Raw genomic sequence first — 72,089 nt, 5'->3', positions numbered from 1 at the left:
CAAGCGCGTAAGAGCCTATGAGCTAGCCTAATGAGCTCCAAGGCCATACCTTGAATCTAAGGATGCCTTTCAACTCAAAGACCAGTTCATCTGGCTTAATCAAGGCAAACAGAAATGCATGCGAAACAAAATCGCGAGGTTTCCTCTTTATACATATATGCAAAAAAATACAAGCTCCATTTACAACGTACTTTGAAAGTACTATATACAGAAACAAAAAAGGAAATCTACGTCCCCCTTGGGGACTATGGCCCAAAGGCCCCATCCTCGCCATTCTCGGCATCGGATATAAGGAATTTAGCATCGTATTCTTTCGCCTTCACCTGCTTGATCTCTTTCGAGAGGTCGAAGCCCCTGGTATGAATTTCCTCGAGGGTTTCCCTCCGAGATCTACACCTCACGTACTCTTTATTACTACTCACATGGTCGAGAGCCTTCCTCAACTCGGCTCTAGCATCAGCAACACCCTTCAAATAGGCTGCCACTTTTTAGTAAGCCTTATCACGACTTACTATAGCCTCAGATCGAGCATTCACAACCTTGGCCTTCACCTTCAAAAGCTCTAACTCGAGCCTTGTGATCAAATTCACTAGGGCAGAATCGTTTGAACGAGTGTTCCGAATTTGCACCTTGAGGGCCGAAGCCTTAGCCAAAGCACCCTCCTTGGTCACAACTTGGGCATCTACTTGAGCCTTCAACTCGTTAAACTCACGTTTAACCAGCCAACTTCGCCCCAAAGTTGTTCTAGCTTCTCCGTTTTTCTCTCCAACTGAAATATCAAAATATTAATCTCCGAAAGTGGAAGGGGGAGCATACATCAACACAAAATGCAGGTTACCTGTCTTTTGAGACGGCTTTCGCAGTTCCGACTTCGATCCACCTTACACTACAGGTATACTAACTCACCTTCCTTTATCATACAAAGGAGCCCAAGGGATTTCTCCCTATCCAAAGCTTTCCGCAGCCTAGCCTCATGGCGAAGCAGCTCGGACTTAAGCTTGTCGAAGGCCTGCAAAAGAAAACTCAATAAGAAAGGTATGGCACAAAACCGAAAAAAGCCTGTACTGGCTACCAAAGCTTACTATAAAGCAAAGCCTCTGAGCCTCACCAAAGGTTGAGCATACGTCTGAAGGCCTAGTTTCCCCCGAAGTGCATTCGGTATGAGAAGAGGAAGGCGCAGGATGACCCTCGTCCCTCGAAATACCTTCGACGGGAATAGGGAATGTTTTTTCAAAAATAGAAGCCTACGAAGCCGGAAGCTCAACCGACTCATTTCTTTTGAACCTCAAAGGAGGACTCGCCACACTACGAATATTCCTTACATTTATGATAAGTCCTTGGCCCCGAGGCTGGCGATCTCTCCTCCTCCCCCAGGGGACACGGCTTCATCTCGGGAAAATCTCCGACACTTGCGGTAGCAGAGTTAGTGCACTAAAAAGAAAGTACCTTTCAGAGGAAACAAGCCACTAAACACCTACCATGATGCTTTGCCTCCCATCTCCCCATGGACAGGTCTCACCACGTGCGCTTATCATAGGTCGAACAAGTTGCCAGCTTACGGGACCATTCAGCCAGATCAGGGACCTTGTTTAGCAACCAAGGAATCGCTAAAAAGAATAAAATGAAAAAATGCCTTTACGGAGCCCGTTTCCACTATGGACAAAGCGATAAAAATGCAAATATACCACTTATGTGTAAAATTCCATTTCTCGGGAAATGGCAAGAATTCTCCAGGGATAATATCGACTGTCTGTGCTCCAACAAACTGGCTCATCCACCCTCGATCCTCATCCTCTTTGTCATTAACGGTAGGGGACGAGGTGGATCGACATTGCAGAGTAATCAAGCCCCGGTAATGCAGAGGCCGATACAACCTAACAAGATGGATAAGGGTGAATTCGAGCCCGACCTTATCCGCAAAGTATCTTATCAGCAGAACTATCTTCCAAAGGGATGGGTGAGCCTACGCCAGGGTAACCTGATACCTTCTACAAAATTCAAGTACGACCCTGTCGGGGGGAGCCAACATAAAAAGATATGTATACACGCTCAAAAACCCCTCGACATGGGTCATGATGCTCTCCTCCGGGGAAGGTACCTGTAGTACCACTCTTTCTTCCCATCCATAGTCTTTCCTAATCAACTCGAGGTATTCCCCCCTTATTGAGGAGATGAACCTCGACACATGCTCCCGATGCCCTTGAAAGTTCAGAGGTCTCTCCAACGTAAAGTATCTCCTCAAGACAAATTACCTCGAGGCCCGCTCACCGGATACCGATGGTATACCACCAACTGAACACGGAATAGAGGGAAAACTCTCCTCCCCTTGATGAATAGGTTTTGATGTAGCAACAATGGCTACGGTAAAATAAGAAGCGGAGGATGAAGATTTGGGTAAAGGCTATGAATGGAAATGACAAAAGTACTGGCACAAAGAACAAAAGTCCTATGAGAGGGATGATTACCTAGAATAGCAGAATCTCCAGTCAAGAAATGAGCGAATGCATATATAGAGGCACACAACGACTGTTGGGACCACCCCGGGGGGCCCACTACTGTATCGTATGAATAATGCTATCACACTGTGCTTGGGAAATACCGAGACCCCGAGGATTTCTACTATTAGAAGCATCGACTCCTAAGAAGCTATCAACTTAGTCTCGAGATGGTGCCCGATCTCGAGGACCCCGATTACTCCAAGTATTGACTCCGAAAAGACAATATCAAAATTCAAAGGCTAACTCCGTATGAATGCTGGAATATAAAGAATTCAATGACTTGAAGCAAAAATGTTTTCTTGCATTGCCAAAAATATATTTATAAGGGGCGTCTTTACAAGACCTATTTCCTCGGAAATACGTACACAAAAAGAAAAAAAAGAAGGAAAGGCAACACAGGCCTACTCCTCATCGTCACCACCCTCCGAACCGTCTCTAGGACCTTCGTCCAAAGCGACTAAGAGCACCAAAGTCTTCCTCCGACTCTCGAGCCTCCTTGATCTCAGCTGAGAGATCGGCACCTTTAGCACTGGCTTCCTCTAAGGCTTGCCTCCTCGCCTTTGCTCTAGCGTGAGCGATAGTCCGAATTAATTTTTGCTCGCCCTCCACCAATATATTTTGGGCTATTTGATTTGCAGTGGCGGCATCTTTCAGATAAGTAGCGACTTTTTCTTCAACCTCGGACTTGGCCGCATATAGCGCAACAATCTCTTTTCAAGCATTTTGGAGAAGACCCTAGGTCGATGCCAATTCCATGGTCACTACCTCATTTCGCTTCCTCAGCTCGAGGATCTCCACATTCTTATACTCGATCTGCAAAGGAAAAGATAAGTCTGTAAACATTGAATTATGGGAATGATGAACAGATTTACGAATAACAAGTTACCTGCTCAGCAAGATCAGCTCTTTCTCGGAGCACTCCCTCTAAAGTCGCCCGAAGCTCGCTTAACTCTTTATCATTTCCACGACATGAAATCTCCTCTTGGAGCCGAGAGAGGGTGTGATCATACATCTCCTTAGACTACGACGAAACAGAAGAGTCAAAAAAATGAGAAAAAATTCTTGAGACTAGAAAAGTATACATGAATAGCTATCACCTACTGCCGGAACTTCTCCGCTGTCTCGATAGTGTTAGGAGCATCGAGATCGATGTCCTCGCTGACATCGTCAAGGAAGTTACCAATCTCATCTTCCCCTATTGAGAGGTTCCCCTACGTTGGCAACATTTGGGTCTTAAGTGTCCCTCAACTCACCAGACAAGAACTCAGGACCTAAATTAAGGCCACCCAGGGCATCGATGTCACCGAGGGGCAAATATTGCCTCCGAAAAGCTCCAGGCCTAGACCCTTTGGAACCAGCAGCAACGGTCTCCCCAGCGGGAACTACACCACATCGGGTCAGGGGCTAGGGACCGCACTCGCACCCTTATCGAGGGTCTCCATCACACGGGATCGATATGTATTGACTGTTCTCGATTCAGTGGTCTCCAGTCGGGACACCTGTGGGACATCCGCACACGACCTTGTTCTTGATACGAAACGTTACTTGTCCTTATCGTCGTTTTCATCCCCAGTACTGCGACTTGCTCCGGAAGCTGAAGACGAGGTCCTGGCGGCAGCTCGAGACCTATGTGATTTAAGTTTCTTGGATGCAGGAGAATCAGTAACCACCTTATTCTTCCTCTTCTTGCCCTTAACATGCTCCCAAAGTCTCCACCTCACCATCGGGAGGCGGTCTCATCCACACTCCATCGCCAAGGCCTGCTCAAACATAGTGGCCAAAATTTATCAGCACAAAGGATACGGGGGAGAAGCATAAAAATAAGATATAGGTGGCAAGAAGAACTTTACCATGATTCTTGGCCACCCACCGCGTTTTAGCCAGGTCGGGCCAAGACCGCACGAGATACGGGAATGAGGTATCCAACCGCCTAATCTATCTTGACATATCCTGAACCGCTTCAGGATACCAAACGGTAGCTGCACAAACCAAGAAGAGATCATTTTTCGAAGACCATAAAGCATGTTCGAAGGAGAGGTACTTACGCTGCGTGTTCCACTCCTCTAGGAAGGGCTTCATTTCGGCAGGAATGATGTCCGAGGTCCTCACTCGGACAAACCTGCTTATCCATTCTCGATCATTGTCCTCATCGATGCTCGAGAAAAATGGCTTTTTGGACCGATGGTGAAGCTTAATCAAACCTCGATAAAATCGAGGGCTATACAATCCAATCAAATGGTCGAGGGTAAATGTCTCACCCTCGACCTTATTAGAGAAGTGTAGGAGCATGTAGACTATCCTCCAAAAAGAGGGATAGATTTGGCCGAGCGTCACTCAATACTTGTCGCAAAAGTCGAGAATGAACTGGATCTATCGTCGGGGAAGAAGGGTTAGAAGAATCGACCGGACCCAAAGAATGGGTATGTATATACATAAAGGAAGCCAGCCTTGTGGTCCGTTATGCTCTCATTAGAGCGGGGGATCTCAACCAGCACCGCCTCCCTCCATCAGTAATCTTCCTTCAGTTTCCCTATATCGGTCACGACGCTAATATACCGAGACACATGTTTAGATCAACCCGGTGTAGATGAGGGTCTGTCGATGGAAAAATCCTTCGCCGTGTTGAATTTAGTAGGGGTACACTGTTCAACGGTGGGTATCACTTTGGGCTTTCCTTTGGATGTTCGAGACGAAGAGGTAGCCTCGTCTTTCCGAGGAACTGTCTTGGAAGTTCAAGCCATGATGGGGAAAGGGCCTTTATGAGAAAGTAGGCAGAGAATCAAGCACGGAAGAAGGAAAATGTGAAAGGGGATGGATTTGGCTTTGAAAACTTGAAGATGTTGTAAAAGTGTGAATTATCAAACGACTGATGCATTTATAGAAGCCATATGGGCAGTGGAAAGTATGAACCAATAATGGTTCGTGGGCTTCTCGATAGTCGTATTTGACGGCGACCCTTGTGCGGCTTTTGAGTTATGGAATTTAATGCTCTGATAGGCTGACGTCATGATGCTGCTGCTTAAGGAGTAGGAGTTCAAAATCATTTCCTATCACTTTATTCTAGGAAATGCAGGGACTATCTGTATGCAGTAGAAATTAGCGGTTCGATTTTACAATTATCAAGGCATCCTGACTGTTGTCAGTGGTCAACTCCGAGGATTCTCGGTGATCGACTTCGAGGTAGTGTAAGTAACGACCGGTCCCGAGGCAATGTAAATTAGTGATCTCGGTGGATCAAGTTGAAGTTCCCAAGTCGCGTGCATATAGCTGGCCAAGTCTAGTGGACTAGTCAGAAAAGTGAATCAAGGCATTAAATGGCTGTACCAACCCCATATCATTGTAATTAATGCATTTATACTATGTTGGAATTCCACCTCTTATATAAAGGGGATCCTTGTCATTATGTAGTGATTTGTTGCTCAATACAAAATATACAAGAACATTCTCTCTGCTCTCTAACATATTCTCTTGACCTGTAAGCACGTGATTTTTGCCCTACATGAGAATTACTCCCAAAAAATGCAAAATAAAATGATTTTCCTTGGTGTGTAATTTTGAGCAATTTTGTGTATTTTTGTGATATTATTTGTATTTGTCTGTGTTTGCTTATTTGTTAAATTAATAAAAAACACAAAAATATGTCGCATTTTTCATGTAGGATTTAATTCTATAATTGTTAGTAATTAAATTAGTTTTACAAAAATTAAAAATTACAAAAATAGGCATCTTTTGCATTTTTTAGCATTTAATGTCCAAATGAACAATTTTATGCTTAATTATTACTTAATTGTGCGTTAATTGTTATTGGTAGTTAATTTGCGCTTTTATAACTTAATTTAGTTCTTAATAATAATTTAAGTATTTTCATTATTTAGTCTTAGAAAATAAAAGAAGAAAAGATAACAAAAACACAAATAAAAATCGGATTGGGCCACTTCTTCAATTTTCAACCCCAGGCCCAAACAATTGTCCACGACCCAGTCCACTTCACACGGGTCGACCCGGTCCGCCCCATTAACCCAAGACCCACTCTTCATTTTGTCATAACACAAAACAAAAAAAAGGAAAAAAAAAAAAAAAAAACCCTAAAACTAAGAAAGAAGACATCCGCCCCCCAGACCCATTTTGCTCTTTCTCCTCTCAAAAAACCTTTAACTCCGTTCATGGCTACCTCCCATGGACTTGTCTGCGTCTTCGTCGTCACCCCCCATGTCCAAACGCCATAGCCCCCGGGAAACCACCTGTGTCCACCATCCATCACCTTCCCCATCCATCGCGACTTCATCTTCGTCGTTCGACGTCAAGCTCGAGTTCGAGCTCGACATCCATGGCTTCCCTCACCCTCGTAGTCAACACTGCCCTCCTCCACCTCTCTTCTTCTGCTTTCAGCTCCATCTCCAAACGACCATAGTCCTTGAAATACCCAGCTCCACCATGTCGACGGACAGCTCGTCGACCACTGCCCCGACGCGCCGCCGTTACAGCAGCTCCGTCATCCTCCTCAACGAACAGCTCCTCGTCGTCCAGTTCGAACCAAACAAGACCCATCATGTTGTCGCTGCCCTCGTCGACCAGTCTCCAGCTCCTCCGTTTCGCCGCTGCAACTCAGTCCCGCCATGGACCCAACAGGAGTTGATGCTGATGCTTCGTTTCAATGAAGGAGAAGGCTACTGGTTGCTCAGCTGCTGCCTCGCACACATGGATGGGTTTTGGACGAGTTCGTCGATCATTGTTCGAGTTCGTCGTTAGTTGTTCATTGTTCGTCATTTCAATCCGGTTGGTAGATTTTGAATTTTATTTCGTCCGTATTTTGTTTTGATATTTTCGAGTCTAAAATCGAAAAATGTTTGTTTTGTTCATGTCTATGTTTAGATGTTTGATTTTTTGTTTTGTTCATGTTCATGTGTTTTTGTTGAATTAATTTTCAGATTTCAAATGGAAGTTAATTAGTTATTTTTCATGTTTATTTCATGTTTGATTGTTGTTTAAGTGAATATTTGTTAGTTTAATGTTTGTTAGATCCAAATTGAAATTTAATTGGTTATTTCTTCAATTTGTTTCATGTGTTATGTATTTTCCAGAAAATATTAATGTTGTTTGAATCGTTAGAATCCGTCATGTTTGTTGCTTAAAGATAGATTAAATTCATGTTCGTCTTGGTTTGAAGTTCATGTTTAAATCCAGTGATTTAATGTGAGTTTATGTTTGTCTTTGATTTGTTAGTTTAATTTGAATCATGCATATTGTTGTTTGTATTATTGTCTCTTTGTTCATCCATTAATGGTCTAAATTAACCAGGATTGGTTCCCGATATGGTTGATTTATTTCCATTAATTTGGAGTTTGTGTTGTTCATCATGTTCATGTAAATTGTTGTTGAAGATTGTTGAGAAATTGGTCATCTTGACTATATTTTGGTTGAGTTATGATTAATTGATTGTTTAGAGCAGAAGGGTAATTTGGTAAATTGCATTGCATTCGGGGGTAGATTTGTAATTGCAATAAGGTCGGAGGGGTAGTTTGGTAATTGAGCATTATTTTGATTCTTTATGTTAAGCATGGGGGACAAATATAATGGGGTGGAGTTTTTGATGTACTTGTTTAATATAATGGGGAACAAGACAAAACATAATGGGGAGGAATCTTGTACTTTTTTAATATAGGCATGGGGGACATATGGTAATGGGTTGCGAATGTGGTATTTATTTAATGTAGGCATGTGGGACAAAGTTTAAAATAAAGAAAACATTAAGTAGTGGGACAAAGCATGCCATTGGGGGAATAATTTTGGGGTTGGGAATTGAAGACTTGTCTTGCTATATATAGAGGACTATTCTTGACATTAAGGGAGAAGAACTTGAACATTGAGAGGATTTTTAGAGAGAAGAAAAAAGGTTGAACATTATTGAGAGATTATTGTTGAGAGACTTTTACACTTGAGAGTTGACATACTTTTATACTGGAGAGAGTCTGTGATAGTAAAAGAGAAAGACAATTTGAATTTTCACTCGAACAATTCTGTTTGCTTTTCTTCCAGTGTTATTCAAAAATCCGAAGCTGCTGCATCTCGTATCTTTTCTCTCTTCTGCTTTGACTGCGGTTGTACTTTTGCACTACTGAGCTTTCAATCTGTTACTGGGTCATTCTACTGGTTGTTACTGGTTTCGCGGTGTTGCTGAACCTGCTGTTGCTGTGTTATTACAGCTGCTGACTCCTACTTCTTTTGTTCTTGTATTGCTGTTTCCAGGTACACATTTGTACACTCTTGGTTCGAAGCAAAAAATGAAATATTAATCAGGCTCCTGTTCCTGTTGAATTCTTTTGTTTGGATCTGTGTTTGAATATTAATTTTCCTCTCTTGTATAAAAATGTAGTCGATTAATTAATGAGTAATGAGGCTGCATATGTATGATTTCTTCATCTAATAATGCTAGTTTAAATTATTTGAAGAATAGTTAATCGGCTTTGATATTATTGTGTATCCCCCTCATGTTCTAGCATTAGTAAATAATAGAATATAAAAATGAAAGTAGTTTTTCTTTGTACAAACTCGATCGCAATTTTCCAATCGCATTAGCCGTAAACTAATAACTAATAAGTTACGTTTTCAGCATGTAAATAATTAAGAGATTTTCTTTTATTTTAGAGACGAACTTAATAGAAAATATAGTCACTATAGGTTTATCCTTTAAAATAAAAATGAGACGAGCCTCGCCAAATAAATCACAAACCGCCGGGGCCCTCAATAAAATACATAACCATTGACTAGACTTTGGATTTGGCCGTTTAATGAACCTTCACGGCCTCTTCCTAAAATAACAATACGTTAGACTCTTTAGGACGCGCCTTAATAAATCTTACCTTCTTAAACTCGGGTGCACATTTATGTGACCCAAATCCAATTCTCAACGGAGTCGAAATGTGTTTCTAATCACGGGTACATTGATTGTGACGTGGTTCGAGATGCGTGTCCATGACGTTGCAAATTCATTTTTAAAAAAATAAGAATGAGATGAGCCTCGCCAAATAAAATACAAATTGTGGGGCCCTCAGTAAATATTTGCTTTAAAAATTGTTTAGACTTCGGGATGGACTGTTTAGTAAAATTCCACGGTCCTACCCAAAATAAATACGCTAGTTGCTTTAGGCGCGCCTTTAATAATTTAATTTCCTTAAACTCGGGTGCGCATTGATGTGACCCAAATCCAAATCTCAACGGAGTCAAAGTGTGTCGACGACCACGGGTACATTGATTGTAACGCGGTTCGAGATACATTTTCACAACGTTGCAATTCTTGATAAAAACAGTAAATGATAAAAGCGGTTAAAAGTCAAATTTTGCACATAAGTTCACACTTGTATAAAATCAGATAATCAAGCCGAATATAACAGTTGAGCGACCGTGCTAGAACCACGGAACTCGGGAATGCCTAACACCTTCTCCCGGGTTAACAGAATTCCTTATCCGGATTTCTGGCATGCAGACTGTAATATAGAGTCATTATTTTCCTCGCTTCGGGATTAAAATTGGTGACTTGGGACACCCTAAATCTCCCAAGTGGCGACTCTGAAATAAATAAATAAATCCCGTTTCGATTGTCCTTTAATTGGAAAAACTCCCTCGTACCCTCACGGGTACGTAAAAAGGAGGTGTGACAGCTCTGGCGACTCTGCTGGGGACAAAACCCAGAACCACTGGTTCAGGGTTAGAAATTCGAGCTTAGATAAATTGTTATATTTGGCTTTATCTGATTTTTACATGTTTTGAGCCTATGTGCTAAATGTTGCCTTTACCGCTTTGATATTATCTGAACTGTATATAAATTGTGCCGAAACCTTTCTCTTCTTACCTCTGGGGATGTGCTCACTGGTTGAGACTCCTTATTCTGTTAGTGTCATACCCTAAATAAAAGAGGCTCGGAAAGTTTCTAAGCCGGCTGGCCTTTTGGTTCCCGGAAAGGAGCTCCTTCCTCAACTCGAGTTGTCCGCTCGGGTGCACTGTCTAGAACACCGACCCAGGTTTTTGAACATAGAATAACGTGACTTCATGCCGGATCCCTAGTAGGAACGCTTATTTGCATCACGTTGCATTTGACTTAAGGGACTCAACATAGGGGTTGGGTCCGTCTAGGACTAGCAACCTGATATGAAAAGACCATCCTGATGCATCCTATTTGTTTTCCGTGCATTTATTTTGTCTCACTGACCGGTGTTTGAATATTATGAATATTGTGAAATTGAAAAAAAGAAATAGCGGTTAGGGAATTGATTGTTTATTTTTGAAAAAAAAACAATACCCAAATACTGTCAAAACTCTGCCGAAATTTTGAGAAAATGAAAAAATGTCTTATTAGTCTGTTTTATTAAAAAGCAAAGGGAAAATAGAAGAAAAAAAAGTCGTTGTTCTGTTTGTTTTTTTTTCAAAAAAAAACATAGAAAAATAGTTTGTCATGAAAATGAAAATGAAAAAGAGTCTTATGTTTAAAATAGTTTTTTTATTTGTTTATGAAAAGGCCAAAAAATAAAAATAAAATGAGTCGTGCGTTGAACGTGGTTTTATTATTTGTTCCAAAATATATATATATATATATATATATAATCCAAAAAGTATTTTTCTTTACTTCCAAAATGTATATATATCTTTATTTGTTGCAAAGAATATTTGTCTTACCAAAAAAATTCAAAGTAAAATTTCAAAAAGATATGTCTTGCAAAAAATAGATATATATATATATATATATATATATATCTTTATTTTCCATTATTGATTTCTTTAGAAAGTCTTTTTAATTGTTTTTTTAAAATAAAAAATTAAAAAAATATATAAAAATAAAAATAAAAAAATATTTTCGTTTTAAAAAAAAATCCGAAAATATTTTGATTCTTCTTTAAAAATTGAAAAGAAAATTCAAAATTCAAAAAAATATATATATATTTTTAGAAGTATTTCTTTTATTAAAGGTAAAATTCCAAAAAAAAATATTTTCTTTCTTCTTTAGAATAAGAGAAAACAAATGAAAATTCAGACAAAAAATATCTTCCTTTTACTTTTGCAATTCTCAAAGTTCAAATCAAAAGAAAAAGAATTCTTACAAGTCTTTCTTTCAAAAAGAAAATCAATCAAAAAATACTTCCTTTCTTATTTTGAAGCAGTTCTTTCACAAATTCCAATTAAAAAAAATGTGTTAGTTCATTTACTTATTCATGATCTGCCCGAACTACGCGGGTTTGATTCTCACCGGATGTGAGATACGTAGGCAACCCTCATCGGGTCCAACCCCACCTTTTGCTAAAAAGCCAAAAACAAATAAATAATAATAAAAGAATAATATGTCAAATTTTAATTTTGTCATAAAGAAGTCGGGTGACGTTGTTTTATCAAGACATAGCCGAATGTTCCCGAGAGGGACGCCGGAAGGCTGACTTTGCATAAACAGCCACCTTTGGGTCATTTTTTTAAGATTTGGTCCAGTTGACCCACACAGCCTTAAAAATCTTCGTCCCCGAGGCGTTGAAAGGCCGTGTTTTCAATATTGACTTTTCTAATTCGAAAAACGATAAAAAGAGTCATAAATAAGTCGGGTGATGCTGTTTCGTCAGAAATAGCCGAATGTTCCCGAAAGGGACGCCGGAAGGCTGACTTTGCATAAACAGCCACTTTTGGGTCATATTTAAGATTTGGTCCAGTTGACCCACACAGCCTTAAAAATCTTCGTCCCCGAGACGTTGAAAGGCCGTGTTTGCAGTATTGAGTTTTCTAATTTGAAAATCGATAAAAAGAGTCATAAATAAGTCAGGTGATGCTGTTTTGTCATAAATAGCCGAATGTTCCCGAAAGGGACGCCGGAAGGCTGACTTTGCATAAACAGCCACCTTTTGGGTCATGTTTAGGAGTTTGGTCCAGTTGACCCACACAGCCTTAAAAATCTTCGTCCCCGAGGCGCTGAAGGGCCGTGTTTGCAACTCCACGTTTTCATTGTAATTTGAAAAAAAAACAAAGAGTCAGCAGTTAGGTGAATACCGTTCGGATTTTTGGTCAAAATAAGCCGACCCAGCTTCGGCCGCGTCTTAAACCGTTCTTGCCAAAATAGCCTTAGAGTATCTTTCAGTTGTCGAAAGGTTATTTTCGTAAAAGAACGGACAAGTTTGTAAAAGTGTCATAAAATAATCCTCTTCGTCCTCGAATTCATGTGGAATTTGGAAGGGCCACGTTTGCAAAAATAACCGTTCGGTTGCATTTGTCAAACAGAGAAAGGGGGTCAGCCTTTTGTTTTTGAGTTTGTAAATCTTTTGATTAGAATATGTGGGTTGTTTGATTTTCAAGTTTGCAGGTCATCTTCAAACCTTTGAAACCTAGTTTGTTTTAAAATTGAAAAATGTGTATTATTGTTTAGCTTTTATTGGTCCGAACTACGCAAGGTCTGATTCATGCGGGGTCATGATACGTAGGCAATCCCCATAAGATTCGACCGCTTTTAATAAAGAAAGAAAGAAAAAAAAGAGAAAAAGAAAATACAAAATAAAATAAAATACAGGGTTTCCCAAAGTGCTTTAAAAGGGGACAAATGAGCAAGCCGGGATGACGCATGTTGTTTGAAGCAAAGCATGTAGAAACGGTTAACTGCCTAGGAGCATTACATCCTCTATGTGTTGTGATCAAATCTGTTAAACTCTAACGCTAACAAAGCTTGTTGTTGTCTGAAACCAGACAAGTTAGTTGTTAAAGAACTCTGGCAACACACTCCTATCAAACCAGATCCAAACGACCGGTAGCAACAAGCATGACTACTTCAGAGAATAGTAATGAGGAAGAAAGGCCGATGAGCCAGTTGTTAAAAGAAGCAATGGAAAAGATTGAAAGGATGGGACTAGAGATGAATGCAATGCAGCTAGCCCTAGCCAAAACACAAAAGAGCCCTGAGACACTGGGGCACATGCCGGAATACCCTCACTCCGGCCCTTCAACAAGCCATCCGAATCCCCGTTATCATCAAGAAAGAAGCCCTCATGATTCCCAAGCTCCACCGCCCCATCAACCTCTCCCAATACCAAATGTTCCGACTTATATGGGACCCACATCAGCCACCCTGCAAATATCAAACAGCGAGCCATTACTTCAGGCTCCCGATACGCAATACTATCCCCCTGAGCCTACATTTCATGCCCCCAAACCACATGCCTACAATCCACATTTGGAGGCACCGGCCGAAATTGAAAAGCCGGTTAAAGCCCCAGAACAAGATGAGGTATTGAGGAAATTCAAAAGCCTGGAGCAGTCCTTCAGGAACCTGCATGGATTGGGCAACCAGGTCAGCATGGCCTACAAAGATCTATGCCCTTTCCCGGATGTCCAACTCCCGGCTGGGTTCAAGATGCCTAAGTTTGATTTATATGAAGGGCACGGTGATCCCATGGCACATTTGCGGGGATTCTGTAGTAAAATGAGAGGGGCAGGCGGTAAAGATGAACTGCTGATAGCCTATTTTGGCCAAAGTCTGAGCGGATCGGCACTCGAATGGTATACCAAACAGGATTCCAGCAGATGGTACACTTGGGATGATCTGGCGCAGGCTTTTGCAGGTCATTTCCAATACAATCTCGAGATAGTCCCTGACCGTCTCACGTTGTTGAGGACCGGGAAGAAGCCCGGGGAAAGTTTTCGCGAGTTCGGGTTCCGCTGGAGAGAGCAAGCAGCCAGAGTCGATCCTCCTATGAGAGAGGGAGAGATGGTGGACTACTTCTTACAAACCTTGGAGCCAACTTACTTTGGTCATCTAGTGACGACAGTTGGTAAATCTTTCAATGAAGTAGTTAAAATGGGCGGTATGATCGAAGAGGGACTCAGGTCCAACAAAATCCTGAGCTATTCGGCAATCAAAGCAACCACTCAGGCCATCCAGAGCGGCACTGAGGGTGTACTGGGGAAGGAGAAGAAAGAAGATGTCACGACCGTTGAGTCTGGAGCCTGGTTCGGATCTAGAGGCCCGTCACCCTACTATGGCCACCCACGACCCTACCACCAAAATTACCCCCGCACTCCATATATCCCTCCACGACATTATTACTCACTGCCAGATCCCCATTTTTCCGTTCATCATGCACAAACCTATACCCACTCTCCAGCACACGCACAATGGCATGCACCGGCTCCCCAAAATACATACCCACCTCCACCAAACATATATCCACTTCCGAGGGCCTATAGAAATCCTCCAGGGTCAGGTTTCCGGGGGAATCAAGCTTTTAAGAATGAGAGGAAGCAGAAATATACTCCGCTGGGAGAATCCTATACTACCGTGTTCCACAAATTGAGGCAGTTAGGCCTATTGAATCCTATTGAGCCCAAATTACCAAATCCCCTTCCTGAAAATCTTGACCCTTTAGCAAGTTGTGAATATTGTTCGGGGGCTCCCGGACACGATACCGAGAGATGTTGGAAGTTGAAGAATGCCGTGCAAGAACTCATCAACACAAATAGGATCGAGGTTCAGGTTCCATAGCCGCCAAACATTAATGACGATCCGTGCCGGTGAAAATAAATGAAAAATTGGACGGTCAACAATCGGACGGCTACTCCTCGTCCTATCCGAAGGGAGTCTTGGTAGTGGGCTCTGATTTTTCTTTCTTGTTTTGGATTATTGCAGAGTTGTAATCCAGTTTTGTTTTAGTGTGAAACTCTGTTATCCCGTATTTCTATAAAGCGAAAGCTTTTCTCTTCTTATTTTGTTTTAAGTCTGTTTTCTTCCTTTTCTCTTTCTAAACAAAGCTCTTTATACTGATTCCAATGACGTGGCATGCATAACGGATCTTCAACTTAGTCTAAAAATCAATCTGATTCCGAACTGATTATACAAAAGGTCAATCACGATGACGAATCGGGATACGATGATAATAAAGCCTTCAAAGAGACAAACAGAGAGTTAAGCTAGTTGGAAGAGAAATCCAAGCCCAACTTAAATGACGCATAAGACATCAATTTAGGGGATGCAGACGATATCAGGAAATTTAAAGAGGGACATCAAGTGTTGAAACGGATCCTCCCACATCAGGCCAAAGCAAAAATGCCAAATTTGTCCCGAATTGGCAGTGGCCATCTATTGTGACCAAGATGTTATCCAGTTGCGCTTTATGTCAGACAGATGTCGAGGGAAGATGCATCGACATTGCTATTAATTGTTGTTTGTTTGTTTATACTTGGCATTCATCGGAGAATGAAATGACGGAGGCAATTTTTTCTTCTATCCAAACATTTTAACCTTTGCTTCCCTTTTTGAGCCTTATCTATTCTTTCATACCCCTCTTTTGGAATCAGTAATGAAAATGAGAAAAAAAAGAGAGAGAGAAGAAAAATATAATAAAAACAAAAGAAAAAACAAAGAAAGAAAAAAAAGAAAAAAAAAAGAAAAAAAGGAGTTGTGAACTACGTTTGACCTGATTCCTCAAAGAAGGATACGTAGGCGCCTCACGGCTCGGTCATAGTGTAACCAAAAAATAAGAATCCCCAAGCAAGAAACTGAGGCAGAAGTTATGTTTGTAATGTTGGGAAAGAAGTTCGATTCCAAGAGTTGTAATGGTTTTTACCCATCAGAATTATTTTGAACCCTTTTTGATGCCCTCTTTTCTTTTAGCCATAAAAAAACTCATGTTGATGTCAAAAAAAGACCTCCCGATCAGAATTCGAGGAAAGCCAAGTTAAGCAAATAAAAGCAGAGAAAGTCGGCAACGAATTGATAACCTAAAGAATCCCCAGCAAAGAGTCATATCGGCACCATAAGGTGATGAGAATTGAGAGAAATGAGAGAGTCTCATCAGTGAAAACCCCTCGAAGGGCACTATGAGGCGACAAGGATATAAAGGGGGCTAGCAAGGTAAGATTGGCAAAAAATGGGCCGCATCCGGCGAAAGTTGGGCTTCTGCACATCCCCAGCAAAGAGTCATGTCGGTAACACTCCAATATCCAGCTTAGAAAATAAAATGAGAAGAGTCTTATCGGTGAAAACCTTCACAGGCACCATAAGGCGACGAGAATTGAGAGAAATGAGAGAGCCTCATCAGTGAAAACCCCTCGAAGGGCACTATGAGGCGACAAGGATATAAAGGGGGCTAGCAAGATAAGATCCGCATCCGGCGAAAGTTGGGCTTCTGCACATCCCCAGCAAAGTAAGGCCGTCAGAAAAATTGATCGATATGAATAGACTGAGTTGGTTAATCCAGAAATGCATGACATGATCATTGGGATTGATTGTACCATTCGGATAAGTTCTTTATTTTTCTTTCTCCAACATTTGTTCAGAAAGACTTTTTCTTTCATCTTTTTAAAGTCATCACTTTTTATTTTGGGTTTATAGTGTTTTTCTCCAGTAGTTTGTTTTTTAGAAGGATTTTGTTTTTCAGAGCTTACTACTAATTGCCAAAATGCTGCGAAGCAAAAGGCGAACAGGACATGCCAAAGATAATACAATGAAACGGAAAAGACATTTGTTGCAAGAACGAATGATGAGTTGGCCTAAATGTCAAGGGGGTATAGTGAAAAAGGGGTCGAGATGCAAGAGCATCCTTGGCCGATCATCGACCAAATTCCAAAAAGGTCGGACAATGTGGAGCAAGGAAAGAAGAGGAAAACCACCCCCAACGGGAATGTGTTCACCAGCAGGGACATGATCCCCAACAGTAATATCATCCCCAATAAATAGTATCATCCCCAGCAAGTTTTGATAGTGTAATGGAACGCCGAAAAAAAAGAAAAAAAGAGAGAAAAAAAAAGGGAAAAAAAAAGAAAAAAAAAAGAAAAAAGGGAAAGCAACCATGTTTTTTTCTTTTAAAACTAACAAAATCTTTCTTTGATTTGAAGCAGGGAAAAGAAATGTTACAGATGGCGGAAGAACATGCCATAAAGAAGATCATCAAACCGGGGCAGAAAATTTTCTCATCGCGAAAATTTTCTCAAAAAGACAGGCGCCCACCTGAATAACGAGAGGAATACGTTTTGTCTGTGCATTTCATATTTCAGGCACCCACCTGTATAACAAGGGAATACATCTCATATCTTTACTATCAGGCGCCCACCTGTATAACAAGGGAATACATTCCATGCCTTTACCAATAGGAGATACACTTCCTAGGTCTAGTTTTGCCAATAGGAGACGCACTTCCTAAGTTTTACCCATAGGAGACGCATTTCCTCCTAAGTTTAATTTTACCTATAGGAGACGCATTTCCTCCTAAGTTTATGTTTTAACCATAGGAGAGGCATTTCCTCCTAAGTTTAGTTTTACCCATAGGAGACGCATTTCCTCCTAAGTTTAGTTTTACCCATAGGAGATGCATTTCCTCCTAAGTTTAGTTTTACCAGTCCTAAGTTGTTGTTGAAATCAGGAGCCCGCCTGAAGAGAGGAATGGCATTTATTTTAAAAGTTGAAGTTGGGAGCCCGCCCAGATAACAGAGGCATACATTTCAGTCTTTATTTTCCAGTATTGAAGTTGGGAGCCCGCCTATATAACAGAGGAATACATTCAGTCTTTTCATTTCAGGTGTTGAAATTGGGAGCCCGCCCATAATAACAGAGGAATACATTCCAGTCTTTATTTTCAAGTGTTGAAGTTGGGAGCCCGCCCATAATAACAGAGGCATATATTTCAGTCTTTATATTTCCAGAGTTGAAGTTGGGAGCCCGCCCAGATAACAGAGGCATACATTCAGTCTTTATTTTCAAGTGTTGAAGTTGGGAGCCCGCCCATAATAACAGAGGCATATATTTCAGTCTTTATATTTCCAGAGTTGAAGTTGGGAGCCCGCCCAGATAACAGAGGCATACATTCAGTCTTTATTTTCAAGTGTTGAAGTTGGGAGCCCGCCCATAATAACAGAGGAATACATTCAGTCTTTACTTTCAAGCGTTGAAGTTGGGAGCCCGCCCAGATAACAGAGGCATAAATTCAGTCTTTCATTTCAAGTGTTGAAATTGGGAGTCCGCCCATAAAAACAGAGGCATACATTCAGTCTTTATATTTCCAAAGTTGAAGTTGGGAACCCGCCCATAATAACAGAGGAATACATTCAGTCTTTATTTTCGAGTGTTGAAATTGGGAGCCCGCCCATAATAACAGAGGAATACATTCAGTCTTTATTTTCGAGCATTGAAGTTGGGAGCCCGCCCATAATAACAGAGGAATACATTCAGTCTTTACTTTCAAGCATTGAAGTTGGGAGCCCGCCCAGATAACAGAGGCATAAATTCAGTCTTTATTTTCAAGTGTTGAAGTTGGGAGCCCGCCCATAATAACAGAGGCATATATTTCAGTCTTTATATTTCCAGAGTTGAAGTTGGGAGCCCGCCCAGATAACAGAGGCATACATTCAGTTTTTACTTTCAAGTGTTGAAGTTGGGAGCCCGCCCAGATAACAGAGGCATACATTTCAGTCTTTACTTTCAAGTGTTGAAGTTGGAGCCCGCCCAGATAACAGAGGCATACATTCCAGTCTTTATTTTCAAGCATTGAAGTTGGGAGCCCGCCCATAATAACAGAGACATACATTCAGTCTTTATATTTCAAGCGTTGAAGTTGGGAGCCCGCCCAGATAACAGAGTCATACATTTCAGTCTTTAATTTTCAAGTGTTGAAGTTGGGAGCCCGCCCATACAACAAAGGCATACATTTCAAGATCAAGTCAGAGGACAATAAAATAGAGGGTTACAGCAGGAATCCCCTACAGGAAACAATAAAAATCCCTAGCACCGGGAAGCAGAAGGTTGCAACAAGAGATCCCAGCACAAATTCAGGCGCATGAGTCAAAAGGAAGAAAAGAGGCGTCTTGAAAGAAGCAGCTGGTGAACATTAAATCATGCCCAGCATAACAAGTCTGATGAAGAAAGCCGTACCCACCAGAGGAACCGCCAAAAAAGCTTAATGAAGAAAGCCATGTCCCCAGCAGACCGAGAAAAATGATGAAAACTGGTATTCAGAAAAGCAAATGGCCAGTATCATTCCAAAATTCAAGGAAGAAAAGCACCGTATGAAACACAAGCCGACAAGAAAGCAAGGCAACAGGAACAAATTTCAATCTAGCCTAGCTTCTTGTTTTATTTTAAAGCACGGTGTAATAAGGAGATCGGTAAGCAGTGATAACAGCATGCAACAGCAGTAACATTGCAGTCCCACGGTAGTCCCAGCTACCAAAACTTCCCGAACTACATTAACCTGATTCCCCTTTAGCCAGGGATATGTAGGAAACCTTTGAAGCAAAGGTTCGGTTAAATCGTTTTAAACAAAAAATGCTTCACACGGAGTACTCGGACGGGCAAAAATCGCTCGCTTTATCTTTGCACGAAAACCCTTCGTGTCTCCGGGCAAAGAGGGGCAGCTGTAAGCACGTGATTTTTGCCCTACATGAGAATTACTCCCAAAAAAATGCAAAATAAAATGATTTTCCTTGGTGTGTAATTTTGAGCAATTTTGTGTATTTTTGTGATATTATTTGTATTTGTCTGTGTTTGCTTATTTGTTAAATTAATAAAAAACACAAAAATATGTCGCATTTTTCATGTAGGATTTAATTCTATAATTGTTAGTAATTAAATTAGTTTTACAAAAATTAAAAATTACAAAAATTACCACTGCCCCGACGCGCCGCCGTTACAGCAGCTCCGTCGTCCTCCTCAACGAACAGCTCCTCGTCGTCCAGTTCGAACCAAACAAGACCCATCATGCTGTCGCTGCCCTCGTCGACCAGTCTCCAGCTCCTCCGTTTCGCCGCTGCAACTCAGTCCCGCCTTGGACCCAGCAGGAGTTGATGCTGATGCTTCGTTTCAATGAAGGAGAAGGCTACTGGTTGCTCAGCTGCTGCCTCGCACACATGGATGGGTTTTGGACGAGTTCGTCGATCATTGTTCGAGTTCGTCGTTAGTTGTTCATTGTTTGTCATTTCAATCCGGTTGGTAGATTTTGAATTTTATTTCGTCCGTATTTTGTTTTGATATTTTCGAGTCTAAAATCGAAAAATGTTTGTTTTGTTCATTTCTATGTTTAGATGTTTGATTTTTTGTTTTGTTCATGTTCATGTGTTTTTGTTGAATTAATTTTCAGATTTCAAATGGAAGTTAATTAGTTATTTTTCATGTTTATTTCATGTTTGATTGTTGTTTAAGTGAATATTTGTTAGTTTAATGTTTGTTAGATCCAAATTGAAATTTAATTGGTTATTTCTTCAATTTGTTTCATGTGTTATGTATTTTCCAGAAAATATTAATGTTGTTTGAATCGTTAGAATCCGTCATGTTTGTTGCTTAAAGATAGATTAAATTCATGTTCGTCTTGGTTTGAAGTTCATGTTTAAATCCAGTGATTTAATGTGAGTTTATGTTTGTCTTTGATTTGTTAGTTTAATTTGAATCATGCATATTGTTGTTTGTATTATTGTCTCTTTGTTCATCCATTAATGGTCTAAATTAACCAGGATTGGTTCCCGATATGGTTGATTTATTTCCATTAATTTGGAGTTTGTGTTGTTCATCATGTTCATGTAAATTGTTGTTGAAGATTGTTGAGAAATTGGTCATCTTGACTATATTTTGGTTGAGTTATGATTAATTGATTGTTTAGAGCAGAAGGGTAATTTGGTAAATTGCATTGCATTCGGGGGTAGATTTGTAATTGCAATAAGGTCGGAGGGGTAGTTTGGTAATTGAGCATTATTTTGATTCTTTATGTTAAGCATGGGGGACAAATATAATGGGGTGGAGTTTTTGATGTACTTGTTTAATATAATGGGGAACAAGACAAAACATAATGGGGAGGAATCTTGTACTTTTTTAATATAGGCATGGGGGACATATGGTAATGGGTTGGGAATGTGGTATTTATTTAATGTAGGCATGTGGGACAAAGTTTAAAATAAAGAAAACATTAAGTAGTGGGACAAAGCATGCCATTGGGGGAATAATTTTGGGGTTGGGAATTGAAGACTTGTCTTGCTATATATAGAGGACTATTCTTGACATTAAGGGGAGAAGAACTTGAACATTGAGAGGATTTTTAGAGAGAAGAAAAAAGGTTGAACATTATTGAGAGATTATTGTTGAGAGACTTTTTCACTTGAGAGTTGACATACTTTTATACTGGAGAGAGTCTGTGATAGTAAAAGAGAAAGACAATTTGAATTTTCACTCGAACAATTCTGTTTGCTTTTCTTCGAGTGTTATTCAAAAATCCGAAGCTGCTGCATCTCGTATCTTTTCTCTCTTCTGCTTTGACTGCGATTGTACTTTTGCACTGCTGAGTTTTCAATCTGTTACTGGGTCATTCTACTGGTTGTTACTGGTTTCGCGGTGTTGCTGAACCTGCTGTTGCTGTGTTATTACTGCTGCTGACTCCTACTTCTTTTGTTCTTGTATTGCTGTTTCCAGGTACACATTTGTACACTCTTGGTTCGAAGCAAAAAATGAAATATTAATCAGGCTCCTGTTCCTGTTGAATTCTTTTGTTTGGATCTGTGTTTGAATATTAATTTTCCTCTCTTGTATAAAAATGTAGTCGATTAATTAATGAGTAATGAGGCTGCATATATATGATTTCTTCATCTAATAATGCTAGTTTAAATTATTTGAAGAATAGTTAATCTGCTTTGATATTATTGTGTATCCCTCTCATGTTCTAGCATTAGTAAATAATAGAATATAAAAATGAAAGCAGTTTTTCTTTGTACAAACTCGATCGCAATTTTCCAATCGCATTAGCCGTAAACTAATAACTAATAAGTTACGTTTTCAGCATGTAAATAATTAAGAGATTTTCTTTTATTTTAGAGACGAACTTAATAGAAAATATAGTCACTATAGGTTTATCCTTTAAAATAAAAATGAGACGAGCCTCGCCAAATAAATCACAAACCGCCGGGGCCCTCAATAAAATACATAACCATTGACTAGACTTTGGATTTGGCCGTTTAATGAACCTTCACGGCCTCTTCCTAAAATAACAATACGTTAGACTCTTTAGGACGCGCCTTAATAAATCTTACCTTCTTAAACTCGGGTGCACATTTATGTGACCCAAATCCAATTCTCAACGGAGTCGAAATGTGTTTCTAATCACGGGTACATTGATTGTGACGTGGTTCGAGATGCGTGTCCATGACGTTGCAAATTCATTTTAAAAAAAAATAAGAATGAGATGAGCCTCGCCAAATAAAATACAAATTGCGGGGCCCTCAGTAAATATTTGCTTTAAAAATTATTTAGACTTCGGGATGGACCGTTTAGTAAAATTCCACGGTCCTACCCAAAATAAATACGCTAGTCGCTTTAGGCGCGCCTTTAATAATTTAATTTCCTTAAACTCGGGTGCGCATTGATGTGACCCAAATCCAAATCTCAACGGAGTCAAAGTGTGTCGACGACCACGGGTACATTGATTGTAACGCGGTTCGAGATACATTTTCACAACGTTGCAATTCTTGATAAAAACAGTAAATGATAAAAGCGGTTAAAAGTCAAATTTTGCACATAAGTTCACACTTGTATAAAATCAGATAATCAAGCCGAATATAACAGTTGAGCGACCGTGCTAGAACCACGGAACTCGGGAATGCCTAACACCTTCTCCCGGGTTAACAGAATTCCTTATCCGGATTTCTGGCATGCAGACTGTAATATAGAGTCATTATTTTCCTCGCTTCGGGATTAAAATTGGTGACTTGGGACACCCTAAATCTCCCAAGTGGCGACTCTGAAATAAATAAATAAATCCCGTTTCGATTGTCCTTTAATTGGAAAAACTCCCTCGTACCCTCACGGGTACGTAAAAAGGAGGTGTGACAGACCTCATTACTTGCATTTATCACTTATATTCATTGTGCTCCACTTATTGTTCTTCATTTATTGGTTATTATTATCCATAAAGAGCCGTCATTTATTTATTGTAACTGTCAATCGCCCCTCGATAGTTCCCAGCCGAGTATCAGACTCAACCCCGAGGCCCTGAATAAGCAAGCTCGAGGCCCCGATTGACAGCCTTTCGGGCTTGTTATCATCTTGCTCTCAAGCTCTTATCTCGTTTCTAAGTCTTTCACATATCATCTGTTGCCCTAACAACTAGCATAAAATAGATCACGTATTTTTAGAACCACTAAATCAAATTTAATTGTTATTACCATTTCACGGTAAACAACGTCCTAATTTGGAAACCTTGTTGTGCCCGAGGTAGGCCTAGAGACAAGTAGATTTGGAGAAATTTAATGCCAATAAATGCCTCATTTCATTAATGTAATAAATAAGATGAACCTAAAAATGACAATAAATAAATAAGTCACTAATAACATTTGCCTTATTACATTCAAATTCCAAAACAATTCTAAAAAACAGATAATCCTAATCTACTTGGTCCTAGAGGGACCTTCTCCAGTCTTAACCCTCTTGGCTCCGTCGATCAGATTCCCCAAGTGGCGCATGTTCAGCAACAGATACGCCATTGCTAGGTGTCCTCCGTCGTTACCCTCTACATTCTGACAGTCTATGACTCTTTTCCTCATTTTCCCCTCTAACTTCATTAGACCCTGCTCCAGATATTCCAACCTTTTCATTGATCTAGTAGCCATTTCCCTCCATTCGTTAATCGATTCTATGTCAATTTTGTGTTGTTCCAAATGCCTGGCCTTGGACTTGAGGACTCTTTTATGTAGCGTCTTATACTTCACCTATGCTTCAACAACTCATCTATGACCCTGTTTCTTTGACCGACCCCTGGCTCGACTATTCCTGCTATGCTATCATTAAACCATGATGGGTAGAAGTATACATGACTTGCGTGGTATCGATAAGGATCGATGGTATCCTTTTCCACAATGATCTTCAAATGCCACATGTGTTGGGATTCACATTTGTATGGGATGGCGTTGTCTTGAAAATCTGCTTTATAGTGACCCATTTTGGAGACTCCCGGTATGACTTGTTTTCTACCAGCTTGTCTCATGACTCTGATAGGAACATAGGGATATATGCCCCTTAACCCGATCAACACCAAATGCAGAACATCCCTGGATCTGATGATAAATTCATTGGTAGGGAACCACTCGAACATCTAATGAACCTTGTCCTCGGTAAAATTGCTGAAAACTGTACCCATTCTGTAGCATTCTCTGGTTGTGAAAACATGTCTGGGATAAATGTCATTCTTTTCGGATGGTGCAAAGCTATGTGACCATTCCATGGTCTCCGTGGAAACTCTTGGCGGTATTGGACTCTCTGAAGATGTTCTAACAACCAAATTTGCAGCAGCAAGTTACAACCCTCAAAATGTTTGAACCTTTTTTTGCAACGATCTAGAGCCCGATATATTTCTTCTACAATCCTCAGAACAATAGTATATGTTTGTCCCTTGATTCCCTCCATTAAAGCTTTGGTTACCATGGCCAACCTGGTGTGATTCCTATCCACTTGGCTTGGAAACACTATCATACCCAGAAAGTAGACGATGAATACAAAAACTTTACAATGAGTCCAACCCATAGAAGTGATGGAGAATTCGTCATGAAAGATACGATAAAAATTTTGTGTCTGTATCGTTCATAGAGGAAGTCAAAGGGTATGTAGGACTTCTTCAGGCATGCCAAGTCATCATTCTTTCTCAGACCCATCATTTTTAGAATCCCCTTGGGAGTGCAATTTTCTAGTACTAGTAAATCGGGACTATCCCAGTGTAATCCAGCGAATTCTCCCATTTCCTCCAAAAGAAGAGTCATTTCTATATTGCCAAAACGGAATACAACCCTTTCTCCATCCCAGAACATAGTAGCAGCCTCAATCAACATGTTATTTGGCTGGATGTCTAATACGGTAGGTAAGTTTTTTAGAACCCTTTTTACGTGATTTTTGTCGCTTGGCGAAAGGTTTTCCCACCAATCCAGCAATAACGGTGGTATATTTTGGACCATGCCGAACCTGGGGACTTCGTGCCTTATTTTCTGCAAAATAAACAAAGTTAGACCCTTTACCCCTCCGAATTCGACTACTTATACATTAACAATTAGCATGTCAGCATTTATCTCTCCAAATAATGCACATATCGTGGTCACGCCCGTAAGGATTATGAAAACCCCGTTGGACTTTGGACCAAGTTTTTCTTAGAAGGTTATTAAGCGGACAACATATTAACCCAGGCTTGGTTTGATCATGATGCATGTACAGTTATTATCAGAGTAAGGTTTCTATAAAAGTCTAAATTGGTACCCCCCAAGCGGACAACTTGAGGGGGAAAGGCACGAAACCATCGATAGCACCGCTAATCGGCTAGTTTTACCACAATTAAGCCTTTCCAAATTCAACAGGGTGATACAGGAAGAGCGCAGACACTCATCAAATGTTGCTATAGTATTAATTACGCACTAGTGGAATATGATGTTGGGCATGTATTATGCAAAAAGAAAATAACGCGTTGTCAAGTATTTGCACGATGGGAATGATAAAATGCGGTATTTAATAATTGTAAATGCATTTAAGAAAAAACCAAGGAGAAGAGTTAGTTTCCATAGTAAAAAGCAATAAAAAAAGGAAGAAATTTGGTGAGCATAATTGAATGAAGGAAGGCAAATAAGTTCATATAGAGTGGAAAGGGAAAGAGGTGCGCAAGTATTAACAGAAAGACATGCTTATTGAGACATGCTTATTAAAGACATGCTTATTGAGAAAGTCTAATTCACAAAACAAGTTCGTTATGGTAAGAGCCTAAGGATATCCCCAGCGGAGTCGCTGTCGCGCCCCCCTTTTCCCTCTTTGCATCGGAAAATCGGGTTTATGACATTTTTGGGTGTAGGAAAACTCATTCCTTTTGGAAACTGGGTTTTGCATTTGAAGAGTCGCCACCTAATGAGTTAAGGTGCATTAGGACACCTATAAAGTTCATTTCTAAGTTTGTTTGATAACCAGAGATAGGGTAAGGGCTTGAAATTATCCTAAGGGGAAGGTGTTAGGAACCCTTCAGGATCCACTAGTGTGGTTCCCGGCCAGGCAGCTTTGTGAATTTGTACAATTAGAAAATAGACAAGTATAGGCTCAAGTAGTAGGGGATTTAGGTTTAAACACATAAGGGTTTGAAAGAACAATCATTAAAGGCGAGTTTTGAAATGGAGTTACGTTTTTTACAAATACTTGAAAATATAAAAGGAGAGAGGGGTCCTAGGTTTATTTATAATATGGATCGCATCAATACGATACCCGGTATGACACTCCTTAGAAGAGGGGATACACGTGGTATTAGCGCACCGATCATCATATCCATATCTACCATTCCCACCTCGTTAAGGTATTAAAGCGCAGATTGGTCTTGACCTCAATTGCATGCTATTACCCGTCCCATTCCTATCAGTCTCGGAGGAATTGAGGACTAATATTCCTATAAGAGGGAGGATTTTAGGCTGACTCTTAGGTTTTAAAGGTAAAAGACTAAGGCGACATTCAAAATACATAGAATTGCATATTAGGGGAAAACATGTAAGCAACCAAAAGGCTCATATATACCTCCTCAAGTAAAACACATAAGTAGCATGACTCAAACACATTTAGGGTCAGAATTTAAAAATACTAAGACATGAGAATTTTAGTTATTGAAGCAAACTAGTATATTACATAACTCAGATAAGAAGTCCGAATCAGGCCTGCCTGCTGGTTGTAGCAGTTACTAATTAACAAAGGTGGATTCAGTTATGTTGTTATCACCTAAGGCTTGCCTAAGTGTGTTGGTGATATCCCATAAGCATGATGTCTATTACTGATTAGGAATGTAGCAAAGTAGTGACAGTTTTAAACAAGCGATTTGGGATCCTATGGGCATGATTTCTAAACCATATTAATAAAAAGAGTAGGTTGTTTAAAACTAATTCAGAACAGTACGAGTCAAACTGATTTTAAAATAGACTGGTTTTAGATCCTATAGGCATGATCTCTATTATTGCTGATTTTTAATTCTTATAGACATGATATCTAGTTAAACGTGAAATGAAGCACGCAGGATTTACCTGGAATTCATATAGGCATGATTTCTATGAAAAATATTGATTTTAACCTTATGAACATGATGTCTGATTATAGTCGTTTAGATCCTATAGGCATGGTGTCTAAGTGTGGTAATAAAACATGCAGAATTTAAAATAGGTCCTATAGGCACATTATCTTTGTAGAATTGAAACATGCAGAATTTAAAGGAACATGCCCAATAGGCATGTTATCTAGATGTAGAATTAAAACATGCAGAATTTAGAGAAACAAATTCTATAGGCATGTTCTCTACCCTTCTAATAGCTAAACATGCACAATTACCCATCCCTTTTTCACTAGCCAACCCTAGTATTTGTTACAAATTATTACAGATCAAATACTGAATTACATTAGAACAGTGTAAAACAATAAGTTACAACCAGAGGAAGCCTAATTCTTGACTTCCTCTCTGAGTTATGGAATAAACCACCTCAAACACCATTTGTTTCAAAACCTTTCTCAGACCTGGGTGTGTCAAAGTTCCCTAAGGGTCTCACGGGACCCCGGGCAATGCTTACACACAAGTTTGCATATAGAGATGAGTGTAGTGTGGAAGTGCCAGCCCTTATGTGTCCAAGTTTAGAGGGAGCTCATGGGTCCCAAGGCAAGGCTCACACAAGAGGGGCAGAACCTAAGTTTTCTAGGAGTGTAGTAAAAGTGCAGAAACAAAGATTTATTTAAAACTGGGTTGAGAATAGTAAGGGGGTAAGGGTGATTTGAAAATAGTAGTAGTAAAATTTAAATTATACAGAATCAATAATTGCACAAAAGGGTTAGGTTTGGGACATGCACAGCAATAGATGATGCTGGCATGCCCACAAACCGGCCAGAGAACACAAGTACACAAGGGGATATGGGGGTTTGGGATTCATAAGTCAGCAAATCATATAACAAGTGACTAATAGAGTACATGCATAAGGGAAAACATTAATTTAGAAGGGGAGGGAGCAGATTACAGCATGCTTAGTAATATAACTTGATTGAGTAAGCAAAAGCAGGCAAGAGTGAAGGAAACTGAAACAACTAAGGAAACATGTTGTTGTTGATGCTTGAAGATTAACTAGAACATACCAGTAAGAAGCAAAGTTCAAAAAGAAAAAGAGTAAATTTCCACAGCCTAGCCTTGGCTTTTAGCCAGCTAGACAAGGCAGTAGCACAAGTAGTAAATAGAGAGTTTTGAGTGAAGTGTGTGTTCTGAACTTAGATGGTTCGTTCGTGTGTTTGAAAGAAAAGAAAGTGGATATTTATAGTTCTGAAAACAGGTAAAGAATAAGGTAATAAGTAAAGCCTTAACACAAATATAGAAACAATCACAAGTCAGAATCAACTACACAAGTGATTCCCTTTAAATAAGGAATCATTGTTTAACAGGTAGTAACAGGTTCAAATAAGGAAAGAAATAAGGGATAGTAAAATCATGCAATGAACAATCAAGTCTGAGTACAAAAATATGCTTATTTTTTCAAAGGATTCAGCAAGGTAAAACATCATAGTAAAGGGAAAGGAATCAATTAATTTTAAACAATGAGTGAAATCAGGGCTCATATAAGAAAAACTTCTGAAATCAGTCACAAAATCAAAGGCAATCAAGGAAGAAACATGCTTATGTACTTCAGTATATAAATAGAGTGAACAGAAACATCAGACATGCGAGGCCAAGCACATTGGCAAAAGAAACATCATACAATAGTAATAGAAATAAGCAGAGGATTCGGTAGTGAACAAAGTTATATAGTCAGGGCTCACACGTATAGCCAAAATGAAGAAGAGGGTCAAAATAAGTACAAGTCTCACAGTAACAAGTGAGGAAACCTTTTGAGAAATCAGGGTTTCAACAATGGTCGAGTTTAAAAGATAGTAAAACTCAGGATCAGATGAATCACATTAAGAAAAAGAGAGTCTGAAACGAGAAACCTTAAATCGAGTCAAGTATTCAAACAAACATTTTCAGACCCAAAGACCTAGGTTTTTCAACAATAATCGAGTTTAAAAGATGGTAAAACAATAAGTCAAACAAAAACGAGGAACTTAATCGAACCAGTACACAAAACAAATAGTTTTAAAGCTCGAAGGAGACCAAAAAGAATTAGGGTTTTCAACATGCTGACTCAGATAGAAGAACAACATGAGCAAAACATTGCAGAATCACAAACAACATTAAAAATCAGAGAAGAGATCTTTTGAAAAACTTAAAGGAAAACCTTAACGAAAAGTCGTTTTGAAAGGAAAGTTGATGAACTTTTGAGAAAAACACTTAAACATTTATAGCAAGTACAAATCTAAAGTAGGTCTGAAAGAAAATCAAAAGATCTTAAAGATTAGGGTTTCGAAAAACCCAGAAGAGGTGAGAAATTCCTTGAAAGTTTTCGATCTAACCAGGAAAGTCAAGGATCTGCCTTGAAAGGCCATGGATGGCCGGAGAAAGGTCGTGGATGGCCAGAGAAAAGCCATGAAGAGCAGTCGAGCAAGGACTGAACTAGATTCCTTCGAGGACTGGCCATTAAACCACAAAAACAAACATCTAGGAGCCATAGGAGGCCATTACACATCTCCAATGGCCATGGGAGGCCATGGATTAGGTAGGGTTTAGGGCAGATTAGAGTGGGGATAGATGACGGCGGCTAGGGTTCATGAGGTTTTAGAGAGAGTTGAGAGAGAAGAGGGATTCAGAGGCGGTGGTTGGTGAGAAATGAAGTAGGGTAAGGGGTCGTTTGGGGTTAAAAAAGGAAAGGGCATATAGTGACCGTTGATCTAAATGATCAACGGCTAGGATTAAAGGGGTTAGGTGGGGATCCGGGTTTGGGTAGGTTTAGTTGGGTTAGGGGTCGGGTTTAAGCGAAATTGGGCCGGGAAATTGGGTCTGATTTGGGGTTCAAATTAGGCTACAATTGGAATGAAATTGGGCTACTATTTAAATAGCCCATTTTCCCATTTTAAAATTATAAAAATAGTAAATTAATTTCTGAAAATAAATTGAAAGCAATAAAATGATTTATAATGTATAATTAACAATTTAAAAATACTGGAATTAATTTAATGAATATAAAATACAATTGAATCTTAAAAGGGCTAATATTGCAATTATATGCAATTTAGCTTAAAAATACTAAATAATTTTGTAAAAATATGCAAAAAATTACCTTAGCTATATTTTAACATAAATATAAAATTCCAATAAAGGAATTACCAAAATAATAATTTTGGAAATAATTATTTGTTTTTAAGGGTAAAAGAGGGAAATAAATTAATTTAAAAAACTTTAAAAATTATGAAAAAATAATAAAACATTTGGATATGCTTACATATGCATATATATATATATATATATATATATATATATATATATATATATATATATATATATATATTCTATTTTGAAGGTATTTTGCATATTGAAAATATATAGAAAAAAATTGGGTATCAACAGCTGCCCATCTTTACCCGGGAATGATGAAAGAGTTGTCGGGTAAAGATATGATGGCCAATTTTGACTGAACGAAACGGTTTGAATAAAATAGGCTACCCCTGACTTCTAAGCTACCTACATATTCCTGGTTTTATAGGAATTAGGCCATATGTAGTTCAGGATCCGTCGGCGGGGTATGCCGATGGAGACTTTCCAAGAATGGACGTAATATCCATGATGGGGTGAGTGGGTGGCTTGATATGGCTAAGAATGGTTAAGGTTTGATATGGCTGCGGGAAATAGAGCGGGATCGCTCCTGCCGGGATGGTCGTTGCTCTCCGGTTTACCTGCAATTAGAAACAATACAAGCGTATACTGTGCATAAATTTAAACAAGATGCAAATTCCCATCGGACCGTCTTTGGACAGTTAGGATGACGTCCTTTATACCATGACGTCCTGGGCCATGAAGCGTACAATAAAGGATTCACAGGCCATGAAATGATGCTCTCGGGCTATGAGGATGATGCCTCCGAACCATGATTCCTTTGAATAATGATATGCAAAAGATTAAAAAGGGTCCTCAGGCCATGTCATGGTGTTCTCGGGCTATGAAGATGATGCCTCCGAACGATGATGCCTTTGGATAATTTGGCGTTCTTTTAGCCCATGAGATGTAGTATGAGGCGATCTTTTAGCCTATGAGATGCAGTAAGTGGCGATCTTTCAGCTGTGCAGATGTAGTATGAGGCGATCTTTCAGCCTATGAGATGCAGTATGAGGTGATCTTTCAGCCATGTAGATGTAGTATGAGGCGATCTTTCAGTCTATGAGATGCAGTATGAGGCGATCTTTCAGCCATGTAGATGCAGTATGAGGTGATCTTTCAGCCATGCAGATACAGTATGAGGCGATCTTTCAGCCTATGAGATGCAGTATGAGGCGATCTTTCAGCCATGCAGATGTAGTATGAGGTGATCTTTCAGCTATGCAGATGCAGTATGAGGCGATCTTTTAGCCATGCAGATACAGTATGAGGTAGTGCTTAGCCTTATGCAAGGATGAAGGCAGATGGAGGTAGAGCTTAACCTCGGAAGGCAGAATGGTAGCCTTATGCAATGCAAAAATGCAGATGGAGACAACGTTTAGTCTCGGAAGGCAGAATGATAGCCTTATGCAAGAATGCAGATGGAGACAACGTTTAGTCTTGGAAGGTAGAATAGTAGCCTTATGCAATGCAAAAATGCATATGGAGACAACATATAGTCTCGGAAGGCAGAATGGTAGCCTTATGCAATGCAAAATGCAGATGGAAGTAGAGCTTAACCTCGGAAGGCATAATGGTAGCTTTATGCAATGCAAAAAATGCAGATGGAGACAGCGTTTATTCTCGGAATGCAGAATGGTAGCCTTATGAAATGCAAAAAATGCAGATGGAGACAACGTTTAGTCTCGGAAGGCAGAATGGTAGCCTTATGCAATGCAAAAATGCAGTTGGAGACAACGTTTAGTCTCGGAAGGCAGAATGGTAGCCTTATGCAATGCAAAAATGCAGATGGAGACAACGTTTAGTCTCGGAAGGCAGAATGGTAGCCTTATGCAATACAAAATGTATATGGAGGTAGAGCTTAACCTCGGAAGGCAGAATGGTCGCCTTATGCAAGAAATAAAATGGCAAATTGTAGTAGAGCTTTCTTAGCTGATAGCGGATCGCGACATTGTGATTGCTGGGGACATTGTGATATGCGAAATATCACTGGTGTGTGTGGATAGCAAATATTGGCAAGTGTAACGGTTCTGAGAGTTGTATTCCTGAATAATGTTTGTTCCATGGGTGTATAGTATGTTTGATGATTTCGTAATCCAAATGCCTGCATCCAAAGAAAAATTGTGAATTTTGTAAAAAAGGGAGGTTAGTTCGTATCCCCGCTGGCTTTGCTTGACCTGATCGGCTATGATCTGGTGATACTGTATGTATCATTAGGGTAGCGTTGCTAAACAAGGCAGTTTTAATAATAAACATGCATGATTTTTTTAAAAATATGACATAAATGTATAATTAAAAAAAATTATATGAACCGACGATTGTGACGTGGTTCAGGACATTGCAACCTCTGTTGCCACAGAATTTTGAGGGTCCTCCTCAAAATTCTTCCCTAGTTTGATGGATTGATGCTTCTGACTGTTGCTTGAGATGATCAGCTGAAATTACTTCGGAATTTTGAGGGTCCCCCTCAAAATTCTGCCCTAGTTTCCAGTTGCGGGGGAAATAAGAATTTTATTGAATTGTGATCGAACCCATGGGGCTGCCTACGGGAATCAGGTCAAGCATAGTTCAATTTACATCATATAAGGGAGACATAAAGATTACACATAGTAATGCTTGACTGCATCTGAATTAATAGAGTTTGGCCCGACTTCTCCGTCCATTTCTGCAAGTATGAGGGCTCATCCTATCAAAACCCGATGAACCATGTATGGACCCTAACAGTTGGGAGAGAACTTCCCTTTGGCTTCGTCTTGATGCGGAAAATTTTTCTTTAACACCAGCTGCCCCGATGTGAGCTATCTCGGCTTGACACTTTTGTTGAAGGCTCTGGACATTCTGTTCTGATAGAGTTGAACATGACAGACTGCATTCATTCTCTTTCTATTGATAAGGTCTAGTTGCCCACAATGACTTCTCACCCATTCTGCATCATCGAGCTCAGCTTCTTGTATGATCCTCTAGGGAAGGAATTTCTACCTCAGCGGGAATGACAGCCTCTATAACGTAAACCAGCATATAGGGGGTTGCCCAGGTTGATGTGCGTACTGTGGTAGGATACCCCAATAGAGCGAATGAAAACTTCTCGTGCCATTGTTTATGCTTTTCTATCATTTTTCTCAATATCTTCTTGATATTCTTGATGGCGGCTTCTATAACTCCATTCATATGAGCCCTGTAGGTTGTGGAATTCTCGTGTTTGATCTTGAAAGTTTCACATATAGCTTCCATCAAGTCGTTGTTGAGGTTGGAGGCATTATCAGTAATGACTGACTCTGGAATCCCGAATCGGCAAACAATGCGGTCGCGGACAAAGTTTGCCAGGCCTTTCTTAGTTACTACTCTGTAAGACGATGCTTAGACCCATTTGGTGAAATAATTGATTGCTACTAGGATAAACCTGTGTCCATTTGAAGCGGCAGACTCGATTGGTCTAATAACGTCCATTCCCCAGGCGGCGAATGACCATGGTGAGCTTGTTGCATTAAGCTCATTTGGAGGTACCTTTATCATGTCCGCATGTATCTGACAGCGATGGTATTTCCGGACATACTGTATGCAGTCTATTTCCATAGTCATCCAAAAGTAACCAGCCCGGAGTATTTTCTTTGCTAAGACAAAATCGTTCATATGTGGACCGCAGGTCCCAGCATGAATTTAGTCTAGTAGCCTGGATGCTTCTTTTGTGTCGACATACCTTAGTAATCCCAAATCGGGAGTCCTCCTATACAGGATCCTCCGCTGTGAAAGAAGTTGTCGGACAATCTCCGAAATGTGCGCTTTTGAGTAGGATTTGCAAGCTCTGGGTACTCTCCTTTTGGGGGCATTGGGAAAGGTATCAACAATGGGAACTCTCCTAGGGTTAGGGTTTGGTGAAGACATAAAATGATGTGAGGAAGAAGTAAACAGAGATTTGGAGAATTAAGTGTTCAATAAGCTTTATGAGGTAAAAGACAAGGAAAGAAGTTATATTTATATCGATAAGCAACCGCCAAAGGTAAAAGTGCAGTGATGGAAGGACCATAATAATGATAACTGGCACTTCGTGAATAGTGGAGCCGTAAAAATCCTTGAAAAGGGTTGCAAAACTGCAGAACCAATGGAAAAATGACACGTGTATGGAGCATTAAATGGAAGTGACAATTGAAGCGTCAATTTTGTCATAGCATTAATGGTGACAAAAATTCTCTTTTAATGAAATCCACTTCCCAAATATTCAATTGATGAATAAATGAAAAGTAGGGGGACTATTTGTAATGGGAAAAATTGTATATAAAGGTGACGTGTCAAGACACGTGGACTGGTCAAATGGTCAAAGAATTACAATTAGCCAAGAGGCACGAGCAGCAACAGAAACGAGCAAAGGCAAAGGAAGAGGCACGGGCAGTTATTCGAAGGATTCAGTGCACGTACCTATTTAAGTCATTTATATCCAAGAATCAAAAGGAATGGATCTGACAATAAAAAAGAGTGCAGATACAGTATTTAATAGGCATTAAATGCTGAATACGTTAGAGAATTTGTATTGAATATAATGATTATGTAACGTAGCATTCAATATCTTTAATTATTCATAATAGCCTTATTATGATTTGGGCAAAACATATATCCCCAAGATATCTATAAAAGGGAGATATCTGATCAATTATAAGGACACGAAACACTATTGGAATAAACTTTGGTTTTTTGTTTTTCTCCTGATTATATTCTTGCTACCCAAATTACTCTCTTTTACATATTCTTTCGATTATCAGTAACCCGCGTTCTTCTAAATTCTAGCTTTGACTAAAATTCCATTTTTGGTTTAAACAGTGATGATTAAGAATGTGGAGCAACTGATGTTCACGGTTCTAAATTTTTTCCAAGATCCTCATCCTCAAGTCAGATGGGCTGCTTGCTGCACAATTACCATGTTGTTGGAAGAATTCTCTCCATATTTGCAAGAGCAATACCATAACATAGTAATTCCTGCATTAGCTGCAGCTCTAGATGATTTTACTCGACAAGTGCAGGTTTGTCCTATATGAGATGTACTATTTACAGATGCTGCAAGTTTCCCAAAGAGCAATTGCAAGCTAAAAGAAGATTAGATTATCATTAATACATGAAACAACTAACAAAAGTTTTTATTCTTGCTGCACCTCTACAAGAGGGTCTCATATACCATACTGCTGAAGTTCTTTAGCCTTGCCTAGGTTTAATATTTTTAAAATTCTGTTTTTATCCATAAAGAGGATGATTGAGTAATATACTTTTATGTTCTGCAGCATGAGGCAAATCAAGGATGTATTGTGTAACATCCTTTCTAGAATCTCGTGCAACAAACATTTATCGGCTTCGGCAGTGTATTTCTGGGAACTTTATTTTATGACTTTATTTTGGTTGCAATAAGAGCACTCTTTCTGATTTACAAGAACGGTGAATAATTGTAATATATGAGATTGTGAGGAAGTAATTATTACTGAGAGTGGGTTTGGTATGAAGGAAAATTTTCCTTCATCCCCTAACACACTCTAAATGTCTGCGAAGTGTCTAAAATGTACCCTTAAATAAAGTTTGGAATAAAGAAAAACACATAAGCCTGAAGTTTGATAGATGTGAATCCATTTAGTTGCTGCTGCCAACTAATTTGCTCCTATTTTTTGGCTTATTTGTAGGCATGTGCTGCAGGAGCTCTCTCCTCCTTCTGTGTGGCTGACAAGCCAAAAACTTTGATACGTTACCTAGATGGAATAGTTAACAAACTGCTTGTACTTCTACAGGTGTGCAAATGTAGAGGCTGCCAAATTACAGAGGTTTGTCACTGCTAACAAGTACAAAGAGAATAATGATGTTTTTTCGGCATTTTGTTGCATGAAATGCAGAATGACAAACAAATGGTCCAACAAGAAGCATTAAATGCATTGTCTTGTATAACCCGATCTGTTAAGGTATTTACTGTTGCATCTATTATTGACTCAGTTCTATTTCTGCTTTTATTATAAATCATGAAGGCTGATTTATTATATGTCAACAGGAGCACTTCCGGACCTATTATGACACTGTTATGCCACACTTAAAAGTTGTCTTGAGAAATGCAGATCTTAGAATCTAATCTCATTCTTTGTGCCAGAGCAATAGAGTGCATAAGCTCTGTTGGGTTTGCTGTTGGCAAGGAGAAATTTAGAGAAGACGCAGAGCAGGTCTTCTCCCAACTGTGCCCTACAATAACACATATATTGTTGCCATTGATTGAACACGTATATTGATGCCATATTCATAGGATACTGTACACATCGTGGAGCAATTCGTACAGCCAACCAAACTAACAGATTATATTACTTCAACTGATGGATTACAATACTTGAATTGCAATGAAACAGTAGGTAATATCTAAGAAATAGAGAGTGAGGTGAGAAGAGAAGTACCGAAGAAAGAGATGAGAGATACAAAGAGAAGTTGATGAGAGATTGCAGAAGCACAATGCAACAGTAGCCTAATTCTGTTATTCCTTCTGACAAGTACTTATAACCGATTCCACTCCTTCACACGCTGCTTCACTCACCACCCTTGCACATCGCGTTTGTTAGCCAGGCCCACAATGAAATCAGCCAACCTTTTAGAGGGGAATTTCACACGATTGCTCTTTCTCAATTGAGTATTATTGATATCCCCGGTGTCAGCCCTGCTGCCCTCCATGTCACCGTCTGGGTTCATAACAGTACTCCCTTCATGTGGAAGTCTGATAATTGCAATGGTGTAATCTGCTGAACTGGTTCTCCCACACATCGCTTGAGCATTGAAATATCGAAAACAGGATGAATGCGAGCAGTATATGGAAGATCCAACTTGTAGACAACCTGACGAACAGAGTGTCTGGTGATATGGCTTAAGCTTGACGAACACCCAATCTCCTACCTCCAACTCAAGTACAGTTCTATGCTTGTCAGCTAATTTCTTCATTCGTGTCTGGGCCTTGATCAAATTGAGCTTCAGAAGAGCTAACAACTCATCTGGATCCACAAAGTAGGCTTCGACCAGCTTACTAGGACTGTTTCCCAGTATGTATTGTGTGACAGTAGGAGGGTCCCTCCCATAGAGAGCTTTGAAAGGGGACATGCTAGCTCAAGTTTGGTACGAAGTATTGTACTAATACTCAGCCGTAACATCACCACCCATTTTTGTGGCTCATTGGCTACGTAGCAGCAGATGTATTGTTCAACACATTTGTTAAGAGCCTCGGATTGCCCATCCGTTTGTGGGTGATAAGCTGTACTCATAGCTAAGAAGGTCCCCTGTATTTCCTTCCAAGACTCATGCAAATCTAGGGTCGCGGTCAATGACTATAGACTTTGGAGGGCCATGAAGACGAATAACCCCCACTACAAAGGCCTCGGCAACAGTGCATGTTGAAAAAGTAGATGTTAAGGGAATGAAGTGTCGGTCCCCTACAAGAGATTGATTTCCTTCCAAACTCATGCAAATCTAGGGTCGCGGTCAGTGGCTATAGACCTTGGAGGGCCATGAAGACGAATAACCCCCACTACAAAGGCCTCCGCAACAATGCGTGTTGAAAAAGTAGATGTTAAGGGAGTGAAGTGTCCATATTTGGTCAAACGATCCACTATCGTCATAATAGTCGATTTCCCTTTTGAGCAAGGTAGGCAGGTGATGAAGTCCATTGCTATATCTTCAAAGACTAAATCTGGAATGAGCAAGGGCTGTAATAACCCAGCAAGGTGGTGGTGGACATCTTTTATTTGTTGGTAGGTTTGACACGAAGCTACAAAGCTACGTACATCACGCTTCATTTGCTTCCAATAGAAGTTGGAGGCTAGTCTGTGATATGTACGAGCTATCCCAGCATGTCCCCCAATGGTAGTGTCATGGAATTCATGTAGCAAAAGCTGTCGTAGAGGTGAATCAGAGGGGATAACTAATCGTCCCTTAAGAAATAGTAGTCCATCCCGAAATACATAGCCGTGACAATCTTCAGCCTGACCTTCTAATTGATGTTGAATTGCAACCAACTCTGAATGTGTGTGATTGAGAGACTTGAGCTCTTGCTCGAGCTCATAACCCCGGGTAATAATGGCAGCATCACAACATCAGGTGTTCGAGAAAGGGCATCAGCAGCATGATTCAACTTCCCTGGCCAATAAATGATTTGGAAGTCATATCCCACGAGTTTGCTTAGCCACTTTTGTTGTTCAGGAGTTTGTATGGTCTGATTGGTTAAACTTTTGAGGGATTGCTGATCAGTGTAGATAGTAAATTTACGCCCCAACAGATATTGTCTCCATTTACTCACAACTTGAGTGATGGCAAACATCTCCCTATGGTAAGTGGAAGCTCCTTCCATACGCGTGCTCAATTTTTTGGCTAAATTAAGCCACATGATGTCCCTTTTGAGCCAAGACAGTCCCTATGCCACTCCCAGACACATCAGTTTCCAATTGGAATTCTTGAGAAAAGTCAGGTAAAGCTAGCATGGGGGTGCAACTGAGCTTAGCCTTTAAAGTTTCGAAGGCCTCTTGAGTGTATGAGGTCCAAACAAATGAATCTTTCCTTAACAAATCAGTTAGAGGGCCTGCAAAAATGCCGCATAGTGATGGAATGAAACGTCGATACTAGCCAGTGAGTCCTATAAAACTATGCACCTCCTTAACATTATTGAGTGGGACCACTGCTGGATAGCTGTGATTTTGATGGGATCAACACTTAACCCATGTGCCGATATGATATGTCCTACGTACTCAACTGAAGTCTAGCCAAATAAGCACTTGGTTTTTTTGGCCCCAAGCTGTTGTTGTTGCAACAGTTCTAGGACGGAAAGCAAGTGTTCGAGATGGTCCTGCCAAGAAGGACTATATACCAGGATGTCGTCGAAAAATAACAACACAAAGCACTGAAGATAGGGCCGGAATACCTGATTCACGTTGCCTGGAAGGTGGATGGTGCATTGGATAATCCAAATGGCATGACAAGAAATTCATAATATCCATCGTGTGTGCGGAATGCAGTCTTGACGATATCTTCCGTCGGGACCCTGATTTGGTGATCCAGCTTTGAGAAATAAGCAGCACCATGTAATTCATCAAAAAGCTCGTCAATAATAGGGATTGGAAATCTATCCCGCACAGTGATGGCATTAAGAGCCCTATAGTCCACGCAAATCCGCCATGTGCCATCCTTATCCCGCACCAGTGTTGTTAAAGGCGAAAAGCTATAAAAGCGCTCTAGGTCTATTTGGGCTTTTAGCGCAAAGCGCATTTAAAGTGTGAGCTTTAGTTAAAAAAGGCGCAAGGAGAAAAATAAAAATTTATATGTAATTCAAGAACAAAGTAACAAATTCATTCATAATGTTTCCCTTGAGCTCATACACTTATTTCCGATTATATTTGTTGTTTAGTGCCGTTTGATTTAAGAGAGAAATCATGGGTAATGAGGCACAAGCCTTAGTTCCATGCCTTACACTGAAGCGCAACTTAAGCGATGTGATGCGCCCTCCTTGATCTTTTCTAAGCTTCAGGGCATAAGCGGCCTTAAATGAGCCTTTGACTACACTGTCCCGCACTAGTAAAACTGGAGACGAAAATGGCCTAGTGCTTGCTCTGATTACTCCATCCTTGAGCATTTCTGCAACTAATTATTCCATAACATGTTTCTGGAAGTACGGGTAGCGATAATATTTAACATTGACTGGCTCGGCCCCAGGATTAAGATGGATTTGCATGATCCAGTTGCCGGGGCGGGGGCAGTCCATGAGGTTTTTGAAAGACATCGACAAATTCCAGTAGAATGCCAAGCAATTCCGGATTACTTGGCTTCTCAATAGTAGCATGGGGTGGAACTATCTGCAAGCAGTAATAGGAAAATACAGCATCAGTTGCAACATATCGGCGGAGACTATGCAATTGAACTAGTTGTGTCGAATTGGGTCTCTCTCCTTTCCAAATTCTAGTCATCCCTTGCAAATTGAACTCAAATAGTCGCTCGGCATAATCTGTCACTACCCTTCCCAAAGTGGAGAGCGACGAAGCCCCTAGAACCACATCTGCACCATGCATAGGAAGCACGTAAAAGTCCATGGTGACATTACACCCCTGAACAGTAAGAGGAACTTGACGCAAAATTCCTTCACAACGTAATCGTTGACCACTGCCCACCATAACTGAGAAGGTCGGAATGATTTCAATAGTCAATTGAAGGAATTTGGCCACGCGTGTCTGAGCGTATGATCACTACCTCCGTCCATTAAGACCTGAACCAGAGCTCCGTTTACATGGTCGAGAAATCGAAGGGTAGGCGAGGAATGTCCATCGGCCAATGCGTGATACGAAATTGCAGATTGCTCTTGAGCCTCTAGGACATGCAGCTCTTCAACTAAGATATCATCAGAGACGAATGATTCCGGTAAGATAGGTTCCATACCGAACCATCAGTGAGAAGAAGCATCTGAGGAGGCGATTTACAGTTATAGCCTGCTGTAAACTTCTCTTCACAATAATAGCACAGGCTGTGCTCACAGCGACTTTGAATCTCTGCATGGGTGAGGTGCTTAATTGGAGGTTTAGTTGGTGACTGGGACGAAGGGTTGGTGGAGAACGACGCCGAGGGATTATGGTATGAAGAGGAATTACGGCTGGGTAAGAAGGGAAGTCCCTTATTAGCTAAAACGGGTCGAACTGGACCCTTCTCAGCCTAGATCCGACGCTCATGTATGTGGGCCTGGTTAAGGGCTCCTGGCTTAATACTGAATTTTTTATGGGGATTTTTACCTATCTATACCATATATCAAACATTATTACCAAAAATGTTCATAATTTGTTATTTACCCATGTAGTCCACACTTTTACTACAAATTATATACGAATCCAAAAATAGGTAGATTTTGCCATTAAAAAAGCCCTAAAATGAAGGCACCAAATTTGATGTGATTCTGTCAAGGATTTTATTTCAATTTTGAAATGAAGGAGATCTCTCTTCCTGATGAAGGCACCAGTTGTGTAATTCTCTCCTTCCTCAACAGAAAGAGATCTCACAAAAAACGCAATCAAATTGTACAATTACTGAAGAGAGACTATATCTGTTCTTCGTCTCAAATTGTACAAAATTGCTCTTCGTCGATATCAGTATTCAAATTGTAGAAACTATATCTCTTCTTCGTCTTTTTTCCTATCAACTACACGAAATCATGTCAAAAATCCCAATAATGCTGAAATCGAATGGTAATTGGGATAACTATGGCAGATTTAGAGATTTTGAAGTTGATGCCATTGTGGTAGATGATAATGCAAACTACGGAATTCTCAGTTCTACAATTGCAGAACAATTATCGATTGATACATCGGATAAAATTATAGAAATCAAATACATTGTGAACGAGAATTGTCCTCCAATGGAGATTAGGAATGATATGGGGGTTCGTGCTTACATGGAAACCAAAAAGGAGAATAAAAACTTAGGTTCGTATCCTTTATGTATAAGCGTAAGAGATTTCAATATGGAATTGGCAATCAACAATGAAAGCACCAGTGCAGGTATGTTTGATTCGACATTGCAGAGAGTTATGGTGTTACTATGTTATCTACAATATTACTACAATTACCTACAATTAAACTACAAAGCTCACATAGTACTGAAAAGGATAAAGCAATGTTGCTTTCAAAATTATCTACATAGAAACTACATTTATGAATTTATTGTTTGCAGGTTCGTCTGGATCCCTAAACTTACTTGAATTTCCATCCTCACCAGCTATAGAGGAATATCAAAGTGAAATAATAACTGAATCTACGCAAACATATATTGAAGAAGGACAAGTTTATCAGGACAAGCAAACAGTAGCTGCTGCAATGAAGAATTATTCAGTGATGCACAAGTTCCAGTTCAGAGTAAAAAGATCCAGTCATAGAAGGTATGTAGTTATTTGTGGATAATATATCAGCAAAATCAGTGTATGATTGAAGATAGGTGGGTTTTATAAATTGTAGTTAAATTGTAGTCAATTTGTAGTTAATTGTAGTTTTTTCATAAATTTGTGTAAATATTGTATTTCTTTTGTAGCTACTGGCTTATATGTGTTGCTGAAAGCCGTAAATGGCATTTCAAGGCAACGTCAATTAATGATTCGGCAATGTTCAAGATAAGAAGTTTCAGCCGTCAACACACATGCTGCCTAATGGACGAAACATTCATACAGCGCAAACGTACTGCAGCAGTACTTGGTAGCATGGTCGTTCCAAAGTATTGTGATCCTAAGACTGTTTACACACCAAAGGACATACAAACTGACATGTTATCCGAACATGGACTGAACCTAAGCTACATGCAAGCATGGAGAGCAAAGGAAAAAGCTTTACAGTTTTTGAGAGGGAATCCGTGTGACTCCTACAACAAATTACCCAAATATTTTTATATTCTTGAGAAGAATTATCCTGGTTCTGTTGTTAAATTGAAGAAGGCAGCAGATGATTGCTTCTTATACGCATTTGTTGCTCTTTGTACATCAATAAATGGTTGGCAACATTGTAGGCCGGTAGTAGTGGTTGATGGGACATTCTTAAAGTCAGCCTACAGGGGGATTATGCTGACAGCAAGCACCATGGATGCAGCAGGTAAATAATGGAATAATTTTGTACTTATTTTGTAGACAGTCTTTAAAATGCAGTTAAATTGTAGTTATGTTGTAGTTATTTTGTAGTTATATAAAAGAATGTAGTTAACATGTCTATATTTCTCAATATATATTGTAGTTGTTATTTAATCATATTTTATGTCTTAAAAATGTAGGTACTATTTTTCCCTTGGCATATGCTGTGGTTGATTCTGAAAACGACGCGTCTTGGAAGTGGTTCTTTGAGCAATTCAAGGAGGCATATGGTGAAAGACCTTCAATGTGTGTTGTTTCAGATAGGCATGAGAGTATACTGAAGGCAACATCAGTTGTCTATCCGGGATTGGCACACTACTCTTGCATGTGGCATATATGGACAAATATAAGGTCAAAATTCAAGAAGGGACATCTACAATTACATGAATTGTACTTTGCTACAGCACGGTCATACACTATGGATGAATTTAATGAAAGGATGTTGAAGATTGAAGAGGTAGACCTGCGTGTAAAGTCTTACCTATATGATATTGGCTATCATAGATGGTCAAGAGTACATGCAACGGTGAATAGAACTTTTACTATGACGTCAAACATTGCCGAGTCGTTGAATGCTGTAACAAAAGATGCAAGAGAGCTTCCAATATTTGATCTATTTGAGTATATGAGGACTCTTCTTGAACGTTGGACAAAAGAAAAGTTATCGAAGGCAAAGGGTACTTTCACATACCTTGGTCACAAATACAACAAAGAATTGGAAGACAACAGTACATTATCTCAGAAACTAAGGGTAAGATATTTTTTTTTGGTGCAGTAGAATCAAAAAAGTACTAGCTGCAGTTTTTCCAGATTGTAGTTAAACTGTAGTCAAATTGTCGGTAATAATAGTTTGTAGATGAGCTGTAATATATTTGTTGCTGATTTGTAGGTAAATTGTTGATAATCCATTTTAATGATTGATGTATTATTATTTCTGTTTGGTCTTCAATTGTAGGTGAGGGCTTCAACAGATCATATACATACTGTGTTAGATGGTGTGAAGCGGTACATTGTGTGTCTAGAAAACAAGAAATGTAGCTGTGGACAATTCCAACTTGATGAACTTCCATGTGCGCATGCTTTGGCAGCATTAAGGCATAGGAATGAAACATACGAAAACTATTGCTCTCCGTATTACACAAGGAAGAGCCTTCTGCTTACCTATGAAATGCCAGTAAATCCTCTTCCTGATGAAGGCAAATGGGAAGTGCCACAACATATTTTGGATGAGGTAGTAAAGCCACCGGCGGGAGATAAAAGGCAACCAGGGAGACCTCACAAGGAAAGATATAAAACATTTGATGAAATAAAGTCAAAGAAATACAAGGTGTCATGTGGTAATTGTGGAGGTGAAGGGCATAACAAAAGAACTTGCAAGAATGCGCCGAAAAAGAAATGAATATCATGTAGTTAGAATAGTTATTCAAAATAAATGTTAGTGAGCTCAAATTATCGGATTTTCTTGTGTAATTGTTTAAGTTTTTGAAGATGAATAAGAAGTATAAACATCAATTTGTGTATCTGCACTATTTATGTTTTTATGTATTCTGTCAAGCATCTAAAGTTGTCTTTTTTTTATAGAATAGTTAAACTTTAATATTTACTGTATACAAAAAAACTGATATTAATAAAGAATGCATTCAACGTAAATTGTATCCAGATTGTAGTGAATATGTAGTTTAACTGTGTTAGAACTGTAGTCCTGTTATTCATATGTAGAGGAGTTGTAGTTAAAATGTAGTTTGACGTAGTTTAAATGTAGATAAATTGAATTTTTTTGATAAACCTTGTTGATAAAAAATGGCTAAATTATTTATATGATTCCTGTATTTATTTTATCTTTCTGCTGTGTAACAAATGACAGTTATATACAGATATTACTTGGCACTTGAAGGTATTTATAAAAATAACTTGAAGATTAAAGTCAAATTGTAAGACAAAGCTGTTGCTGTAAAAATGTAATCAGAGTACTCGAGTATAATGTAATCAACAAAAAGTGTTGTAGAAAACCAAAACGACATATTTCCTACATTGTTTTCCAATTCAACTACCAAATTTCACAGACCAAACTAGGAACACAATAGTCTATTTCTTCTTTCGTTGCACTCTAGTCCTCTCGTTTTTTGCCGGAGCACCCTTCCTCCTTGCTAGCCTGCCAGTAACCTCACTCTCACTGATTGACCCATCTTCTTGCTTCTTTGTTGCATAGTCCCACAGTAGAGCTCCATAGCGTCTACGGTGTTGGTCAATATCAGAAAGATCTTCCTTTGGGATTGCCAAATCTCCAAGGCTAACATACTCCGCAAATGCAGCCACAAATACACCACAATCGCTGCATAAGATGAGAATTTTTCATTATATAACAAATGATTAAAATAAAAAAATTAAACATATAGAAAGGGAGATTATTTTTTTACACTGAGCCTTCCTTTTGTTGTGGAATCTCAGCAACCATCCATTGTATGTCGAGAGGGTCCGTAACTGGTTTTTCGATGTATGCCTTTGTGCTCTTGAAGTTAATGTCTTTACGTTTACCATAGAAACCAGTGCATGACAAATACAGAGGGATAATGATTGAAAACTTGTCAACCAATGTCTCAACTGTTTTATGACGGTTTGCTCTCACCATGGAATCATAAACATAAAGTTGTCTGTCCTTTATGTCAAAAACTAGCAACAACCAATGGAAGTTCTCTACAAGGTTCACAGGCATGAGCACATAGTCAACAAGATCCCAGGCAACATTAGCAAGAATTCTGTACCCAAGAATATATTCTCCAACATCATCCTCGGGTTTAACAACCGAATACCTTTGTTCCGGTGGAGAACTTATGAACTTGTCATAGATTCTTTCAATCTTTGTCTTGAACAAGCAATCCGTGGTTGTGAACCTAGTATTATTGTTGGGGCCATATTTGCCTCTTTTTCGCAGATAATACATAATAACATCAATGTGCTGCCAAAATAGAATAAACATATACAATAAGGTACGGTGTAACCACACTTGTCTACAAGACAGCTACAGATTAACTACAATTTGAATTTATTAAAAACTCTAATAGATTGCTGCAAATTAGCTACACTATAACTACAGAAATATAACAGTTAGTCCAAGTTCCTCACAAAATGTAATTTAATTGTAGTTTGTATGAACCATAGTGAACAAGTACTATATGTACAATTGACCCATCAGACTACAAAACAACTACACATTAACTATATTTATGCACTGTCTACATTTATTCACTATACAGAGGAACAAATGAAACATACCACCTAACTTAAGCTCCCAATAATCAGCAAGTTCAACCTACAGTTAATATTAATAGGCACAATCACAAGCTCTTACAATATTACTACAAGGTAACTACAGTTGTGGTACACGGAGATTCCAAGTCAGTCAAAAGTACCAAAATTCCAGTTTGTACATACAATCATCATCACATATGATACATAAGGTCCATAAAAAGCAAAATTTCACAGCTGAGACATAAATATAGTAACATATATATGTTGTCTACAATATTACTACAATTACACATCATAGCTGAAAAATAAACTACAATTACACTACACAGCTGAAGACAAAACAGATATTGTGAATGATTATGTTCTTTATACTTACTGTGTTATTGATGACTTGTCCGGGGTGAGCAAGGTCATAAAACCAGTCCTTCTTATCAATCTTTTCACAACCAAAATCCAACCAAGGCTTGATTTGGTTATCCTTCTTGGAAAAGTAATATTTCCTCCTGTAATAACAAAAAAAAGATGATCAAATACAAAAAATTTACAAAATGAATTACAATTTTAAAGTATAAAAATGGTGAACAGACAGTGTAAAATGAAGCATTCATACCTCCTAGATACTTTATCACTACGAATGTATAACCAGTTGGTGAACCTTTCTGTCAATTCAGGATCTACATTTTCACCTATGACACTTGTGAAGGGGTGCTTGAGGTAAAAAAATTTAGGTCCAACAGATGTGCTGCCTCCAGAACTATACAAAGATGTGAAAGGTGATCGTGCATGTTTTCCCGGTTGCCTTGTTCTACCGGGATGAACAGGGGTTGATTCATCTCGTATGGGCTCGCCATACATGACCAACTGTGATAAGTTTTCTGGCAGCTCAAAGTCATCCAATGTCAAACCTTTGTTTTCAATGCCTTCAGGAACAACTTTTTTATCAATGCCTTCAGGAACAACTTCAGTCACAGTCACACCGTGAATTGGCGACTGTGGAACTTCACCTTCTGTAGATAAGTGTAGATCTATGTAGATATGAACAGTATTATGGAGTTATAGAGAATATAGAGAATATATTACCTGCTTGTTGTGGCTCAGCCACTTCATCAATTACTGGTTCTTCCTCAATATTTCCTTGTAGAGGTTCTGGTGAAACATCAACTTGAATGAATAATTGGGAATGAAAATTGTAGATATATGTAGGAATATGTAGTTAAGGTGTAAATTATTAAAATTTTGCATAAAAACCTTATTGTAATGAAGGAATGGTTCTGTACCTGCTTTATATGCCTCAGCTGCTTCTTGGAAGTCAGGATATAAGTCAACATGTGGTTGAAAATGTTCTGGAGAAATTGTAGCTGCAACACATAGTAAAAAAATGATTAGTATAATTTAATAATGCTGTCTTGAAATTTGTAGATATGTATGCAGGAATTTTGTAGATACCTGTATTGCTTGTGCTTCCATGCAGTTGATCACCAACATTGAACTGGAATTGCTGGTTGTTATCTCCTTGATGTTGGTAATTATTTTTTGTTGAACTACCAACAAACTACAATTTTGGGGAATATTTGAGACTACTTTATTCATATGTCTTAATTAGTCTTAGTACAAAATTATATGTAAATTCTTACCTTTGACTCGTCCAAATCAAACCTCTTGTTTATCACATTCATAACACCCTTCAAAGATTGATCTATGAACTCTCGAAGGCTTGAGAGTTCCTCAAAAACATCCTTCCTATAGGCATCTAACTTTACATCAACCTAAAAATTAAATATATAATTAGTTGGTAATCTTATTCTAACTGCTACAGTTACACTACAATTCAACAAACTATAATTGTTATAGATTTATACCACAAATTAACTACAATGTATAACATACTATAATTGTTATGTAATGAAGTCAAAATGTAGCAAATTATGTCAATATATTGTAGTTATTCATAATACCTGCACAATCCCCTTTTCCAACTTCATGAGCTTGCTACTGACAGATTCAATGTCCTCTTGACAATCTGTATATTTGGGTTCAAATGATGGAGAAGCAGCAGTTGGAACATGTGATGGTTGAGCACCATGTTCATCTTCATATTGAATCTTGTCTGGCAGATTAAGCACTCCAAGCTCTTCTCCAGATTCAATCATGTTTGTGAACTGAATGATGAAAATAACAGTTAATTCAAGTGACAAAAAAATGTAGATTCAATGTAGTTATTATGAATGTAATTGTAGCATCATACAAAAGTGGAAAAAAATACCTTGATCCACTCAGGCTTGATCATCTTCTTGCAGTTAACCAAATCTGCCCCTTTGTAGCTGACCATCTTAAAATGCGAGGTATAGATTCAGAACATCTCGTAGCAAGCTCGGTGCTGACGGACGAGCAACACTCATATAGCCACACTTGCAAGGCTAATGAGCATCCCCGTATCAGATAAGAATGTACATGGGGATTAAGACGATGTCGGACAGATTCAATAACCTGCTTGAAGGATTTGATACCCCATGGGTATGACTCAAAATTACCAGACTCTATTAGAAAGAACATAAACTTGTCTATGAAAGTCACATGGTCTTTATCAGAAGGACAAACAAAAAATTCCAACATATAAAGAATGCACAACTTCACCGCATCCACATCGTTTGCCCATGCTTTATTAGTCACTACATTTTTCAAATGTCATTTCTCAACCCTTTCTTTGTTCGGAAAATATGTATTCATTAAAGGGCTAACATAGGTGGAAGTGTAACCATAGTCTGAAAACATATTCACACAATTAAGACCAGTTATCAACCCAAATTCTCTCAAGGAAAAATTCAATTTTTCACCCTTAAATAGTACTAAAAAATATGAGTCAGTAGACTTTGTCAATTCATACTTCATCAGAAGATGAAGTGATTGGTTTTGCATACAGATTTTGGGGAGACCTAATAAGTAACCAAAACAAGTTTTTCTGAAAACCCTTAAAGCATTCGGAGAGAGTAAAGCTTGTATCTGGCTAGGTATGCTAGGATCACACAAACTGTGGAATCTAAGCACACCATAATCAATATTTTGTTGTGCAAAGTAAGGTCCATTCTGTAGAAAATATAAAATTAATGAACATTAGTAGTTTGCATAAAAAGGAAACAGTAATCTACATATAACTACATGACAAATACAAAATATAACTAGAAGAAGAATAGCCTACCCACACCTATAACTACAAAACAATAACAGAAGAACAATGCACGTGTAAACATTATCTACAGGATGTAACAGTTACTTCAAGTATCTCACATAAATGTAGATTAACTGTAGTTAGAATGAAGTTAAATATATGAGCTATACAGGCTACAATAAAAAATAACATATCTACAATTTAACCATCAGACTACACATCAACTACAAACTAACTACATTTATACACTGTCTAAGAGTCACAGTTCCAATTAAACTACAAAATTGAGACAAAGAATCTACAAAATTAGGACAACACCACATTTTACCAAAATACACTTGAACAATCAAAGAAGAACTATACATGTTACAATAAAAAATATCATATCTACAACTTAACCATCAGACTACACATCAACTACAAATTAACTACATTTATACACTGTCTAAGAGTCACAGTTCCAATTAGACTACAAAATTGAGACAAAGAATCTACAAAATTAGGACAACACCACATTTTACCAAAATACACTTGAACAATCAAAGAAGAACAATGCACTTGTAAACATTATCTACAGAATGTAACAGTTACTTCAAGTAACTCACAACATGTAGATAAATTGTATTTAGAATGAAGTTAAATGTAGCAGCAATATAGGTTGCAATGAAAAATACCATCTCTACAATTTAACGATCAGACTACAAATCAACTACAAACTAACTACAGTATACACTGTCTAATAATCACAGTTCCATTAAACCTACAAAATTGCGAAAAATAATCTACAAAATTAGGACAATACCACATTTGGCCAAAAAACACTTGAACACTAAATTAACACTTGAACAACAGATTTTTACAACCAAAATCAAACTACAAAACAGTGAGGAAACATAAATAGTGTTTACCTTTATTGAAATTTTTTCCTTAACCAATTTTGGTACTTTTTTTGAGGGTTTCTTCTTCTTTGGTTTTGATGAAGAAGGAGAGACCTTGTGTTTTTTCACAGATGGAACTTTGGGAGAATCATCTACAAAATCGTCATCTACACTCAACTCTTTCCCCTTGCGTTTCAGTTGATTCTCGACTAGTTTATCAACTCCACCAACATCAACATCGTGCAAATGCTTGCTTCTCATTTCCGCACGAATTTGTCTAGGAGATGAAATACCAATAGTTTGTTCACTTGCATGCGTCGTTTGTGGGTTTTTTGGTGGTGATTTTGGTGTTAAAACACCCAAATCAAAGGTTGGAATATCAGCTAATATAGCTTTTGATGATTTTTTTGGGAGTGTTGGTTTTTTTCATGATTTAGGAGTTGAAGACAAAGATGGAAGTGAATTCAAATCGTGGGGGATACTATCAACTGAAGGTAATTAAGTGGAGAAGAAAGTGATGGTAATTGTGGGTGAGAAGAGATTGTACGAGAATGGAGGAAAAACTGAAGGTAAATCGTGGGGGTGGGGAACTGAAGGTAAATCGTAGGGGGTGTGGGGGGGTGGGAGGAGAGAGGGGCGGGTAAACCAAATAACGTGAAGATACAGTCCTATAATTATGCCTAATAAAAATGAACCCTTAATTCTATCCCAGATTTGAATTATGGTATAGAAATGGTAATTTGGTATGCTTAAATGTAATAAACACAAACCTTAAACATTGAGGGTAATAAGTTTTGATATATGGTATAGATAGGTAAAAATCCCTTTTTGATGTCGTCCCTAAGCCTAGAAACAAAAAGCTTCACCATAAGCTTTTTTTGAAATATCGTCTGTTTCATTAGCAATAGACTCGAACCTGCCCTGCAATTCCGACGCGATGGTGACCTGCCGGAGCTTCATTAACTGCCCCTCCGCCGATTCGAGCCCTTTCTGCTTGAAGCGAATCCCCACCTTATAGCAAAATGCGGACAATCAACTAATAGTTTATTTCCAAATAACCATCTGTATCACTCCAGTGCTTCACCGTGAAGATAGAACGACGCCACAGTTAACTGCTCGTCGAGCTCAATTCGATATAAATCAAAATATCGCTCCGCGTGGAATATCCATGCCTCCGGATTGGCACTATAGAACCGACCAAATTCCTGTTTATGCCGGAGTGCGTGTTTGCTGGTCCATGGTCCTGGCGAACGATATCTATTGCGGGGTCACGTCGGTGAAACTCCACCGAAGCTTTAGCCGCTATAACCTCCTTTAGCAGCTCATGCATCTCCGCTATTTTCTTAGAAAATGAATCTTTCACACCTTGAATTGAATCGTCGATGAAGGCCTTGAGTACTTTGTGGTCTTCCATGAGAGACCTCCAGATGAAAGCACCAATGGAGCAATTCGTACAGCCAACCAAACTAACAGATTATATTACTTCAATTGATGGATTAAAAAACTGGAATTGCAATGAAACAGTAGGTAATATCTAAGAAATAAAGAGCGAGATGAGAAGAGAAGTACTGAAGAAAGAGATGAGAGATACAAAGAGAAATAGATGAGATATTGCAGAAACACAATGCAACAGTAGCTTAATTCTGTTATTCCTTCTGACAAGTACTTATTACCAATTCCACTTCTTCACACGTTGCTTCACTCACCACCCTTGCCCATTGCGTTTGTTAGCCAGTACGACAATGAAATCAGCCAACCTTTTAGAGGAAAATTTCACACGATTTTTCTTTTTCAATTGAGTATTATTGATATCCCCGGTGTCTACCCTGCTGTCCTCCACGCCACCATCTGGGTTCATAACACATCGTTTTTGGTACCTTACTCATGCGATACACGTATATTGATGCCATTGATTGGGATTGCTTCGTTCTTGCTTCATTTGTTATGCTGTGTCAGATGGATTTACCGTAGTCGAACCATGGTACTCTTGGTTGAGCTACTACTTTCAATAATTATATTCAACAAAATAATAACAGTGATACCTTTCCGCCTCTTTTGGCATTCTTTTGATAGGACCAAATCTATTGTTGTATGTGAAAGTAGACAAAACAAAAGAAAGAAAAATAAAAAAGAGATGAAAATATGATGTAAGCACTTACATTGACATTTTGTAATGTAAGCACTTACCTCAGCATTCTTATGATGTAAGAGCTTACCTCGGCAGGGCATTCAAATGCCTATAAATAGGGGTCTACATTTTCATTTGTAATCCATCCCAAAACTTCTTCTTTCTCTCTTCAATTAATAAAGAGCTATTTTTTGTGTGACCGTGGAGTAGGCAAAAATTACCGAACCACGTAAATCTTGTCTTGTCTTGTCTTGTGCAATTTATTGTTTCTCTCCTAAATAGCCTTTTCCTTCTATTATCTTGACACACTTCCCTACAACTGGTATCAGAGCACAGACAGTGTAATTCTGGTAGAAAAGTACAATATTGGTGCAGGTACTATTCACAAGAATAGTGTGACACTATTGATCATCGTTACTATTCACAAGCACTATTCACATAAATTGTTTTTGTGAAAAATGACATCGGAAGAAGGGAAGGTTAAGATTGACAAGTTCAATGGCAAAGATTTTGGATTCTGGAAAATGCAAATAGAGGACTATTTGTATCAGAAAAATTACACTTACCTCTGACCGAGGTGAAACCGGAGACTATGTCCAAAGCGGATTGGGATCTATTAAATCGCCAAACTCTTGGTGTGATTCGTTTGACGCTAACACGAAATGTGGCATTTAACATCATCAACGAGAAGACCACTGCAGGCCTGATGAAGACATTATCAAATATGTATGAGAAGCTATCTGCTTCAAATAAAGTCTATTTGATGCGTCGATTGTTCAACTTAAAAATGACAGAAGGTGGATCAGTCACGGAACATATCAATGAGTTTAATACAATATTAACTCAGTTGAGTTCTGTTAATATAACAATTGATGACGAAATCAGGGCGTTGATTCTACTATCATCTCTACCGGAGAGTTGGTCTGCAACAATAACTGCAGTTAGCAGTCCATCAGGAAGTACCAAACTCAAATTGAATGATATTAGAGACTTGGTTCTAAGCGAAAATATTCGCCGAAGAGAATCAAGAGATTCCCCAGGATCTGCTTTTAGTACCGAAAGCAGGGGAGAATCAACCAAAGAGGACAGATTTATGGTCGTGGCAGATCAAAGTCAAGGAGAAGAGGACAATCCAAAAATCGTAAGGACATTACTTGTTGGAATTGCGATAAAAAGGGTCACTACAGTAGTCAATGTAGAGAACCAAAGAAGAAGAAGGAAGAAAATTCAGCAAATGTAATTGCTGAACAAGTCGGTGATGCACTAATTTGTTGTGCAGACAGTCCAGTCGAATCTTGGATTCTGGACTCAGGTGCATCCTTTCACTCTACATCATGCAAAGAATTATTGCATAATTATATTGCTGGAAAATTTGGGAAAGTTTATCTAGCAGACGGCGAACCTCTCGACATTGCCGGAAAAGGTGAAGTTCATATAAAGACTTCACAAGGCACGCTATGGAAATTACAAAATGTACGACATGTTCCTGGCCTCAAGAAAAATCTGATATCTATAGGTCAGATTGACGATGAAGGATATACAACAACATTCGGCAACGGATCGTGGAAGATAACCAAAAGGAATTTGGTTGTGGCACGAGGCTTCAAAAGGGGAACACTGTATGCAACTGCAATAGAAATAGATACTATAGCAACAATTGATCATGGTCGTGATACAACATTGTGGCACCGGAGGCTCGGGCATATGAGTGAGAAGGGAATGAAGCTTTTGGCATCCAAAAAGAAGTTGTCAAACCTAAAACATGTTGAATTAGGTTTGTGCGAAGATTGCATTTACGGGAAATAAAAGAGAGTTAGTTTCTCAAAAGTGGGAAGGATGCCAAAAAAGGAGAAGCTGGAACTAGTGCATACAGATGTGTGGGGACCAGCTCCTGTAACTTCTCTAGGAGGCTCATGCTATTATGTCACCTTCACTGATGATTCCACAAGAAAGGTATGGGTTTATTTTCTGAAAAATAAATCTGATGTATTTGTTACCTTTAAAAGATGGAAAGTGAAGTTGAAAATCAGACAAGTCTAAAGTTAAAATGTCTGAAATCTGACAATGGAGGAGAGTATGATAGCTAAGAGTTCAAAGCATTTTGCTCGGAGAATGGGATCAGAATGATCAAGACAGTTCCTGGAACACCGGAACAAAATGGTGTTGCTGAGAGGATGAACAGAACCCTGAATGAACGAGCCAGAAGTATGAGAATACATTCTGGATTGCCGAAGTATTTTTGGGCTGAGGCTGTTAACACGACAGCTTACCTCATAAACAGGGGACCCTCTGTACCGCTGAATTTTGAAATTCCTGAGGAGGTATGGACAGGAAAGGAGGTAACTCTCTCACATCTAAAAACTTTTGGTTGTGTTGCTTATGTGCATGTAAAGTCTAATGATAGAGATAAGCTTGATCCTAAAGCAAAGAAATGTTTCTTTATTGGCTATGGTGATGATAATTTTGGTTATCGGTTTTGGGATGATCAGAATAGAAAGATCCTAAAACACAGGAATGTCACATTTAATGAAAATGTGATGTACAAGGACAAGCTTGAAGTAGAACCAACCAACACCAGCAAACAAACAATGTCTGAAACAGTTGAGTTAGAAGAAATCTCAGAAAATGAATTGGCTAGAGGGATTACAACTGATTCTGAAATTGAAGATGAAGAACCAGAAGCCGAATTTGAAGAAGAACTAGAAGCCGAACCTGAAGCCGAACCAGAGATAGAATCAAATCCAGAACCAAATCTGGAATCAGGACCTGAATCAAATTCGGATTCTGTTACTCATGAACCTACATTGAGGAGATCTAAAAGAGTCACGAATGCTCCAGATAGGTTAACTCTCTCTCTTCACTATTTACTTCTTACTGATGCTGGAGAACCAGAGCATTTTGTTGAAGCAATGCAAGTGATAGACTTTGATAAGTGGAAGCTAGCCATGAAAAAGAGATGAATTCTCTTCAAAAGAATAAAACATGGATACTTACGGAGTTACCAAAAGGAAAGAAGGCATTGCAGAACAAGTGGGTGTACAGAGTCAAGGAAGAGCATGATGGTAAGAAGAGATACAAAGCACGATAAGTAGTAAAAGGCTTTCAGCAGAAGGAAGGAATTGACTACACCGAGATCTTCTCTCCTGTAGTCAAATTAACTACTATCAGGTTGGTGTTAAGTATCGTAGTTGCAGAAAATTTGCATTTGGAGCAGCTAGATGTTAAAACTGCTTTCTTGCATGGTGACCTTGAAGAAGACATCTACATGAAGCAACCTGAAGGTTTTCAAGTTTTTGGTAAAGAAAACCTTGTGTGTAAGTTGAAGAAGAGTTTGTATGGTTTGAAACAAGCTCCCCGACAATGGTACAAGAAATTTGATGGATTCATGCATAAAAATGGTTTCACACGATGTGAGATGGACCATTGCTGTTATATCAAAAATCTTGATGAATCCTATATCATTTTATTGTTGTACGTTGATGATAGGCTCATTGCAGGATCTAGCATAAATGAGATCAACTTGGTTAAGCAACAACTGGTGGAGGAGTTTGAAATGAAAGACTTAGGACCAGCTAAGCAAATGCTTGGGATAAGGATTAGCAGAAATAGGTCGGAAGGAACCTTAAAGTTGTCTCAAGAAAAGTACATACAAAAGGTACTAATCAGGTTCATTCTTCATGATACAAAGACCAGAAGTACTCCACTTGAAAGCCATCTAAATCTGTCAAAGGACTAATCACCTAAGACAGATGAAGAAAAGAAGTACATGTCCAAAGTTCCGTATGCTTCAGCAGTAGGAAGTTTGATATATGCTATAGTTTGCACTAGACCTGACATAGCCCATGCAGTTGGAGTTGTCAGTAGATACATGTCAGATCCAGGAAAGGAGCATTGGGAAGGTGTAAAATGGATATTGCGATATCTCAAAGGCACCTCAGGTATGGCACTTTGTTTTAAAAAGAGCAATATTATCTTACAAGGTTTTGCTGATGCAAATTTAGGCGGTGATCTGGATAGTCGAAAAAGTACCATGGGCTACGTGTTCACCTTGGGTGGTACTGCTGTTAGTTGGATGTCCAGACTTCAGAAAAGTGTTGCTCTATCTACCACTGAAGCAGAGTACATGGCAATCTCAGAAGCTGGAAAAGAGATGATTTGGCTCAAGAATTTTCTTAAAGAGCTAGGTAAAGAGCAGGACAATTGTGAGCTTCTCTGCGATAGCTAGAGTGCAATTCATCTTGCCAAGAATCCAGTGTTTCATGCAAGATCGAAGCATATCCAGTTGAGGTATCATCATATCCGAGAGTTGATAATGAAGGAACTCTTTCCCTATAGAAGATACCAGGATCAAAGAACCCGTCAGACATGTTGACCAAAGTTGTCGATGTTGACAAACTGAGGCTGTGCACTGCCTCAGTTAGCCTTCAAGACTGATAGAGTGAAGGCGCCACCAGAGAATAGCAAATCTTTCTTTATTTTCTTTCTTGATGTAACATAGGTTTGAGGGGGAGATTGATAGGACCAAACCTATTGTTGTATGTGAAAGTAGACAAAACAAAAGAAAGAAAAATCAAAAAGAGATGAAAATATGATGTAAGCGCTTACATCGACATTCTTGTGATGTAAGCGCTTACCTCAGCATTCTTATGATGTAAGCGCTTACATCGGCATTCTTATGATGTAAGCGCTTACCTCGGCAGGGCATTCAAATGCCCATAAATAGGGGTCTATATTTTCATTTGTAATCCATCCCAAAACTTCTTCTTTCTCTCTTCAATTAATAAAGAGCTATTCTTTGTGTGGCCGTGGAGTAGGCAAAAATTGTCGAACCACGTAAATCTTGTCTTGTCTTGTGCAATTTATTGTTTCTCTCCTAAATATCCTTTTCCTTCTATTATCTTGACGCGCTTCCCTACATCTTTTTCTTGTCTTGTCGTGTGCTGGAGCTTTGTTTCCTTTGGTCATTTTTCGACATAGAGCTTACCTTTTATCAAGAAGTTCCTTCTTGTCGTTGTTTATTAAAGGTTATGGAGGTTCTTATAACATCATTTCAAGAGTTACAAGTGAAGGGGGGTGATCCTCCTAGTAAGTACTTGCTAAAAGTAAGTGTAAATCACTTGATTGTATGATTAAATTTCTTTCTAGATTGGCCTCCTCTCATTTTTTTTAACTTCATTGCAGGCATGTGGAATAATTTGCGATTGCTTGGGACAGTTTTCTTCCTTACATGAGTGCAGTCATTCCCTTTATTATTCAATGTGCTCAACTTGAACCTGCTGTGACCATCCTTATGGAGTGGTCCTATAAAAATTATAAAGTATATGATGATATGTAAGCTTTTATCATTGATGCTTGACTTTTTCCTTTATTCGTGAAGTTCATATAGATTTCATTTTCTTTTGGTTTGAGTTATATATTTGGCCTACGTTGGGTATAAGAGGGCATCTAAATGGTCTTACAAAGATCTCGGGCCTCTTCCATATTTCTGAAGGTTTTAGTTGAATGCTCAAGTTATTTCAAATAATATCATTGTCAAGTCAAAATCCTCTATGTTAGTGATAAACAAGATGCTAAACAATAGGTGTGATATTAGCTAACCAGTACTCCAGTAGTATACAAGATGGAATTTTTGAGTATATACTATTTGAAGACAATGTTGTGTTAATTGACGAAAATAGTAGGAGTTGACCAAACACTAGAACTTTGGAGAAACATTCTAGAGAGAAAGGGTCAGAAGATAAGTAAAAATAAGATGAACCTGTTGCAAGTTTAGCCTACATAAGAAGAATGAAGTTCATGAGGTCAGATTAAATGGAATTGCAGTGCCAAATGTAGCCACTTTAGATATCAAGGCTTAGTCTTTTAGAGAATGTCATGATAGATGAATATACATTATATATAACTACAATAGAATGAGAGTGAGCACCTAAGGGTGTGGCGTAATGGTCAATTAAGTGGGTTGAGAACTGTGAGATCTCAATTTCAAATTCCAGCAAAAGGCAAAAACACGAGGTGTTTTTTTGCCATCCCCAAGCCTCTTCACTAGGTTATGCACACGTGCTACTGTCTCATAGTCCGAATTAGATTGCCAAGTCCTGTAGTCAAATTCTTCCCTAGATGTGTAGTCATCATAATTTTCGGAGCACTTGTTTCTGCCTAAATCAACAACTGCATTTGTTTTAAATTACTCCTTATATCAACGGCTTAATGCATGAAACAGTTTGTGGCAGTCTTTATTCCGATTCTAAAATTCTATTACCACAATGATGTCAGGAAATGTGCTGTTGCAGGTGAAAATTCTTGTGATTTCATACAGTTTCTAATTTTCAAAATTTTCAGTTGCTGATGCAATTTTCTAATTTTTGCTATTCAACCCATGCACTACCTGTTGTGTTCTGCTAAACTGGCTGTTAAGAAAGGGATTGCGGAAGGTGAAATTGAGTCATATTTCACAAAGTTGTCAGACTGTATAATACTGTCTCTGCTAGAAGCTTTGCATGAGGTTGTCCTTAACATTAGTACTGTTACGCAACGCCTTCCTGATGTTCTTTGGAAGGGCAACGTAAGACTAAGCAACCGATGTCAGTGCGGTTGTTGTCCGCCAATGAGGTCCCCTCCGCACACTAGACTAGATTGTCAGTGCCGTGTGGGAAAACCAATGTCACGAGCAATTGCGGAAGCTGAGAGAGAATTGGGTTTTGAATAATGATGATGATTTTATTGATGACTGAAATGCTGATTACAAAAGATGTGGTGTCGAGGGGGAGAGACACCAGAAAAATGCTTGCTTGAAAATGTTTGATTGTTTGGTCCACCTTAATAATGCTTAAAAAAATAAACCAACATTACATGACTAGTCCTAATAAAGCTGTAGAAGCACACTGAAATGGAAATGATGTAAACTAGCCTATAATTACAATGAAAAGGACTTAGTTTATTACAAGGTAGAACTAAGTCCGATGGCAGCAACTTTGTCTTGCGGGTCAGGGTCTGCGCGCGCGTTGCTGTGTTGGCTTGAGGCTGGGCACTGGTGCTTGGCATCAGGGTCTGTGCGCGAGGCGCTGCTGGAATGGGCCTGCAGCTGGGCGTTGGCGAGGCATCAGGATCTGCACGCGCGGCATTGTCAGGGTGCGCGACGCTGTTGTCATTGGCCAGCCCTTGGGCGCTAGCGAGAGGCATCGGTGGGGCGACAGAGGCGCATGCGTGCTTGTCACTGTGCGCAGCCAAGACCACGGGGCCGACCATGGCGCTAGGAATTGTGAGGCTTGCTAGGCCGCCATGGGGCGCGACCAAGGGGTCATGGGGCGTGTCTGGAAAGCAGCCCATGACATTCTCCCCCACCTGAGTTGGCGCCGTCCTCGGAGCCTTATGATGATGATGATGATGCTTCTGGTAGTTGTTGGATGGGAGGTCTGCGCCCCTCTGTTCCGTGAGCTTGCTTTTGTAGCGACGCAATGATTTCATGTGGCTGACATGGAAGACTAGATGGATCTTCCACCAGGATGGAGTTTTCACCTGGTATGTGGATTTTCCAATGCGTTTTTCGATGGGCAGATTTTGTTGCAGGCGAGGGTCATGGGTCCTCTCTGCAAACAAGTACCGCTTTGGGATGCATATCATTACTTTGTCCCCTGTTTGATTTGGGCAAAGCAAAGATTTTGTTTGGTGAATCTTTTTGCCCGCTCTTGGGCTTTGACGAGATAGCTCCGCACTATCTCCATGTTGCGCTCCCATTCGCTCGAGAAGTTGGCAGCTCGAGGAGATTTCGTCATGGTTGATGCATTCACTGTTTGCGGAAGAAACGGTTATTGTCCGGTAACAATTTCAAAAGGGCTTTTGTTTGTATGATGGCTATTTTGAGAATTGAAACACAGTTGAGCAGCATCCAGGAGCTTCACCCAATGCTTCTGTGATCCGGTTGCAAAGTTGCGAAGATATTCCTCCAGCATGTCATCAAACCGGTCTGTCTGGCCATCCGATAGTGGATGGATGTCTGAGTTGTGACTGAATGTTGACCCAAAGCACCTGAAGAGATGGGTCCAAAAGTTGCTAGTGAAGCGTGAGTCGCGCCTACTAACAATGTCTTTGGGCAGGCCCCAATGTTTGACAATGTGCGAGAAGAAGAGTCAAGTTGTATCTTCTGCTGAGATGTTCTGCGGGGCTGCTATGAAGGTTGCATCGTTTGAAAACTGATTTATGACAACCATGATGGATGCAAGATTACCAACTTGGGGCAATCCCGTGATGAATCTGAGGGAAACACTCCCATGGTCTCTGAGGGACATGTAATGGCTGCGAGGGTCCCGTTTGTGATGAGTGATCCGACTTGTCCTTGTGGCATGGCTGACAAGTCTTCACACGCTGAGGAGCGTCACCAGTCTTTTGAGGCCGATGACATGATGGCTGATTGTTGCTGCGAAGGGTAGCCGGAACTAGGGGTTCATGTCTGTTGACTACCTTCTCCAACTACATGGCCGAGATGTTTTCAGCGGACATCTTTATGGGAAAACATGGTATGGTGCAGGGCTTGGCCCCGTTTTCTCCCATCATCAGGAGCATGTTGGCATATGGTACCGGTATGGTGTTGGTTTGCCTCATGAACTCCAAACCCACTATGATGTCGAAGTCATCTATGATTGCGATGCGCAGGTCGATGCTTCCTTTGTATGGGCCAAGTTTCACTGGGACATTTGTAGCTGTTCCACCCAATGTCTGGGGTGGTGAGTTGATAGCCTTGACGCGTCCTTTTCTCTTTTGCACAACAAGACCTAGGCGCTCTACTTGCGTTGACGACAAGTAGTTGTGGGTGGCACCCGTGTCTATCAATGCGTGAAGGGGCTTGCCGTTCACTTTCAATTCGACGAACATTAGGGTCCTCGCTTGTTTAGGAGGCCTCTCGTCCATCTTTTCCTTCCCTTTCTTGGTGATTGGGACTGATGTTTTCTTAGGAGGACATGCACTGGTCCCCGCTAAGGCATGCAGGATAGAGCCAACAATTGCATTGAAGGCGCCTACCTGGTCTTCTTCTGATGTGTCTGATGCGTCTGACTCATCCTCGACAGTCTGATGAGCATTGACCTTTATGTTTGGGTATTCATTGTTCCAATGTGCCCCGCCGCAATAACGACATTCTGAGGGAGGCTTTCTCCCCTGATTGTTGTTGATGGATACAACACTGTTGCTGTTAGAGGGAGGAGTCTTAGTTTTGGATGCACTCCGATCTCCCCCACTTTTGCTTGGGCCACTATTGCTGGGATGGTTCCCGTTGAATCCCCCTCGGACAGACGGCTGGGGCCTGTCGTTCTGAGTTCCCAAATGATAATCGCCAAGGCATTCTGCAGCTTGAATGGCCTTGGGCAGGGTGTCTACCCGTTGTCTCTGTAGTTCCATACGGGCATGAGGTTTCAAACCTTCTATGAATGCGAAAAGTTTGTCTTTGTCCCCCATGTCGCGTATGTTTAGCATGAGCGCGGAGAATTCGCGCACATACTCCCGCACTGATTTGGTATGGTGGAGTTCCCGTAGCTTTCTCCTTGCGTTATATTCCACATTTTCGGGGAAGAACTGCAGGCGTATGGCTACCTTCAATTCATCCCATGTCTGGAGAGTATCTTCACCAGCCTTGATGGCTTCGTATTTGACCCGCCACCAAAGTTTGGCATCGCCCTGAAGATACATGGCAGCAGTAGCTACCTTTTTGGATTCTTCCAAATGGCCCACCGCATCGAAGTATTGTTCGATGTCGAAGATGAAGTTTTCCACTTCTTTAGCATCCCGGGATTCGTCGTATGACTTTGGCTCCGGTATCTTAAGCTTTTGTGGAATGGGGGTGAGGTTTGCTACACCCCTGATGTGGTTGTCGCCTCCTCGAAGTAGGCTCTGTAGGGCAGCATTGACAACATTGAGCTTGCCTATCAAGTCGTCTATGGTTTGCTGCATGGTAGTTAGTCTGTTTGCCTCTTGTTGTTGATGGGCTAAATCGTCAGCACGCTCCTGTTGGAGGTCCTCAAATTTGCTCCTGTCATCGTCAGAGTCACGACTGATGTTTGCAATGGCATTTTCCGCCTGCCGCATTCGGCGTCCAGGTCGTCCAACCTTTGCACTAGGTTATTGTTTTGATCAGGCATCGTATCCACGATGGGTCGTAATCGGTCAACCGTCTCTTCTAGGGATGCTAGACGCTCCCCATGATTCACCATGGTCAGAAATGGTGATGATGGCAAATGTGTTCCCTCGTCCGATGTCGAGCCTAGGCTCTGATACCAACTGTTACGCAACGCCTTCCTGATGTTCTTTGGAAGGGCAACGTAAGGCTAAGCAACCGATGTCAGTGCGGTTGTTGTCCGCCAATGAGGTCCCCTCCGCACGCTGGACTAGATTGTCAGTGCCGTGCGAGAAAACCAATGTCACGAGCAATTGCGGAAGCTGAGAGAGAATTGGGTTTTGAATGATGATGATGATTTTATTGATGACTGAAATGCTGATTACAAAAGATGTGGTGTCGAGGGGGAGAGACACCAGAAAAATGCTTGCTTGAAAATATTTGATTGTTTGGTCTCCCTTAATAATGCTTAAAAAAAATAAACCAACATTACATGACTAGTCCTAATAAAGCTGTAGAAGCACATTGAAATGGAAATGATGTAAACTAGCCTATAATTACAATAAAAAGGACTTAGTTTATTACAAGGTAGAACTAAGTCCGATGGCAGCAACTTTGTCTTGCGGGTCAGGGTCTGCGCGCGCGTTGCTGTGGGCGCGCGCGACACTTGCTGTGTTGGCCTGAGGCTGGGCACTGGTGCTTGGCATCAGGGTCTGTGCGCGAGGCGCTGCTGGAATGGGCATGCAGCTGGGCGTTGGCGAGGCATCACGATCTGCGCGCGCGGCATTGTCAGGGCGCGCGACGCTGTTGTCATTGGCCAGCCCTTGGGCGCTGGCGAGAGGCATCGGTAGGGCGACAGAGGCGCATGCGCGCTTTTCACTTGGCGCAGCCAAAACCACGAGGCCGACCATGGCGCTAGGCATTGTGAGGCTTGCTAGGCCGCCATGGGGCGCGGCCAAGGGGTCATGGGGCGTGTCTGAAAAGCAGCCCATAATAGTACTTATGTTCTCTTTTTGTTGTTGCGGGAAATGTTTAAGTTTCTATTTGGATAAAGAGAAAGTGACGCTTGTTTGTTCTCTAACACAGGAGGCTACGGCAGAAATATGTGCATTCATGTTGGGTGAATTGGATGATTGCTTGCAGGTTTGGTTATGTTTAATAGACTGTTTGGCCAAGCTTCTTTTTGACAAAAAGTACTTTTATTTTTTTGCCAAAAGCACTTTTGGCTAAAAATTCAGGTATTTGGCCAAGCTTTTGGAAAGAAAAAAAGTGTTTTTGAGGAGAAGCAGTTTTGGAGAAGCAGATAGCTTCTCTCCAAAAGCACTTTTTTGAGAAGCACTTTTGAGAAAAATACACTTAGAAGCAGTTTTTTAAAGCTTGACCAAACACTAATTGCTGCTCAGAAGTGCTTTTCAATCTAATTAGTCAAACACAAACTGCTTTTTACCAAAAGTACTTTTGAGAAAAACACTTTTGAAAAAAAAACACTTCTCAAAATAAGCTGATTTTTGCAGCTTGGCCAAACGCGCTATAAGTTTCTTTAATATTCTGATCAAGTTTGCAGTGTTTTTCCTATTTCTGTGGTATGTTCCAACTTGGTCATACTGTTGGCTTGTACATTTCGACACAGTAAATACATCCAATTTCTTCTCCTTCAGTAGAGTACTAAACAAAATACTCGTCCAAACTCATATCAGTTATATTCTACTAGAAGCAAAAGAAAGCTTAGTACATCTCTTATACAGAGGAAGTCAGGGGGAGAAAGAGCAATGACTTGCATGCTAATATGTTCGGGGATAAGTAAAGTAGGAGCTCCTTATTTATTTCCTACTATGTGTGAATGTATGCAGAACTCATACCTACAAAGACATGGTTAAACTTTAATTGAATAAATAAAATTTAACGCGCGGAATCAAATTTAGAATAGATAGGGTAATCACCAAAGTTCTCTTGACATGACTAGGTAAGACTAGTGAGTTCGACGAACGGCTTAATAACTTTGTATTAGATCGACTCCATAGGGAAACTTCTTTCTGGTAAACCCCTGTTATCCAACTTCTGGCTATTGCTTGAAATGTTCCATTACTACTATCAGATCGAGAAATAGCAGTAGTGGCAGAAACTGAATTAGAATGGCAAAATAAGATTTTCAGTTATCTGTTTCTTCTTTCAGATATGTCAACCACTTCTTAGTGAAGGTCAGCTTCGTAAAATAGTGGATGAGGTAAAGCATGTTGGAACAGAAAGTACAAATAGAAAGAGAAAACTCAAAGAGAGAGCAAAATCAGAAGACTTTGATGCTGAGGAAGATGAATTGCTGAGCGAGGAAAAAGAGCAAGAAGGAAAGATTTTGGTCCATGTATTTTCCATGTTTAAGAATAAAGTTCAGACATAAGTTATTCTCTATTGTTATTCTCAAATAACGTAAAGCTTTTCTAAAAGGTTGGTCTAGTATTAACTACGTTGATCGAAACATTCAAGGCTGCTTTCTTGCCTTTCTTTGACGAGCTCATGTCATCATACTTAATTCCTATGTGGGTAAGTTCACAACATGATTACCACTGTCATCCTAACTCTAGCTCTAGTTTGTTATTCATTTACATATCTTAATTTACATTTCTTTCTTTCAATATTTCTTTGCTTATATGAAGGGCAAAGAAATGACAGTTCAAGAGAGATGCACACCATTTTTTATCTTTGATCATCTTCTGGAGGAGTGCCCTGAAGTGGCTCTAAAGTGTGTATGATCTGTTTTTTCCTTAAATGTTCCACCGTTTTGATAAATTTACTCACTATGTCCAACTAGGTACTCTGATGAATTTCTTCCTTTGCTTTTGGATGCGAGTAATGACGAAAGTCCAGCAGTTAGACAGGTTTGGTTATCTTAATGGTTGCTGACAAGTTCTTTATTCAAGTGGTGGCTTCACTATATGATTTAACCAAACACCATTGACGTTGTGTTCAGTGTGCTCTTTATGGACTTGTGCTTTATGCCGAATATGGTGGTTATGATTTCAAACCTGTTGTTAAAGGTATAATATCATGACAAAAGGTGATGATACTTTCTAGTATATTTTTACTTACTAATTCTCATGAAATGATTCAGAGGCTATTTCAAGGATCAATGTAGTGATATTGCACTTTCGGGCTCGTGAACCTGAGAATGAAAGTGCATTTGATAATGCTGTTTATGCTCTTGGTAAGACTTTTCAGTTTCACTGGGAAAATATTGACTCATCAGCCTAGGTTTGTCCTTTTCGAAATCTCTAATGTTTATTTGTTTATGCATTCTGTTGAAGATATAATTAAGTAAATAAAAGTGTATTCTCTCTAACAACTTAAGCTTTTAAATGAGATGGTTACACACTTCAATATGGTATCAGAGCAGGCATAGGTCCTGAGTTCGAATCTCACCGCCACCCAATATCAAAAAGAATTTTCACGTACTTGGCTCATAAAAAAGAATCAAGCCCGTATATGAGGGGGCGTGTTAAAGATATAATTAAGTAAATAAAAGTGTATTCTCTTTAACAACTTAAGCTTTTAGATGAGATGGTTACACACTTTAGCGCATTCTTAAGCCTACATATCGTATATGCTTATGTTAGAATTATTATTTTTTCTTTCTGTTTATCTTATAGTTGACTCATAAATACTATTTAATCTTGTTATAATTTCTTCATAATTCTAATTCCAAAATTATTTGGTAGATTATTCCGCTTTGGTTAAACTGCCTGCCTATAAAGTGTGACATGGCTGCAGCCAAATATGTTCATGACCTACTATGTTCAATGGTTGAAAGGTACTATATTAGTTTGCTCTACTTTTCATCCTTTTCCGGTCTTCACTTTACAATATCAGTACTTGATTAGAAATGTTTTGCCCAGATAAATTATGTGTTCTTTGTTCTAGCATGCATTTTGTTCCAAATATATTTCTTAATATCGCATCTTGGGAAAACTAAGCAATCATTAGTCAATCAAACTAAATAATATTATGGTCTGAATAGACTTCTATTATAGTTTTTGAACTGATACACAAACTCATATAATAAATCCTTTCTATATGGTTCTCACTGTTTTACCAAAGTTTCTCACGTGCAGGTTAGACGGAGAACTTATTAGTCCCAACTATCAGTACATTCCAAAAATCATTTCAGTTTTTGCAGAGGTTAGTCTGAAATCAAAACTATTAGATGTTAGATTGAGTTGTTCATTTGTGATAAATATAAAAAATTTGGAACTGTGATTATTTTATTTATTCTTGCAAGAAAAGCATTAAAACCTTTTGACATTTTACAAATTATATTTGTCTATATTTCTCATTTATGCTTTTTCTTTTGGTTAAAAGAAATTAAAAAAAAAAGATATATTTATCTGATAATAATAAGATTCGTGTGTTTCTTTCCCTTTAATTTAAATTTCATGGAGAAAGTTGATCGATCAATCTACCGGTGCCAATATGACTGTCTCATAATATTGTGGAATGGTGGCCTCTTATCAAACTAAATGTTATGTATATGTACACATTCAGTAATTGCCTGTTGCTTCTTCTGTAGGTTATATGTTCTGAAATTGATCTTGCTATAGAAAAAACTACAAATCGCATGATCAATGTATTGAGGCATCTTCAGCAAACGCTCCCATCAACTACCTTGGAATCAGCATGGTCTTATCTTTTGCCTAGGCAGGAGATGGAATTAAAATCCATTCTATCACTTGAAGAAGATGTTAACTTTTAACCAATTCAATGAAACCACTGCTACTGTAATTATTGTTGGATAAACATTCTGATAGTCAATATTCCTCCAAGTATTTTCCCCTTAATTCTTACTCCGAGTACTTTGGCAGTTTATTCCAGCTTTGTTGAATCGGCAAAGGGCTAAATATACTCCTTTACTTTCAAATATTGTTTACTTGTACCTTTCGTTATACTATTGGGCTATTCATACCCCTACCGTCATACTTTGGAACAAAAATATCCTTATTGTCATACTTTGAAACAAAAATATCTCCATTTTGGATGGAGTGTCACGTGGCAACGCCAGATTAAAAATGACCCATTTCTTTTTTTTACCCGATCCGTTTTTAAAAAAACCCACAACCCACAACCCGACCCCTATTTTCATTTTTTCCAGTTTTTTTTATTTATTTAAAATTTCAGTTTTTAAAAAACGAAAATATTTTGTTAAAAACAAATTTTTTTAATGTTTTTACAAATTTGTTTTTCCAGTTTTACAAAACAAAATTCTTTTAAAAAACTGAAAAAATGAAGAAAAAAAATTTCAAAAACGAAAATATTTTGTTGAAAATAATGTTTTTAGTTTTTAAAAAACGAAAATATTTTGTTAAAAAACGAAGATATTTTTTTTCTATTTTTACAAAAAAAAAAAATCAGTTTATAGCCATTTGTTTTGAAAAATGTTTGTTTTTCATTTTTTTCATTTTTTTAAAGATTTTCTTTTTGTAAAAATTGAAAAAACAAATTTGTATAAATTCGAGGTTGCTCAGTATTCAATAGTCAAGTCATAATAAAGGGATTATCAGAATTCTATTGACTATAACTAGCATCAGTCACAACAAGTGCTTTATTTTCTCCAGTGATATAGCCAAACAACTTTCTACATTTAATAAAAAGCAAACAAAATCTTGACCAGACAAGATAAGTATCAGCCCCATCTAATCTTAAGACACTTATTTGTGAAAGAGAAGTGTCGTCGTCTCTCATACAAGTGTTATTAACCCCCTTAGTGTCCCACATAGTTAAAGTTGGACTCCAAACCACTGTCTCGCTGGAACTGTAGGTCTACCTCGTCGGAACCTTAGTTTTATTGATCGGAAAAAGTTGTTTGAGGGAGGAAACTCGACCTCTTTCTATAAATATGGGTCCTAGTGCTACGAGGGAGAAATACTCGCCTCTAAAGGCAGCAATGCCTTTGATACCATGAAGAATTTAAGAAGAAAAAGCGCCTGTCATATATTTTTATAACTGTTTACATCCCTGAGAAGGGGTATATATACAAGGTTTCTAATAGTAGGCTATATAGACGTTATTTACACTCTAAATGAACTATACTTTATTGTTGTTTTAAATGCAAAATAATAACAAAATACTCTAATTAGTGTTCTTTTACTCTGCAGGAACTAATCCAAGTTAGGAAGAGACTATGGAGTGCTTTGGAGTCAAAAATGTAAATATAAGGCCAATCAAGAAGAACCCAAATGAAAATAAGCAAGAAAGAGGCAAAGTATGACTGGACTTGAGACCACCGCGACCGTGGCTGGAATGCGGTAGGCCAAAAGAGTGAGGTAGAATGGATGCATTTCATCGCGGTCATGCCGCATCAGCGGCCGCGGCCGCGACCGACTGTGTAATCGCCCAAAAATTTGGGGACTAAAATGTAAATAGGAGGAAACTTATCCTAACCCTTTATAAACCGAACAAACTCGCGCAAGCAGAGGTAAAGCTTGTTTTTAGACTGAATTGGAGGCAAGAACAAGTGTGAGAAGATCAAGCCACCATTAGAGTTTTTCAATCTTCTTCTTGTTATCATTACTTGCGAATTATGAATACTTCTATGTTTTTATCTTACTTTGCTATGAGTAGCTAATTATTTAGTCTAGGGTTTTGATGGAACCTGTTGAGGGATGAACTTCTTGTTATATTAATATAGTTTGCCCAGTTTAATCTCTATTTGTTTAACTACGTTCTTGTTGTAGTTAATTGATAGGGTCCTCAATTAGCTATGCTTATTTAATATGTATTACTCGAGAGAGTATGTATATTTAGGTAGTTGTTGAACACCACCACTTCCAAAGTATATGAGAAATCAATAACCTAGGGTTTAAAGGTGGGATTAGGGATAACGAAACCTTGGATGCGATCTAAGTGAGCTGTAAGAAAAGTCAGCTAGCGTAACTCGGGAGAGTGTGTCTAGTAAATTGTCTTCATTACTCGGGAGAGATTTACGGTAGTAAGAGTGTTCATGATTGATAGAGACGATTAGACAAGTCTATGCGAAACATAACAGGAAGGGATTCCATCAATAGGGGAAATCACAACCTTAGATCCTTCTCTTATTTGTTTACAACTCAGTCATAGTTAGCTTTTAGTTACTTAAATTTATTCAGTTATAGTTAGTAAAAATATCACCAATTGTTATTCAAAATATCTGGGAAGTTGATTACGAAGAATTCAGTGAGTCCAACAAAAATAATTGGTAGGTTAATTCCCTGTGGATTCGACCCTGGGCTAAATACTCGGATTATATTTGCAACGACTGCGTGTCCCTTTTATAAGGCATAGTTGGACGTGATCAGTTCCTCTTAAGATTACTCCTAAGACTACTTGACTTGTTCAAATACTACAGACTTAGTCAAGTAATTTTTAAATTAATTATAGAAAAGACTTAGTCAAATTAACAATTCTAGGAAAGACTTAGTCAAATTAACAGAAATGTTTTCCATAGATAAATTGCAAGTGTTTTTAGTGCAAGCATGCGTATGTTCCAAAAAAGATTTACTAATTTCACATCTTGGGTATACTATGCATTCGTTAGCCAAGCAAACTGCTTGAGGTACTTTGTAGCGCAACTAGTTTCCCAAATTTATGATAGTGCAACCGAAACAGTTTTGTTTTACTTGTTTTAATAAATTAACATTCGGAGGTGCATGTTTTAGTGAGAGCTTTTGAGATTAAAAACAAATTAACAAGTTCCTCCCCATATAGCTAGATTAATTATGTGCATGATCTTTGTAGCCTTTCTGATTGGCGATCAAGTCCCCGACAAAGTTATCGTCTTGGTTGGTTTACTAGGATTTATCTAGTTCTTTTAGTTTATTGTTTGCAAATTCTAATAAGTAAACTCATATATTAATGCCTTTGTAGTCCTCAATATTTTCCAAATTTTCTCATTACAGGTTAGACAGAGAACTTCTTGGTCCCAACTATCAGTACCTTCCAAAGATTATTTCAGTTTTTGCAGAGGTTGGTTTGAAATCTAAACTATTTTATGCTAGACTGAGTTGTTCATTTTGTGATTGACATAAAGATTTCTCAACTATGATTCTTTTATTTATTCTTGTAAGAAAAGCATTAAAATGTTTTGACATTGTACGAGTTAAAATTGTCTGTATTTTTCGTTTGTGTTCTGTTTTTTAAAGTATAAATTTGACTATCAGATATCTAGCTGATAAATATAAGATAAGAATTTATCTAGCTGTTTATTTCCCTTTGATTTGAATTTCATGGAGCCAATATGACTGTCTCTTTATATTGTGGAATGTGGCCTTTTATAAAGCTAAGTTTTATGTATAGGTAAAATATCAGTAATTATCTGTTATTATTTCTTTTGTAGGTTCTATGTTCTAACAAGGTTCTTGCTACAAAGAAAACTGCAAATCGCATGATTAATGTACTGAGGCATCTTTAGGAAACGCTTCCACCAGCCGTGTGGGAATCAGCATGGTCGTATCTTTTGTCTCGGCAAGAGACGGAATTGAAATCCATTCTCTATCACCCAAGAAAGATGCTAACTTTTAACCAATTCAACAATACCAATACTACTGTAAGTATTTATTGTTGGATTAAACAATTTGATGGTCAGCATTCCTCCAATTTAATATCCCCATGGTTCTTGTTCCGAGTCCTTTGGTAGGTTATTCCAGCTTAGTTGAATTGCCTGCATAGGTGAAACAATTGTCCTTTGCTTGCATGAAAGATATGCACTCACTATTCCTTAATACACTGAGTAGTTATGATACTCAGTTTGTCATAACTAATCCATAGTTTATCATGTTTTTTGCTAGCTTATTAGTGAGAGACACTGCGGCCAAGGTCTCTATGTAAATATCTGGTTAAACAAATATCTGGACAAACTATATATTCCATAGTTTTAAAGTATACACAAATAGTACGTAACCTTAATCCAAAAGAAACTCAGAACATTGGCCAGATACACAAGTGAATACATTTCCAAACAGCCTTGAGGCCCTTAACCTCTTTATAACATACATATTAAATATTTTGCTTCGCCGCCAAAAACATAATAAATTAGCACAAAAATAAATAACCACTTCACACCATTTTCTACACATTTCTTCTCACCTTCAACAGCCAAAATTAAATTACAAAAATCATCACCAAAAAAAAAATCCCTCTTATCTAAACTTCATCATAAACCAAATTTTATTTTAACAAGAATTAATTATGCTTGTTACTCATCAACATTTTCCCTGTC

The 72,089-nt window shown here is 39.0% G+C and overlaps 3 protein-coding genes across 3 annotated transcripts; 2 read left to right on the top strand and 1 right to left on the bottom strand.

Annotated features, from left to right (window-relative positions):
- The first annotated feature begins 41,870 nt into the window (after positions 1-41,870).
- LOC138881873 (uncharacterized) lies at positions 41,871-44,727 on the top strand. Its single transcript, XM_070162161.1, has 5 exons — positions 41,871-42,216; positions 42,389-42,593; positions 42,743-43,293; positions 43,469-44,079; positions 44,284-44,727. The coding sequence occupies exons 1-5, from the start codon at positions 41,871-41,873 to the stop codon at positions 44,725-44,727; spliced, it is 2,157 nt and encodes a 718-aa protein (XP_070018262.1).
- Positions 44,728-45,413: 686 nt separating this feature from the next.
- On the bottom strand, positions 45,414-50,882 carry LOC138881872 (uncharacterized). The gene is made up of 11 exons (XM_070162160.1): positions 50,652-50,882; positions 49,545-49,661; positions 48,841-48,906; positions 48,533-48,736; positions 48,212-48,343; positions 48,024-48,129; positions 47,855-47,935; positions 47,188-47,584; positions 46,954-47,080; positions 45,746-46,284; positions 45,414-45,660 (listed from the first exon to the last, which is right to left on the bottom strand). Exons 1-11 carry the CDS (start codon positions 50,880-50,882, stop codon positions 45,414-45,416), a joined length of 2,247 nt encoding a protein of 748 aa, XP_070018261.1.
- Positions 50,883-59,125: 8,243 nt separating this feature from the next.
- Positions 59,126-66,097, top strand: LOC104214997 (uncharacterized). Its single transcript, XM_070162159.1, has 8 exons — positions 59,126-59,311; positions 63,938-63,994; positions 65,025-65,210; positions 65,294-65,389; positions 65,503-65,588; positions 65,658-65,724; positions 65,817-65,883; positions 65,958-66,097. The coding sequence occupies exons 1-8, from the start codon at positions 59,126-59,128 to the stop codon at positions 66,095-66,097; spliced, it is 885 nt and encodes a 294-aa protein (XP_070018260.1).
- The last annotated feature ends 5,992 nt before the right edge of the window (positions 66,098-72,089 follow it).

The sequence above is a fragment of the Nicotiana sylvestris genome, chromosome 11, assembly GCF_000393655.2.
Source record: "Nicotiana sylvestris chromosome 11, ASM39365v2, whole genome shotgun sequence".
NCBI classification, from domain to species: Eukaryota; Viridiplantae; Streptophyta; class Magnoliopsida; order Solanales; family Solanaceae; genus Nicotiana; species Nicotiana sylvestris.
The sequence above is the reverse complement of the archived record's forward strand: the minus strand, read 5'-3'. Positions and strand labels throughout refer to the sequence as shown.

What these genes read in the sequence shown, in the direction of transcription:
- LOC138881873 (XM_070162161.1), top strand. Translation starts at nt 41,871, where the DNA reads ATGTCAAAAATCCCAATAATGCTGAAATCGAATGGTAATTGGGATAAC. An exon ending in CAATGAAAGCACCAGTGCAG is followed by an intron (nt 42,217 to 42,388) that starts GTATGTTTGATT and finishes TATTGTTTGCAG; the next exon opens with GTTCGTCTGGATCCCTAAAC. An exon ending in AAGCACCATGGATGCAGCAG is followed by an intron (nt 43,294 to 43,468) that starts GTAAATAATGGA and finishes TTAAAAATGTAG; the next exon opens with GTACTATTTTTCCCTTGGCA.
- LOC138881872 (XM_070162160.1), bottom strand. Translation starts at nt 50,882, where the DNA reads ATGAGAAGCAAGCATTTGCACGATGTTGATGTTGGTGGAGTTGATAAA. An exon ending in AGTGATAAAGTATCTAGGAG is followed by an intron (nt 47,081 to 47,187) that starts GTATGAATGCTT and finishes TTGTTATTACAG; the next exon opens with GAGGAAATATTACTTTTCCA. An exon ending in CAACAAAAGGAAGGCTCAGT is followed by an intron (nt 45,661 to 45,745) that starts GTAAAAAAATAA and finishes CATCTTATGCAG; the next exon opens with CGATTGTGGTGTATTTGTGG.
- LOC104214997 (XM_070162159.1), top strand. Translation starts at nt 59,126, where the DNA reads ATGCACTACCTGTTGTGTTCTGCTAAACTGGCTGTTAAGAAAGGGATT. An exon ending in ATGTTCTTTGGAAGGGCAAC is followed by an intron (nt 59,312 to 63,937) that starts GTAAGACTAAGC and finishes TCTCTAACACAG; the next exon opens with GAGGCTACGGCAGAAATATG. An exon ending in TTTCAAACCTGTTGTTAAAG is followed by an intron (nt 65,884 to 65,957) that starts GTATAATATCAT and finishes GAAATGATTCAG; the next exon opens with AGGCTATTTCAAGGATCAAT.